The sequence below is a fragment of the Hemicordylus capensis genome, chromosome 4 (genome assembly GCF_027244095.1).
Source record: "Hemicordylus capensis ecotype Gifberg chromosome 4, rHemCap1.1.pri, whole genome shotgun sequence".
NCBI lineage: Eukaryota > Metazoa > Chordata > Lepidosauria > Squamata > Cordylidae > Hemicordylus > Hemicordylus capensis.
This window is the reverse complement of record NC_069660.1, coordinates 3,677,142-3,743,116: the sequence shown is the minus strand read 5'-3', so window position 1 is coordinate 3,743,116 and position 65,975 is coordinate 3,677,142. Positions and strand designations below refer to the sequence as shown.

Genomic DNA, 65,975 nt, shown 5'->3' with positions numbered 1-65,975 from the left:
TACTCTGATTTTTTAAAAAAATATTTATATCCCGCTCTTCCTCCAAGGAACCCAGAACGGTGTACTACGTCCTTGAGTTTCTCCTCACAACAACCCTGTGAAGTAGGCTAGGCTGAGAGAGAAGTGACTGGCCCAGAATCACCCAGTTAGTGACATGGCTGAATGAGGATTTGAACTCGGGTCTCCCCGGTCCTAGTCCAGCACTCTAACCACTACACCACGCTGAAATGAGAGTAGAGAGGATACTTATATATGAAGCATGTCTGCCTGTCTGTGTATACACACACACACACACACCCATAATATAAAGCTGCTTGAGTCTGGTTGACTGACTGACTGACTCTCATGAAGCTCCCACTCCAAACCACAAAAAATCAGCAACTTGTCGTTATCACAGGTCGGTTCCAGACCTTACTCAAACTACCAGAAAAACCTAAAATCCTGGGGAAATTGATGAATTTCCTGGAAAATGTGGGAAAAACTATCCAACTGGAAAGGGGCATGATACCTTTTGCAGTTTTTGTGGGTACCTTTTGAGACAGAAAGTCCAGACTTTCACTTAATTATGAAGCTATATTTCCCCACGGCATTTCATGATCATGAAGATCACTTAAGCAATCAAAAAAGACAAAAAAGCACAAGTACTGGAGATACGAATACAGGGTTCTAAATGCATAAACTCCCCTAGACATCAACTAACAATGAGTGAAGGCAGTGTGCGGTCATTTTGTTGTACAGGAGGAATGCTTGCCAACTGCACACATAAATAAATATATAAAATGAAATTACGCTGGTCAGTTGGCTGCAGCAATTTAAAATTGTTCAGAGCAAGCTTGAGAACTCAACCATAAAGTCAAAGATGAAAGAACTCAGTGACTGACTGTCTCCTGAAATGTACCCTTCGAGCATTTGTGTTCTGGTGTTTGGTCTCGGTGCCAAGCATTACAGACATATTCAAGGAATATCAAAGGCACAAAGTGGGGTTGCGGGAAATAGCTGGCTAGTTCAGAGAAGAGCCAAGATGGAGGCTCCTAACTGGTCTCCTAATTGAGACAAACGGTGGTGACCTTTAAACCCCTCTGAGGCCTCCATGTCTCAGGGAGTGCCTCCTCCCACATGGGCCTCCTTGCTGCCCTATGGGGTTTGCACTGTGGGGTTTGCAATGCTCAGGGTTCCTTCTCAGAGAAAAACAGGAAGGGATTCCAACTGGGCCCCACAGCACCGGCTGCAATTTAGCAAGGAATGATCTGCAACTGGTAAGCTCTGCCGAGCTGCTGGCAACTGCTCAGCTTTATATGAGGCTGAACAGGGTGTACTTTGGGCTGCCTGGCTGTGTATTTTTGTTTTGCTTTGTTTTATTAGCTTGTGGTCAAAGCTAGACAATGGGCAATTTGGAAAAAAGAAAGCCTATACAATGAATGCCAAAGTTCAAATTAACCACAACCAAAGAAAGGGCAGAAATTGCCCTCAAGGAGATTAGATGAGGGGTGTCTGAGGAGCAAAGCCTTGAATTGTGATTGTGTTTCTGGAGACGAAGCTCCTGTTGGTCTTGGCACTAATGCTGCCTGCACTGAAGGGTCTCAGCTTTGGACAAACAGGTGCCGCTTCTCCCAAGTTGGATTGAGCTCACCTCTTCCACCTCTTGCCTCATCTGTTGCGTGCCATTCTCACTCCTGCAGGGCGCAGGTGATCCTCATGAGCTCCAGCTGGTCATTGTGTGTGACGTGGCTTGGTAATGGCAATCCAGCGGATGGCTCCCCTCTACACATGTATGGTGGTGTTACACATTTTTGTTTATTTTTAACTAGTTTGAAACTACATGTTCTTGCACTGCACCATGTTGAGAAAGTAAAGGGATCTTCCTACAGTGGGTTACTAAATCAGTGAGGTCATTCACACACCTGGAAACCAGGCAGGACAACTGGAAAGCGAGTAGGACACCTGCCTGGTGATAAGGTTGTGGATATCACCCAGCATCTAGATAGGCTGTTAGGCAGCGCTGAGAAGGATCCAGCGGTCATGGTGCACGTTGGCACCAATGATGTGGGGAAATCTAGTAGTGAGATCTTGGAAGCTTCCTTGCCCCCACTAGGCACTACCACCCACCCAACTCTGCTCTGGGCCATCCATTTCCTTCCGAAGCTATACTTTTGCTGAAACCTCCATTATTACCTATGGGAAAAATCTTAAATTTCAAAAATTCACCAAAAACCAGCCCTTTGCCCAATTCCTCTGAAATTTGGGTTGTAGCTTCCACCCATTGAGTACTACCACCGCCACCTATTAGTTTTGCCCTGGGGCAATTTTTTAAAAATCCAAAATGTTTCGGATTTGGATGTTGCAATTTCGAACAAAGAACAAAATTGGGGTATTTCGGATTGGCTGATTTTGAACAAAGAACAAAATGGGGGTGTTTTGGATCTGGGCCAAAAAAGAAAAAAAGAAAAAAAGAAAAAAGAAAAAAACCCAGAAAAGAAAAAAACCCAACCAGAGAGATCTGAGTTCAAATCCCCATTCATCCTTGATACTTGCTGGGTGACTCTGGGCCAGTCACTTCTTTCTCAGCCTAACCTACTTCACAGTGTTGTTGTGAGGAGAAACTTAAGTATGTAGTACACTGCTCTGAGCTCCTTGGAGGAAGAGCAGGATATAAAATGTAAAAAATAAAATAAAATAAAATAAAATAAAATAAAATAAAATAAAATAAAATAAAATAAAATAAAAGTCAGTGTCATGGAACTTTTACGGATCAGTGATCATAGTGATCATAGTGTGATTAAATTAAGCATATATGTGAGGAGACATATCACCAAGGAAGTCTAACACAGACACTTTGAATTCCAGAAGAGGAAACTTCTCTAAAAGGAGGAGTTCTGTGATAAGAAAACCAAAAGGGAAAATCAGGAGAGTCACTTCACTCCAGAATGCATGGAGTTTACTCAAAACCACAATACTAGAAGCCCAGTTAGATTGTATACCCAAAAGGAACAAATGTACCACTAAGTCCAGGAGGATGGCAGCATGCCTAACAGGTACTGTCAAGGAAGCCATAAAGGAGAAGAAGACTTCCTTCCAAAATCGGAAGTCTTGCCCAAATGAAAAGGACAGAAAAGAACACAAACTCTGGCAAAAGAAATGCGAGGTGACAATAAGGGAGGCAAGAAGAGAGCCTGAGGAACATTTAACTAAAAAGTATCAATGGGAATAACAAAAACTTCTTTAAATACATCAGAAGCAGGAAACCTGCCAGGGAAGCGGTTGGACCATTAGACAATGAGGGAGTGAAAGGAATTATTAAAGAGGATATGGAGGTTGCAGAGAAGCTAAATGAGTTCTTTGCTTACGTCTTCACAGCAGAGGATACTGAGCGTATACCTGTTTCTGAACCGGGCGTCACAGGGTTAGAGGCTAAAGAACTGCGTCAGAGAGAGGTGACCAGAAATGACATTCTAAACTGTCTGCAAAAATTAAAAACTAGCAAATCGCCAGGGCCAGATGGCATCCATCCAAAAGTCCTTAAAGAACTCAAATGTGTAATTGCCAACCTCCATGCAAAAATATGTAACTTATCCTTACAATCAGGCTCTGTTCCGGAGGACTGGAAAGTAGACAATGTAACACCAATCTTCAGGAAGGGATCCAGGGCGATCTGGAAAATTATAGGCCAGGGGCGCAGCCACCATTGTGCAAAGGGGTTCCAAGAACCTAGGCCACCAATGGAAAATCCCCCATGTGTGTGACGTCACACGCATGAGGGCATGGCCTTGAGCTCTGGAGAGCCCAGAGTGAGCTCTCCCCCATCCATTTCAGGCAGCGTTTGCTGCCCAGCAGCTTTTATTTCTCTTTGTCTCCCTCCAGCAAGGGAGAGAAAGAGAAATAAATGCTGTCAGGCACCAAGCACTGTCTGAAATGACCGCGGGGGTGGGGGGGAGCTCGCTTGGGCTTTCCAGAGCCTGAGTCACGCCTCTGTGCATGTGGTGTCATGCGCATGGAGCATCACTAGAGGGGCCAACGGGTGGGGCCAGATGCAGGCTGCTGTTCAGCTGGCTCCATGATTGTACAGGCTGGTTAGCATAACGATTTTTCTGGGCAAATTGATGGAAAGACTCTTGAGAAAACTTAGCAGTCATGGGATAAGGGGACAAATATGTGTGTGGATTGCTAACTGGTTGAAGGACAGGAAACAGAGGGTAGGTATAAATGGAGAGTTTTCACAATGGAGGGAAGTAAGAAGTGGGGTCCCCCAGGGATCTGTACTGGGACCGGTGCTTTTTAATTCATTCATAAATGATCTAGAAGTTGGGATAAGCAGCGAGGTGGCCAAATTTGCAGATGATACCAAACTCTTCCGGGTAGTGAAATCCAAAACGGATTGTAAGCAGCTCCAAAAGGATCTCTCCAAACTGGGGGAGTGGGCGACAAAGTGGCAAATGCGGTTCAATTTTGGCAATTGTAAAGTGGTGTACATTGGGACACAAAACCGCAAGTTCGCATATACAGTGATGTAGTAGCGGCGGAGAGAGGTGCCGGTGGAAGGGCGGCGAGAGGCACCTTTAAGAGTAAAAGAATAGGTGCTTACCTCCGCTCTCACTGCTCCTGAACGCTGCTTGGGGAAGCAGTACACCACAAACTGCTAACATTATAATGCCCTTATACAAAACTATGGTGCGGCCACACCTGGAGTACTGCGTACAATTCTGGTAACCACATCTAAACAAGGACATTGTAGAATTGGAAAAGGTGCAGAAGAGGGCAACCAAGATGACTGGGGCCTAGAGCAGTGTTTCTCAACCACCGGTCCCTGGACCGCTGCCGGTCCCCGAAGGCTTGAGTGCCGGTCCCTGACTGGGAGTCAACCCCCCCCCACCCCCAACTGAAATCAAGGCACTCACTTCTTCAATTTTGCACATGGCACGGAAGAGGAAGAGTATCACGGAGGCATGGGACCCTTCTTGTGCCTTGCCTCCATGTGCTGCTGAGATCTTCCTACAGCTATCTTATTCCCTATCTTTACAGCTTCAAACTGTATGCAGTGCGGGGGCATGGAGGAAAAAGTATGGCAGTGGGCGCCACTTGAAGGGCTGCTGGTTCTTGCATGCTCATTATTTGCAGCCAAAGGTTGGTTGATTGAAACCGAGCTGCCTGTTGTGGTCGAGGCGCCTTGAGAGGGAACACTGTTTCCCTCTTGCATCAGTGGGGCTTGCTTGTATGTTGTTTTCATTGGCCCCATGTAGCTTTTGAATTTTTCTAATGGCCCAACATACCCTCTCCACTGAGTAATCAGAAGCACCTCCACCCCCACCCCGCACATACTGAAGACATACTGGAGACAAATTTGTTCACCCAGGCTTTTAGATTCAGGGGTTCTCAACCTTGGGTACCCAGACGTTGGTGGACTTCTACTCCCATAATCCCCAGCCATAATGGCCAAATGCCATTGTTGTTGGCGGTTATGGGAGTTTAACTGAGGGACCCAAGGTTAAGAACCCCTAATATTCCATGTTTGCAAAAGATTCCAAATTTAATTATTTTAATGCTTATATTATTTTCATTCTAAACTGCCCAGAGATGCATGTTTGGGGCAGTATAGAAGTCAGATAGATAGATAGATAGATAGATAGATAGATAGATAGATAGATAGATAGATAGACTTGAAACCAACCCCTTTACTAACTGCTGTTCCGGGAAACTGCGCATGAAGAATGTAGCGGTCCTTGAAACTCTGCACGAAGAATTTAGCGGTCCTTGACTCCAAAAAGTTTGAGAAACACTGGCCTAGAGCACCTTCCTCATGATGCAAGAATACAGCACCTGGGGCTTTTTAGTTTAGAAAAAAGGTGCCTGCGGGGAGACATGATAGAGGTCTACAAAATCATGCATGGTGTGGAGAAAGTGGATAGAGAGAAATTCTTCTCCCTCTCACATAACACTAGAACCAGGGGTCATCCCATGAAATTGATTGCCAGGAAATTTCGGTACAAAAAACGGAAGTACTTTTCCACACAACACATAATCAACTCTGCCACAAGATGTGGTGAAAGTCAACAACTTGGATGGCTTTAAGAGGGGTTTGGATAACTTCATGGAGGAGAGGTCTATCAATGGCTACCAGTCAGAGGGCTATAGGCCACTTCCAGCCACAAAGGCAGGATGCCTCTCAATATCAGTTGCAGAGGAGCAACAGCAGGAGAGAGGACATGCCCAACTCCTGCCTGTAGGCTTCTAGCGGCATCTGGTGGGCCACTATGTGAAACAGGACACTGGACTAGTTGGGCCATGGGCCTGATCCAACTGGGCTGTTCTTATGTTCAGGTTTGGGAGCTGTGTGTGCTCCCACCTTCCAGTTGTGTAGTAGCAAACAACTAGGTAGGAGGAGGAAAAAGTGATTGTGTGGAATCAAGGAAGAGCCAGGGAGGGCAGCTTTTCCTCCTACCTTGGTCAAATGTTGGGGATAAAATCTGGGTAGGACAGCACTGTCCCACTCTCCCTTGATTCCACACAGCCACTTCCCCCTCCTCCTGCCTAGTTGTTTTCTCCCACACCCCCCCAAATTGGGAGCACACACAGCTAAAATAAAAATAAAAATGGGTAGGACAGTTGTCCTAACAGTTTTTGGTTGTGTGAATGACCTCAGTGTTCTCTTCATTTTTGATTTTGTTTTAAACACTGCAAGGTACCTAGGAGGGTTCAGAAAGCCTCACCTTATTCACCCTAGTCTGTGAACCACAGAAAAACAGCCCAGCTTCATTTATCCTGCAAGGTGCTAGCTACGAGGTTCCCAAACGTGAATCTCTAGAAGAGCATCCAGGGATCCAAGTTGGTAACTCTTTTGCCAGGGGATTTTGTGGTGCAGATTCTTCTTCTTGCAGCACATCCTAGAAGCCTTAGAGAACACCGCTCAGGAAGGAGGCTAGCTATATTCTTTATCCCTGAAGAAGGAGGCAAAGAGATGAACAGAAAGGAGGCATTTGAGATGCCAAAGTACACTGGAAAAGAGAAGCATAGAGGAGCACAGAGGCCCAGGCGACCAGGAACTGCAGCGGTGAGCAGACCGAAACTGACCAATCCATGTGAAAGAGACAGCTCAGTCTCTACTTGCAAGCCTCCCGATGGTTTTCTTTCCCTAAACTAACTGTCCTTACTCTCATTTGTTTATTTGGAACATTCACATCCTGCTTCTCGAAAGCTCAAGGCACCTTCTACAAGCATAAAAGCAAGAGATAGCAGTGGAGCATTCAAAACATTAGTCCATAAATGCGATAGAAACAGCAGCAGCAAGAGTGCAGGGCTGCAATGCCCACCTACAACCAGCCAATGGCCTTCCAGGTCCAAGATGAGAGCAGCCCTGACTCTCCTCACCCGGGTGCTCATTCCACAGCCTCGGACTTTTCAGCAACTGAGTCGCCACAACCAAATCAGATCCAGAGCATTTCTGCCTCTGGTAGTTTCAGGCAAAATTTGAAACAGGTTCTACCCAGATCTGCAAAAAGCCCCATCATTGCCTAGCATAAGATCTGCCCATCTGCTCTTGCAGGGGCGTAGCTATAACTGAGTGAAGGGTTCAAAGAACCCGGGCCCCTAGCTCCCGAGGACCCTCCAGTTCCACCCCTCCCTATTTTCTTCATTATCTTCCCCATTTTTAAGAATGGCCAACATTCTAATCCTTTTAATTACCAACCAATGAGCTTGCTGAGCGTGGTAAGCAAAGCGTATGCCAGACACCTCTGCAACAAGCTTGTTGACTGGGCAGAGCAAGATAAAATTCTCAGAGATGAACAGGCTGGTTTTCGTGCTGGTTGGTCCACATTCGACCAAGCCTTGGTTTTGAGCCATCTAGCGGAACAGTACACTAGCAACTCCTCCTCTCTATACGTGGCATTTATTGATTTAAAGCCACGTTTGACTCAGTCCCCAGATCCCGCCTCTGGAACAAATTGGCCAATATTTCCATAGACCCTCGTTTACTCTTTCTCATCCGTATGTTATATAAAATCACTTACCTGAGAGTTAAGTGTAATAACAAAGGCCATTTGTCTGATCTTGTTGCTACACAGAAGGGGATTAAGCAAGGTTGCATATTAGCTCCCTTTTTATTTAATTTTTGTATTAATTTCTTAATCCTCCTCTTAGATAACCCTGACATCCATCAGCCAAAACTAGCGGGTAGACCCATCTTGATTTTATTGTATGCTGATGATGTGGCTATATTATCAAGATTGCTTGTTGGCATGAAGAGGGTCCTACAAATACTCACACAGTTTTGTGATGAGGAGTTTCTTGTCATAAATACACAAAAGACTAAGGTTATGGTATTTGACAAGAGACCAAAAGTATACACATGGCAAATCAATGGCTGCAGAGTTCTGCAGGTCAAGACTTATAAATCCCTGGGTCTAGTCTTCCATGCAAAAGGATCGTGGAGACTGCAATGCGAATACATGGCAGCAAGTGCACACAGGAGTGCAGCTGCTGTATTCAAAATTTTCTGCACCAATGGGGGACATTATATTCAGGTGTATCAGGCCAAAATATTGGCACAAATGTTATATGGGGCTCAGATCTGTCATTCCTATAATTTTAAGCCTCTAGAAGTGGTGCAGGCTGGATTCCTTCGTGCCATTTTTCAAGTGCCCAGATGCGTATCGAATGCCATTCTGCATCTGGAAACAGGATTAATTAGAGTTGAGGCACAGGTGCGGCTCTGTACATTGAACTATTGGCTTAAACTACATGCCTCCCCCCAGGGCCTTGCCCCCTTGATATGGAAAGATGAATGTCACTCATCTTGGAGCAAGAGCCTCCATGACAATCTGGGTAGATATGGCTTCTCAATGCAATATTTATTGTAATTATGTCATGATGCTGCCGAAGAGATTATTAAACAACGTGTGGCAGCTATGGAGAAGCAAGTGGATCTGAGTTTAGTTATCATCAACTGCACCCCAGGCGGCTTCTCAAATTACCCCCCGTCTGCTGCATACCTCACCCACTTGACCACTTCAAATCAGAGGAGAGCCTTCTTGCTAGCGCGGTTTAATGCCTTGCCCTCTGCCATTTCAGATGGTAGACTTAAGGGGATCCCACTAAGGCACCAGCTATGTCCATGTGTTGCGGGTGATATTGAGTCAGTTGCACATGTCCTTTTACTACAAGGACATTCGTACAACCTGGATTGAACCCCTTCTAAAAAATAGACTGGGTCGATCAGAAGAATATTATATTGCCTGTTTCCTGGTGGATCGACATGCAGAGGTCACAATGCAGGTAGCAAGATTTTGTGCAGCAGCTTGTAAATTGAGAAGGGAACAACTTAGCTGTAACTAAGATTTTATATAATTTGATACGGTGCCACTAAGTTATTGTTTTGATTTTGTTTTGTTATGTTGATTTATGCTTGTGTGTAGTTTGACTTATCATAGACCGTAATAAACTCTTATTTACTTACTTCTTCATTATCTCCCTCACTCTGGGGGGCCACCAGAGAGAGGGGTGAACACAGCCCCCCTCTCCCCTAGCTACGCTGTGCTCTTGCATCCTGTTTCCAACAGCAGGGCAGGGAAAGAGCAGCTCTCCCTTGCTGTCCCCCCACCTGCCCACCCACCACATGTAACTGACACTCCGAGGTTATCATGAAGCAGAAGGTTCCGTTTAGCTCTCCTAGAGACCTGGTCTTGTGGTGGCAAGAGCTAAGCAGAGTCCACCTTAGCTCAGCAGAGTCCACCCTGGTTGCATATGACATGGAGACTAGAAGTGTGAGCACTGGAAGAGATTCCCCTCAGGGGATGGAGCCGATCTGGGAAGGGCAGAAGGTTTCAAGTTCCCTCCCTGGCTTCTCCAAGATAGGGCTGAGAGAAATTCCTGCTTGGAGAAGCTGCTGCCAGTCTGTGAAGACAATACTGAGCTAGATGGACCAACGGTCTGACTCAGTATATGGCAGCTTCCCGTGTTCCTAGGCCATACCTATCGACAGACCTCTATGCCGCCATACATTTGCTGAATTCCTGTATAAAGCCTTCTGGACTCATTGTCCCATCTCACCTTGTGGTAGTGAAATCCACAGTGCAAACTCTTTTGGGGGCCACTGAAGTGATCACCAGAAGCTCCGCTGACCAGTGTTTCCTGAAAGGCCCTAGCTGTCCAGGGATTAAGGGACTCTTGTTTACCACAGACCTTGATCAGATCAGATAAAGACATGTCAAACAAGGTTTGTCAATATCAACAGAGAGGAAAGACAGGGAAGCTGCTTGTTTAGCTTCAGGATAAACACTCTTTGTTAAGCCACTTCCCTTCAGCTGTGTCCACACCCTCTTCAGAAGTAGCTGTGGTTTGGAAGAGCTTGGTGTCTGATGACGCAGGAAGGGACTGGCCGTCCCACCCTGCCCTGGCTTGGAGATTGGTTTGGAGCTGCAGGAGAACAACCTAAGTGCAGATTGAACTGAGGGTTCCATTCACACAACCCAACTGATGGAGTGAAAATATGTGTTGGAATCAGCGATTCAACAATGGGGGTGAGAAGCTGCCTGCCCATTAGGGACTGTTTTAAGAAGGCTATGGAGGCATGCGTTTGCCAAGTTTGAAGGCAGTCAAGAGGTGGGGCTTGTGGATGCAGAACACTCTCATGCTTACTGTGCATGTTGCGCAACATCTCTTCCTTGCTTCACTTTCAACTCATTTCTAGCCACAGTCTGCTGGTGGGTAAGCTAGCCGTTCAGACTGCAATGTGGGCATATGCTGAGCCCCTCACAAGCCTGCTTCACCATGTACAGAACCCTGCACAAGCCCATCTTAGGATGTGAGCGGCCCTTCTTAGACAAATGGCTTTATTTATTTATTTCATGTATATACTGCCCATCTTAGAATGGCTCAGGGCGGTTTACATCACAAATTCAACCTGTTTAAAATTCAGCATAAAGCGCAAAATAAAAACAATTAAAAGATTAACATAAAATTCATTTAAAAAATCAATTAAATATTATAAAAAGCCAGGCTGAAGAAATGGGTCTTTATGGTTCTTTTGAAGGCCTCTAAAGAAAACAAATATCTTAAGAACACAAGAACAGCCCTGCCAGATCAGGCCCAAGGAAGCCCATCTAGTCCAGCATCGTATTTCACACAGTGGCCCACCAGATGCTGCTGGAAGCCGACAGGAAAGAGCTAAGGGCATGCCCTCCCTCCTGCTGTTACTCGCCTGCAACTGGTACTCAGAGGCATCCTGCCTTTGAGGCTGGAGGTGGCCCACAGCCCTCCGACTAGTAGCCATTGATAGACCTCTGCTCCATGAAGTGATCTAAACCCCTCTTAAAGCCATCTAGGTTGTTGGCTGTCACCACATCTTGTGGCAGAGAATTTGTCCTGTCCAGAGAACAGGAAAGTCAGTTCTGAAGAAGTCACACATTTTAAGGGAGGAGTGGAAAAAGATGAGTTGTCTAGTTGGAAAAACCAGAAATTGTGAATACATGATCTTGGGTATACTTGGACATATCAAAAGCTGAGAAAAGGCTGAAAGCTAAAAATAGGACAGGATTCCTGTGACTAGAAATAGATTGAAGAGGTTCTCTGGAGCTCTTCATGGTTGCTGTCTTCTGGTCCTGACATGGGGTTGTGATTTTTTGGCCACCCACCAGTGTCCCTGCATCCCTGTCTTACTTGGCTTGTGATCGACCTAGTTTACTATTGTTGTTAAATGGTCCATGGTAACATTTAGCTGTTATCCTGCTGGTCTGTTATCCACTGAGATTGGTGAGTTTCTAATAAACAATGTTTAAGCTTTTAAAAGCCTTTTCTAGTGTAAGCTTTACTTTATTTACTTTTAAAGCCTTTAAGTTTACTTTAGGTGTGTGTGCATTTATTCTCTGAGCACTGGGAGCTCAGGTGAAGAGGACCTGGGAAGAATAAGGTTTAGGGCTGAACTCTTGCCATCTGGAGCTGTAACCCTGATTGTAAACTTGGGACAAGAAAACTTGTCCCATTAATTTCAATGAAAGCACTTGGTGCTGATTTTCTGAAGCCTGTCATTCAGGCTGAAGGGAGGGCTATGCTGAGCTTCTGCACATAGCCAGTCAATCAGGAGCAGAGGAGGGTCTCATCCCACTCCACTTCTACAGTGGACGTGTCCCTGAGAATGCATTGGCTTCAAGCTGGTTATCCTCACTCAGATGGGTAACAAATAGTGCAGCTGCAGCGTGGGGAGGCAGGAGGGCTCTTGAGCACCTCCTGGGGAACCTTCAAGTACCCCCTGTTGGAAAACCCGATCTAAGTAATCAGTCACTATTCATTCATTCATAGATTTAATACACCACCCAATCCATAGACTCAGGGTGGTGTACAAACAAGAGCAGCGTCCGAGATTTACGGGGATTGTTTTAAATGAAAGGCAGTATATAAATTTAACAATAAAATAAATAGAATTAATAAAATAAAAAATGGGGGGGGGAAATAAATAAATAAACTTTTTAAAAAATATATTAAAGGACAAATGCTTGGCAGAAAAGAAATGTCTTCAATAAGGTTTTGAAGGCTGAAAGGGAGAAGGTAGACCGAATCAGGGGTGGGGGAGAGAATTCCAAAGTGAAGGGGCAGCAACAGAGAAAGCCCTTCCACGGGCCCTAGTCCTATGGACCTCTCTGAGAGCAGGGACTGAAAGAAGGGCAACCAGAGAAGATCTCACAGGACGGGACAGGACTGGCTGTGAGAGGCGGTCGAGAAGGTAAGCAGGTGCTAAGCATTGAAGGGTTTTAAAGGCGAGAACCAGCACTTTGAATTGGACCCGGAAGCAAATAGGTAACCCGTGCAGCAACCACAAGAAAGGTGTCACACAATCATACCTGCAGGGCGTAATTAGGGAAAATGGCACCTAGGGCAAGCACTGAAATTGCGTCCCCTGCCCCCCGCCCCCGCCTGTCCAAATATCTGACACACATGTTTCAGAAAACTTGTCTTTTACCATAATATTAGCTCAAAGATACAAAAATACAAAAGATATAAGTGTGTGCATAGGATTGTATGAGCCCCTGGTGGCGCAGTGGTAAAACTGCTGCCCTGTAACCAGAAGGTTACAAGTTCGATCCTGACCAGGGGCTCAAGGTTGACTCAGCCTTCCATCCTTCCGAGGTCGGTAAAATGAGTACCCAGAATGTTGGGGGCAATATGCTAAATAATTGTAAACCGCTTAGAGAGCTTCGGCTATAGAGTGGTATATAAATGTAAGTGCTATTGCTATTGCTATTAAACAATCTCCACTCATTTTCTACAGAGTTAAAATTAGCATTAAGAAGAAATCAGCTGCTTAAGACTTTCTAGAAGGGAAAACAAATCACTACTTCCCAGTCATGAGTAGAGAATACCTTGGCCCTTTCTGCCCAATGCCATTCTGTTTCTGAGATGCTCCTTCGATTGTGAAGGGACTAGGGAGTTGTGAAAATTAAGAAAGATTTGGATTCAGTGTTGGAGTGTAATCACTTATCTGTTGCTTAGGACTCACCAAGGCCACTGAATACAAATTAGCCATGAGTGCCCTAGGCTGAAGTGTAATTTCAGAATGAGCGGACTCATTCTTCACTCTAAAGTTCACCTGATGATTATTTGGCTAATGGATTTCACTAGTCACAAGCAGAGAATCAGGGAAGCTGCTGTTCTTTAGAGGATCCACCAACTTGGACTGGTAATGAAAGAAAATTTCAGCAACACATTCAATCAGCCTCTGTTTGAGATGGCAAGGTGAACTGCTTTTCTCAAAGACTCTTTTCAACGCCAAACACTTCAACTTCACAGGGTTGCTGTGAGAAGAAACTTAAGTATGTAGTACATCACTCTGGGCTCCTTGGAGGAAGAGCGGGATATAAATGTAAAAATACATACATACATACATACATACATAAACTTCTAACCATTCTTTGGAGGCCTCCCTCCCTCTTTTTTTAAAAATTTACATTTTATATCCCGCTCTTCCTCCAAGGAGGAAGAGGAGGCAGCGGCTTGGGAAAGAGTGAGTGTGCGGGGCGCGAGATAGAGATGATGATGATAATAATAACTGCCTTGGGGTTGTCTTTTAATGAAAGGCGGTATATAAATGAATAAATAAATAAATAAATAAATAAATAAATAAATAAATAAAACTGGGAACAGCCTATATTCTGCGACGATATCTATAACAACAGCAACAACATTGACAATAAAATTCAGGCATCCCAGGTCCTTGGGAAGGACTCAATGTCTGGATAAAACAAACCAGTCAATAACACCTGTCTGACTGTGTAAAATAAATAATAATAATTTGATTTCTATACCGCCCTTCCAAAAATGGCTCAGGGTGGTTTACATAGCGAAATAACAAACAAATAAGATGGAACCCTGTCCCCAAAGGGCTCACATTCTAAAAAGAAACATAAGATAGACACTAGCAACAGTCACTGGAAGTACTGTGCTGGGGGTGGATAGGGCCAGTTACTCTCCCCCTGCTAAATAAAGAAAATCCCGCTGCTAAATAAAGAAAACCACCACGGTAAAAGGTGCCTCTTTGTCCAGTTAGCAGGGGTTAAGGAGGTCAGCAGGGGATAAGGAGGAAAATGGAGGAGACTTGGGAATGAGAGAGCGAGAGAGTGAGTGTCGGAAATCTGTTAGCTTGGCTAACCCAATAGGATTTACAACCCCCTTCAGCACTCCCCCTGTGAGTTAACAGAAAGTAGCAGTGAAGCTACATGAAGGAAAATAAAAGGCTCACAAAGAAAAGAGTAAAGTCCCCTGAACTGAACTAGGTACCCCCTTCTAACAATAACTGAGTAATAACTGAAAAGAAAACAGAGAGCAAGGAATGAAAAGAATGAAGGAACCCTAGAACAAGGAATTAATGGAACAAAGCAGGAAAGCACAAACAAGGCCAAACTGGAAGTTGGAAAAGATGGGAATTCAAAATAGCACACAGTCTATGGTCAGCAAAAGTTGCTAACAGCATCTGAGCAATTGACAGACTGCTAAATATATATGGCTCAAGAGAACCAGCAGCCAATCAGGCTTCCCTGAGTCAGCACTTCTGCTTCCTCTCTTGTGATCTCCTGCACCTGCGTGACTCCCACTGAGCACCTTTTACCATGGTGATTCTCTTTATTTAGCAGGGGGAGAGTAACTGGCCCTATTCACCCCTAGCACAGTACTTCCAGTGACTGTTGCTGGTGTGTGTCTTATGTTTCTTTTTAGAATGTGAGCCCTTTGGGGACAGGGAGCCATCTTATTTATTTGTTATTTCTCTCTGTAAACCGCCCTGAGACATTTTTGGAAGGGCGGTATAGAAATTGTATTATTATTATTATTATTATTATTATTATTATTATTATTATTATGATGATGATGATGTCTGGCAACTGTTCCGAATCCTCAGTTCCAGAGTCTGGTCTCACAGCCAAATTCTGTTGCTGTGCCTCTGAATCCTCACTAGCTGGCGAATCCTCCTGTTCCTGCTCTGACTCTTTTGAGTCAGAAGTCTGAGCCATGACACTGAGATAGAGAGAAGGAGGGAAATGGAGGAGATGAGAGAGAGCGAGAGAGAGAGAAGGAGGGAAGTGGAGGAGAAGGAAGAGAGCGAGAGAGCGAGATAGAGAGAAGGAGGGAAATGGAGGAGATGGAAAAGAGAGAGGGAGAGGGAGAGATAGAGAAAAGGAGGGAAATGGAGGAGACTTGGGAAAGAGAGAGTGAGAGAGCGAGATAGAGAGAAGGAGGGAAATGGAGGAGATGGAAAAGAGAGAGCAAGAGGGCGAGATAGAGAGAAGGAGGGAAATGGAGGAGATGGAAAAGAGAGAGCAAGAGGGCGAGATAGAGAGAAGGAGGGAAATGGAGGAGATGGAAAAGAGAGAGCAAGAGGGCGAGATAGAGAGAAGGAGGGAAATGGAGGAGACCTGAGAAAGAGAGAGCGAGATAGCGAGATAGAAAGAAGGAGGGAACTCAACGGAGCCATCTCAGGAAGCTAAATTGGGGAAGGTTAGCCACCTATAGCAACCTGGCTGCAACATTCCACACCAATAGCAATTTCCAGCCATTTCCGCTGCTTGAAACCCAAGCCCCTGGGTCACCCCATTTACCCGCCAATCAGAACAGCAATGGGGAAGCTCCAAAGAGTGCCTCGAGACTTCTGGGAGCAGTTATTGCAGTGCAGAGCCAAAAAGGGAGAACCTGGAGAGTGCCTAATCAATTTTAAAACTGTGCCCTGCTCTGCCCAGCATTAACCAATAGCTGGAGACTCCAAGAGTTTCCCCAGACCCCCCTGACACACACACTACAGGAGACGAGACAGAGCAGTTTACACTCACATTGTGGCGTCTCCACCACAACGACCCTCCCTCGCCTTGAGAGGAGAGCAGATTGAAGCTTTTTGGTCCGAGATTTGGGAATTCTTAAGAAAATAGTGCTAGGGCTGAGATGCACAGACATTTCTTCCCAACTGAAGGGAACACTTTGACTTCCATCCATGAGAAATAGGGAAAGGGTTTGATGATATTAGTAGAGAGAGAGCCTGCCTGCCCGCCCTTTCCCCTGCTCTCAAGTCTCAACCCGACAAACAGCTGAGAGGCTGGCGGCTGCGGGCCCCCCCTCTCTCTTTGTGCTGGCTGCAGCCGCCGCCTCTCATCTGTTTGTCGGGTTGAGACTTGAGAGCAGGGGAAAGGGCGGGCAGGCGGGCTCTCTCTCTTGCCTCACTCATGGGCTCCTCCTCTTCCTTCCTGCTGCTGCCCACCACCACCACATGACTCAGTGACGAGAGAGAGCCTGCTGCCCTTTCCTCTGCTCCTGTACTGACCCAACCGACAAACAGCTGAGATGCGGCGGCGGCGGCAGGCAGTGCCGCTGCCGCCAGCAGCACCAAGAGACTGACTCTCTGTGCTGCTGGGCCAGCCGCAGCCGCCCACCCCTCAGCTGTTTGCTGGGTTGGGTTGGAGCAGCCTGGGAAAAGGGCAGGGAGGCAGGCTCTCTCTGTGCGCCCTGGGGGCACAGGGACAGCAGGAGGACAGGGGCAACGGAGGGCAGTACAGGGGCGGGAAGCAGCAGTTTCTCCATCTGGCCTCAGCCGCCCGCCTCTGAGCTGTTTGTAGTGTCAGGAGCAGCGCAGGCTCCCTGGTCACTCCCACCGCCACGCTGCCACCTCTTCAAACTGCAAGGTGACACCCCACTGCCCTGACGCCACCCCCGGACAACCCCCAACACGTGCCCCACACTGTTTCCCTCAACGCTCCCCCCTGGTAAATTTAAAGAAAATGGTTGGTTGGCTGTTTTTAAACACAGGGCTCTCCCCGCGTCCGCCTCTCAGCTGTTTGTTGGTCAAGGAGCAGGGAAAGGGCAAGCTCTCGTTGTCACCCCCCCGGTGGTGCCCTCCACCCCCGCCACCCCCGAGACACCCCGCTGATGCTGAGAGGGAGGGAGCCCCAAGAAGAGCCTGCGCACGCCCGCACCCCAGGCCTGCCTAGCCTAACCGTTCCTCAACCCTCCCCCCGTAAATTTAAATAAAACATTTTTTAAAAAACCAGACACACACCTTTATGCTGCACACAGACTAGGCTGCTCACGCCAGTCCTGCCTCGATCTTCCTCCCCCATCCTCCTATGCGGCACACTGCACAGCCTCACCCTCAAAACAAAGGAGTAGAGTAGATGCTCTCGCCAGCGCATAGCAGTGCACGTGAGTGACTGATGCAAAAGTGGACAGAGATCTCGTGCAAGCGCGAGGGGGAATGCCACCAGGACAGGAGGCCAATGGCAGTACAGCAGGCAGCACAGCGCCTGCCCCTGAGCCGAAAGTGCTCGCGGTGGGACTGATGATATTGCTAGAATTTTTTCCGGGGTGGATGGGGGTGCAGGGGGGGCATTTTTGCGCCCCCCCCTCAAGTGGTGCCCGGGCCACATGCCCTGCCTGCCTCCCCCAGTTACGCCTCTGCCTAGAGCTCATAAGCAGGCAGGCCACTGTATTCTGGACCATCGGAAGCTTCTGGGTTGTCTTCAAAGGCAACCCCACATAGAGCACATTACAGTAATCCAGACAAGAGATGAATGAGCGTGACAGGGCCTGCCGGTCAAGATAGGGCTGCAACCGGCAGACCAGCCCAAGCTGGGCAAAGGCACCTCTGGCCACGGCCTACACCTGTTTCTCGAGCAGGAACTGTGAGGCCAAGACGATCCCCAAGTCACAGAGCAGCTCCTTCACTTTTTGAATGTGAGCTCGGGAACGACATCCAAAAATCACGCGGGCTGGTGGGGGAAAAATCTAGCCACATGCAGAAAGTGGATGCAAATTGGGCTTAAGAAACAGGGCACTTTGTACATCTCTCTGCTTCAATATCAAATATGATAATTTGAGGTTAATGTCACCCAAACAAGGTACTGTCACAGATCATTATGATGTATCTGTTTCCTGCCCTCTGCTTTGCATTTCCCTTTTTGCTTTGCACAAATGCAAGGGGTGGGGTGGGGATGCTGTTGTGAAAAATACTAGGAGTGCAATTATGCAAATCTTTTCACAAGCTTTTCATCATCATCAGTTGGATGTGAACCTTTTTTTAGATGAGGTGGCGCTGCCCCCAAAGGAGCTTGTTTGTGATTTGGGGGTTCTTTTGGACTCGCGCCTCCTGCTTGAACAGCAGGTGGAGGCTGCGGCCAGAGATGCTTTTGTCCAGCTTCATCTGGTTCGCCAATTATGCCCTTACCTTGACCGGCAGGCACTAATGACAGTGACTCATACCCTTGTTATCTCCTGCTTAGATTATTGTAAGGCCCTTTATCTAGAGTTATCTTTGAAGACAATTGGGAAGCTACAATCTTTAATTTAATTTAATTTATTTTAATTTAGAGTTATCTTTGAAGACAATTGGGAAGGTCCAGAATGCAGCGGCTCGCCTATTCATGGGTGCCAGAAAATATGACAGGGTAACACCTCTCCTGCAGTTGCTGCACTGGTTACCCATTCGCTTCCGAGCTCAATTTAAGGTCCTGGTTCTTACCTTCAAAGCCTTGCGGGGCTTGGCGCCTGTTTACCTACAGAACCGCCTCTCCCACCCAGTTACTTCCCATCCCGTTAGATAATCTCAGATGGCCCTTTTGTTGGTCCCTGATTTTCGAGAGGTTCAGAGTTCTAGGACCCGTGAAAGGGCCTTTTTGGTTGCTGCCCCACTTCTTTGGAACTCTCTTCCCCTTCAGATTCATTTAGCCCCTTCCTTACTGATCTTCAAATCTCTATTGAAGACTTTTCTTTTTCGCCAGGCTTTTGCCCTGTAGTTTACTTTATTTGTTTTCTGTTAGCTACTTTAGTTTTTAATTTATAATGCAATCTTTATGTTGCCTTATTTACATGTTTTTGTACACTGCCTGGAGTCCTTGGAGTGGGCGGTATATTAAATGTGTTTCTAATGAATAATATTAATAAAAATCATCATCATCATCATTTTTAATGAAAGGTGGTATATAAATTTAACAATTTTTTTTAAACAATCATGAGAAACAGGTAGCAGAACCTCAAGGGAGCCTCAATTCTTGCTCGAAAATCACTCTACTGTGTATTGACACATATAGTTTCAAATGTCTCATATTCCTCAAGGATTTCTAGACCATGGAACAAGAGGAAGGCACATTGCTGGTGACCGAAAGATGTCCAATGTGCCAGCATGTGAGTAGCTTAAATGGCTCTCCTTATGTAATTGTTGAATATAATATCACTGGTAAGAAAGAAAGTCAGGAAGCTGAAAGATGGGAAATGATTTAGAAAGCAAACAAAGTGTGTTTGCTTAAAGTACGTGGTTGAATTGCTTGAGAATCCAGGGGAAGGATGTTTGCCAAACAGCAAGCTGTTCTTGCACTCTCCATCTGGGTTACCTGGAGTGTTTCACAAACATCAAGTAATTCATCCTCTTCATGCTCCTTCTGTCATCCTGAGCTGTCTCAGCAAACAGAGGAACAAGGAGATGAATTTTTATATTTAAGAGCTATCCAGACTTGTAAGATGCACTCTTGTCCTTCTTTGGAAAAGTTACTTTAGAAATAAATTTCATTTTGCATACATATGTCCCATCCCACCATCTGCTTTTTCTTCCTTCTTCCTCAAAGAATGCCCTTTGGGGCTAAGAAATTCAGATCCTCTGGACTCATGAGGGCCGTTCACACAATCATAATCTGGGTAGGAAAAGCCTCCTACCCTAACCTGGGAGCTGTCCACATTCCCGTTTGCTAGTCAGACATCACTTAAAAGCAAGGCCAGAGGTGCTTGCCACACTCATCAGCTAAGCAACAGCTGGGCTGGAGGGCTTCCTCCTGCCCAGCTGTAGTGCCAAGCTGCAGAATGAGGAAGGAGCAAAAGTCCTCCTCCAGCCCAGCTGCTGCAGAGTCTATGAGCAAGAGGGCAGACAGTCCATGGCTACAAGAGCCTGCAAAACTCCTGAACTAGTATAAGAGGCTTCTACTGTTGTCATGATCACGGGAACTGCAGTATAATTTGCCTTCCTGGGTCCATTGGACACTGAATCTGAAGACTCTTGCTCAGATTACTCAACCTGAATATCATAAAACCACCTGCAGCAAAAGTCCTAGTTGTAGCCTTTAATCTAATGGTGAGGCCAAAAACCTCCAGCTCTAAAACATTGTTTATTTTACTTTATTTTATTTATATAATCCCCTTCCAAAAATGGCTCAGGGTGGCTTACTTCAAAATAAAAACAGTTAAAATCAATTAACAATTAAAATCAAAACTAAATCAATTAAACAATTAAAATCATTTAAATATTAAAATCATTAACATTAAAATAATTTAAAACCCAGTATTAAACATGTTAAAACTATAAATCTAATTAAAAGCCTGGGTGAATAAATGTGTCTTCAGTGCCTTTTTAAAGGTTGCCAGAGATGGGGAGGCTCTTCTTTCAACAGGGAGTGCATTCCAAAGTCCAGGAGCAGCAACAGAGAAGGCGACAACCGCAGACAAACCTCTCCAGATGATCTTAACAGGCAGTGGGGCTCATGGTGAAGAAGATGTTCTCTTAAATACCCAGGGCTTAAGCTGTTTAGGGCTTTATCGGTAATAACCAGCTCCTTGTATTTTGCCCTGAAACATATCAGCAGCCAGTGTAGTTCCTTCAACACAAGAGTGATATGGTCTCTCCTAAATTACCCAGAGAGCAACCTGGCTGCCACATTCTGGGCCAACTGCAGTTTCCAAACTAAATACAAAGGCAGCCCCACATAGAGCACATTGCAGTAATCCAGCCTGGAGGTTACCAGCATATGTACCACTGTTTTGAGGTTGTCCACTCGAGAAACGGACACAGCTGGCAAATCAGCCGGAGCTGATAAAAAGCACTTCTGGCCACTGCCTCAACCTGGGAAAATGAATTAGTTAGGGAAAATGTGGAGATGAGCTTAAATGTTCATTTAAAATGAGATGTTCATTTTTTAAAAAAAAATTACAAGTTTATTAGAATTTTCCCCCTTCAAAATACAATGACAGGCCAAGCATGGATGCTGTTTTGCTATCCATACAACGCTGAATAAATATTATGGAAGACCTGGAAATGAGATGTTCATTTGAGAGACAGTAAGAAACAGAGACTTTTCAGAAGTCTCCCTTTATTGATTTCATGAGAATTAAGTACACCAGAACATCAGTCTATACAGGTCTTTTTCATTAGTTTCATTAGAAACTAACTGACTTTCATTAGAGAGCCAGTGTAGTGGTTAGAGTGCTAGACTAGGACCAGGGAGACCTGAGTTCAAATCCCCATTCAGTCATGTTGCTGGGTGACTCTGGGCCAGTCACTTCTCTCTCAGTCTAACCTACTTCACAAGGTTGTTTATGAGGAGAAACCTAAGTCTGTAGTACACTGTTCTGGGCTCCTTGGAGGAAGAGTGGGATATAAAATGTATAAATAAAATAAAATAAAATAAAATAAAATAAATAAAATAAAGATTAGTTTAACCAAGTCATGATATTTGTGCTTATTAGCATGTATTTGTCATTTGAGGTGGTGATGGGCTGGATGAGGGATGAGACTGAATCCAGATAAGACAGAGGTACTTATTGTGCGGGGTCAGAACTCAAAATATGATTTTGATCTGCCTGTTCTGGATGGGGTCACACTTCCCCAGAAGAAACAGGTACACAGTCTGTGTGTGCTTCTGGACACAAACCTCTCCCTGGTATCCTAGGCTGAGGCAGTGGCCAGAAATGCCTTCTACCAGCTTCAGTTGATATGCCAGATGTGTCCAATTCTTGAGATAAATGACCTCAGAACAGTAGTACATCTGCTGGTCACCTCCAGACTTGACTACTGCAATGCGCTCTGTGTGGGGCTGCCTTTGTACGTGGTTGGTCTCTGGGTCATCTTGGAGAGACCATATCACTCCTATCTTAAAAGATCACTGGCTGCCAATAAGTTTCCGGGCAAAGTACAAGGTATTGGTTATAACCTATACAGTAAAGCCTTAAACAAGCTTAGCCCCTGGCTATTTAAGAGAACATCTAAAGAGATTCTATTTAAGAGAATATCTAAAACCAGCCTGATATGCACATTTCTGATTTTGTAGACCTGGAAGCCTAAATTTTCCTGAAACCTTGGTCAAGTAGTCTGGACAATTTGGCCAGGAAATATCATAGAAAATGCCCTTCCTAGGTTCTTACAGCACGTGCCCATCTGAGTGCCCAAGACACGTGGGGATCGCCTTGTTAGCATTGCAGTCAAGCTTCTTCGTTGTATTCAATATATTTTGTTTTATTTGGACTTTTAAACTTGAGGTTGTGACTTTCTGGGAAACTGCCTGCTTTATAACCTTGCCTACAGGGTCCCAAAGGGGCTCCACAGTGCCCCCTCGTAACACAAACAAGCACAGGATGTTGCAGCAACAAAATAATGAACATACAGATGCCAACTAGGCCTAGAGTTTAGGCATTGTGTGCAGAAGGCAGCACGGCCTCTTGAGGCGGGAGTCTGGCTGTCTGGCTCTTGACACCCATACGCAAATCCTGCCTCTGGCATGGGTGCTTTGTCTGTGTGTGGCTTGTGGGGGGTCGCTGTGACGCAGCCTCTTTGTGCCGTCTATAAAATAGGCCTAATACTGATTGTTTGAATACATGGGACGAGGGCTCCGAGGTGGCCTTGGAGAGGTATTGGCTATGGGCTTGAGCTGTAAACCAGGCAGTGCCAAGGCAAGTGAGCTGACTCAGTGCAAACTGATCTTTCTCACCCTCAGCAACAGGGGGCTGATAGTACTACCCAAAGGGGGTGTTGCAAAGATTATCGAGATAATGTTCACAGAGCATTCTGGACTCTCTAATCCGCTATGGAGATGCCAAGCATGGCTCTCCCAGCACTTTATGCAAATTAAATATACTGCACAACCTGGGGCTGGACATTGGAGTTTGGCTTGGTGGCATCCCATGGGGGGCTGGGCATGTTGTCACCTCAGCAGTCCTGAGAGCCACTAACCCTTTGTCCATTTGGGCAGGCAGGTTGGCACTTCATGAGTGATTGATTGCATCCCAAATAGACATTGTGGGCTGGAAACAGAAACCCTCCCTGTTTTCCCACTGTGCTCAGAGCCAGAAGTAAACGGTGTACATCCTTGTTAAGCCCCAGGATGTTATCGCTCCTGATCTCCAGGCGTCCACCCAGCCCAGCAAGTCCTATAAAGCTTTCCTCCCAGAGACTAGTCCCAAGGACCAGAAACTGACATCTCTGGGACTCACTGCTGAAGGTAAGTGTCCTGAGTGTGGAGTTCTAAGCCACATTGTGGGTGATGAGCCAGGTAGTCCTTTCAATGTGGTGAGGCTGTAGCTGCTGGCCCTGGTGGCATGCCTTGCCGCGACTCTACCAAACTGCCCAGGTGGAAAGTGACATTAAGAACCAAGTCGTTTGTGAGACTGAACTCCCATTTAGCATCGAAACTCTGAGAACTGCCCCTGAAACATTTTTTGCTTGAGTGTAGTGAGAACAGGGACGGAATGTCTTGGGGAAATTGAATGCTCACCCACGGCTGCTGCTGCGTCCTGCGACTCCTGGAAAATGAACACCCACTATGTGTTCCAACAACATACTTATGCCACGAGACATTCATTGGGCAGATTCACACAACCACAGGAATAATTGCTGAATGCTTGAATGAAAGGAGGGCAGGAGCAGCCCCAGCCTCCATGATGGCCCCCTCAGGTACTGCTTTAGAAGGCTACTGGGGGTCATGAACCTGTCTGGATCTCTCTACCATGTCTCTCTCTGGCTGGCTGCTTGGCTGAAGAAGGCCACCTGGCCTTCAGCTCCACATTGCTGGGTGTCCTTAGCCTCCCTAGTCAGGTCCACCTCTGGCATGCCTCTCCCCGTGGAGAGCCTCTCCTTTGCTAGCTGCCTGCTTGGCTACCTCTTTCCCCATAAACCTGATTTGGTCAGATATTCCCACCTGTCCATCAGCGTCTCCTGCTACTCCCCAAACACCTTCAAGTCTGACTCGATCCATATTGGCTGAGAACTTTCCAGACAACTGAAACAGGCACACTAACTCTTTAATATTTGCTTTATGATTGATTGACTGATTTGGTTAAGATTCTTAATAAATTGCCTGGCCTTTCTCAGAAGGTAAAAGAGAGCTTGGTTAGAAATCTTGACAGAGTGCCTGCCTTAGGGCAGGTGAGAGGGATGGAGAGAAGAGGTGGGGAGGATCCCAGAGAAAGAGAGAGACCTGAGTTGGAAGTATACCTATCCTTCCTAGTGCACATTCAGTGCATGAAATTCATTCCAGTGGTTCCTTGGGATTAGGGAGCGTGGCAGATTGAGGAAGGGGGGAAGAAGCAAGAAGCCGCCGCTGTAGCTAGCTGTGTGAGAGCCTGTCATGTAACAGATTCTCAACCGTGTTGTCTGCCAAAGGCGGCTATACCTAGGATCATGCCCTTGGGCAGTCTCGAGTCAATCAGGAGGCTATCCCTCCTTGGAGGGTAGGGAACGCGGAGTAAGACAGAAGTGTCCATTGCTAGGTTAACCTAATCAGTGCAGGTGTGCCTTCTATGGCTATATATAAAATGGCCCAAAGAGAGAAAGACAGTTTCATGATATTCATGGGTGGTTACTTGTTTGGTGAAATGCTTCTATGATTGCTTACTTCATTGAAAGGGGGTGTCGCAGGTGTGAAATGCAAATCTTTTGTTTATGATTGAGCTCTCCTCCTTATCTCACCAGTCATTGCATTTACTCTAACAAGGGGGAAATGCCGGTGCGTTTGCTCATTTCTGCTGAATCACTCAAGTTCTTATCAAGAGTATTCCTGTCCGAGGTAGTACTTAATGTTCTATCGGCTGGTGTGCTCCGAAAAGAGCTGTTTGTACACCCTTTGCAGTCTCTTAGCATGAGACCTGGAGCCATGTTTCCAAATGCTGCTTTTGCTAACAACCCGATCATGCCAAGAGGCTGGGGGCTGCACAGGCTGGAACATTACTGAAGGCCCTTAGCCTGGATCTTGGTGCTTTTCGAGATAATGGAGATGGGTGCATTTCTGCACAACCCCAAAATACTGCTATTGGCAACAGTAAACTGTAGAAGGGCATTAACAGCAGGTGAAGGCATGCAGCACCTGGGAAGGTGTCCACATGTAGGCCTCTTTAGGAATCTCACCAATATTACTCAGTCCTCTAAGGACCTATTAGTTGATAGGAAGACAGAGTTAGCACCAGGGTTTGTAGCAGGTGCTGGTCCCTGGGTTGGCAGCTCTGTTGCGTGGCCCATTGATATAGGTTTGAGTAGGCACTGCAGTTTGGGGGGTGAGGTGGTCTGTCTGTCAACAACAGATTTATCCACCAAAGCATCATTTCCCAGAAGTGACTGTTGAACTTCAAGGGTCTGCTGAAGATGCTTTCGCTCAGGGGCGCACAACTCCAACGCCCCAGTGGGCCAGAACCAATCATGACCTGATGTGCAGGTGCCAAGGTCGATTTTCAGCACATTCATGATTACATTGGTTATTAAAACTATTAATGAAAGGCAGGGGGCAGAGGGTGGGAGTCAGGGGGAAAGGTTGGGGGAAAGAGGGGTGGCGTCAGTGGTCTCTGGCCCAGGGGTGAGGGACATCTGATCCCAAGTGGGTAACTGCATTGAGCTGCTGCTGCTGCTGCTGAGAACAGGAACACTGGCTTCTACTGAGTCATACTCTTGGTCCATCTAGCTCAGTATTGTCTTCACAGACTGGCAGCGGCTTCTCCAAGGTTGTAGGCAGGAGTCTCTCTCAGCCCTATCTTGGAGATGCTGCCAGGGATGGGACTGGGAACCTTCGGTACGTAAGTATGCAGGCTGGGCTAACTGATCATGTGTGGGTGCCGTGCGGCTCCAACACACCAGGAGCCTCCCAGCTGGTATTAAAAAATGCCCCCTAATGCACCACACACACTCGCACAGTGCATTATGGGAATTCCGGGGGCCTCCCAGCCCTGAAACTTCCCTGCTGCCGGAGAAGATGGCAACCATCTAGGCAGGCAATCTGCCCCCGCCCAGCAACAAGAAGAGGATTGTCTGCAGGGGAGGTAAGCGTTTTGAGGCTTCTTCCCCTTGCCCCTTCAAGCCATTCTCACAGATTGTGAGAAAGGGCTCATAGTCTCCCATTCAAATGTGAACCAGGAAAGACCCTGCTTAGCAAAGGGGACAATCAATTCTTGCGCCCAAAAGATCAGCTCTCCTCCCTCGTCAGCAGGACAGGCCAGGAGCTCTTCCTGGCTCCTGCTGCAGGATATTACTGCCTGCAGGCCAGCAAAAGACATCCCCGTGGGCCAGATTTGGCTTCTGGGCCTTGTGTTGTGCAGGCAAGCTTTAGCCTCAGGACGAGAGGAGTTGTGGCACTCAGCTTCCTGAGCCTACTTTGCAGGAAGTCAGCCCGACCTTGTCAATCCATTTCTTGACCTTGCTGGGACTGACCTCTCCAATGGGCCTTTAAGCTTCTTCAATGAATTCAAGAAAATGATGTTCCTCTTGCATGGACCTGCCTATGTCACACTCCTTGCTGTGGGGGAACCACCCATCCTCTCGTGCGACGTGGTCAAATGTCTCTACCTTCTGCAGACTTCGCCCTGGTTTTGCAGCAAGGTTAGGTCGGCCTTTTACAGTGGTCCTTCCTTTTGCCTCCCTCTGTCCAGGTTGCTCAAGGGCTCTGCCATAACAGTGAAGATGCTCAAGCTTTGCTCTTTGGGCCTCCTGCTTTGCTTCCTAGTCCCTTCACATGGGACCACACCAGGGACTGTGGTGAGAATCCATCAAGAAGCCCTTGAGTTTGGTAAGTGTGCACATTGCTGCTGCTGCTGCTACTGCTACTACTACTATTACTAACTACTAACTACTACTACTACTACTACTACCACCACCACCACTTCTGCTTATATACTGCTTTTACATACCACACGAGCCTGGGAGGATCAGCTTGGCTTTTCCTGCCTTTACAGCTCAGGGAGGCTGTGCAGAAGATGGGCTAATTTCCATATTCACTTCTAAAGCAGCATATTCAACATTGCCAAACTAGTTCTCAAAAATTACTCAGCCTGCTGGGCATGTGTATTATTTCTACTGTTGTTTGATGCCCCCCTTTCCTTCTTTGCCTTCATTGTTTTTGTCTCCACTTGTTCTCAGTGCTGTTTTATCTGATTGTACGTGGCAAGCAACCCACAGGATGCTCTAAAAAAATCGCTGTCCTTGATGTCAGCACCGTTGGAAGGTCCTTCAGTCCTCCACCAGAAGAGAGAGAGAGATGGGGGGGGGCAGGCAGGAGGCAGCTAGGCAGGCGGAGACTTGAGGTGGCTCCGAGAAAGCTCTGTTCAAAGCAATGCCTTGCCAGGGAAGGAATGCATTTTGGACTGTTCTACTCCTGTTTTTTGTAGCTGTTTCCCCTCATAAGGACATCTTAAGTAGATTTAACTAAAAGTTTATTCTGCAACAACTCCAATTTCTCCTTTCCCTCCCTTTCCCTCTCGACTCCTTCCCCACACTCTCTACTATGGGATCCCTCTTGGGACAAATGTCCAGACAAGCAGACAAACTGCAAAAGATTACTGAGCAGAATACAACATCCTGCTTATAGCCTGTTCTGAAATGCTTGATTCTGACTGTCTTCTAAGGCATTAGTGATGCCCCATAGATTCATGTTATAGATCCACGTGATCAGCATCCCCTCCACTTTCTCATCCAGATCATTTATAAAAATGTTGACCAGCACAGGGCCCAGGGCAGAGCTTTGTGGCACTTTACTCAGTAGCTCCCCGCAGGAGCCCTGTGATTTTACTTTGGAAGGGCAGGTGTGCATCACATATTGTCCAGATTTACGTCAAAGTCCCTGGGAGCTATTGTGGAGCACTCCATAAATGTTTTGGGTTTTTCATTGCACATTGGAGCTTAGCCCAATTTATGTCTGGGGTTAAAAAAAATCACTTTTGGTGTTGTGTTTTTGGGCAAATTCAAAATATCCAATCTGCCCCATAACTTGCAGTATTTCACCCCTCTTAATCCTGTGGTAAAGCCTGCTGTCTGGGAAAGGCCCAGGAAAAACAATGGAGGCAAAGAAGGAAAAAGGGGCATCAAACATCCAACTGCAGTATTATATAGACCACATTTTCCCATCTTGTCAAGAAGGATGTTATGGGAGATGTTGTCAAAAGCTTTGCTGAACACAAAGTACTGTACGTTATGTTTATGGCATTCCCATGATCTACTGAACTAGTAGGTTTATCACACAGAAGATACAATTAGTCTGGCAGACTTACTTTTGTCTTAGTTGGAATTTTCGTCTTTGTCTTAGTTTCAAACTAAGCCTACAAATTCTATGGGCTTATATAGAGTTTTAATTGTCACACTGAGGCAATTAATGGAGTAAACAAAATTTACCAATCCTTTCTATCATTTTCTCAACATTAAAGAATATTCAAAGGAATATTTAAAAAAGAAAATAAAAATCGTGGTAAAACAGTGGCTTTCAAAGCTAATATTTTTCCTATCCATGAGAGTTGCCACAACAGGCACTTCTCCACAGCTGACTTAACCTCATGAAAAGGTTGGGCCATGCTAGTTTATTTATTCTTATCGTGATCCCTCCTCTTCTCTTCTAAGGAAGCAGTCACAGCATCTAATGAATCAGAATAAAAACAATCACAACTTTAAAACAATGACAATCCCAGTATTATTTAATATTGAACAGAAGGGCAGATATAAATTAAACCATCCTGAAAAGACTCCACTTCTGGTCAGGTGAAGTGTCTACCAGAACAAGAGACTATGGGATGACCGTAGGAAGGGGGCCTGGTGGGTCTCTCAGGCCAGGGAGTTTCACAACTTCAGCACCACAGCCAGGGGCGTAGCCACCGCTGCGCCCACATGCACTGGGAACATAACACCCCACCCCACCTCCAGAAGCCTCAGCGGCCGCCTCCTCCCTCCTCCTCCTCCCTCCTCCTCCTCTTGCCGCCGCCATTACAGGGGGGATGCCATGCACGCCATCCGCTTACTTGTGCCTCCAAGAGATTGCTGGGAGTTCCCAGCAGGCTCCTAGAGCTGCAAGTGAAGGGCTGAGAGGTGGTGCGAGAGAGGGCACATGATGCATGGAATCCCCTGCTTGCTCCCAGACAGTGGGGAGCATCATGGTGGCAGCAGCAGTGGCAGTGAGAGGAGGAAGCAGTCAGCCCAGCAAGGCCATGGGTGGCACAGAAGGGCTGGTGCTGACCCCCGTAAAAAAGCATCAGGGGCTGGCGGCGGCGGTGGTGGTGGTGGGACGGGACACACAGGCCACCGTAGGCTTGCTATGCCCTGATCAGAGCAGAGAAGAGTCTCCTTCCACGTAGGTGCTAACCTTGCCTCAGAAGGAGGCGGAACATCGAGAAAGGCTCCCTGGCTGATCTTAAGGGTTGGGCAAGATTGTCGATCCTGTTTACCTCAGTCAAAGATAACCCTGGATTTAAAACGCCCCCCTTAAAAAAAGAAGCTCTACCTGTATTTACCTAAAAGGAAGAGGACTCTGAATTTAAGACGACCCTCCTGTTTCTAACACCGAAGAATGCGGGGGGTGGGTGGGGCTAGTCTTGGATTCAGGTAAATTGAGAAGAGTAGCTGCATATTAGAGCTCAGAGGTCTGAGGCTGAGGAACAGTAGCTTGCCTGAGGCCACCTGGGAAGTTCCTGGCACAGGAAAGCTTTGAATCAGAGGCTTTCTGGTGGAGAGGGTGCCTCTCAGCCACCCACTGTGCTACATGGCAATGCCCAGACCAAGGGAAGCATCGACGCGCCTTCCTGGCACCCACAGAGCCAGCTGCTCCTCAGGTGCCCCGTCTCTTCTCTCCGCAGCGAGCCAGCAAGGGAAGCCGTACCTGCTGAGGGGTCTGCTGGGCATCCAGCTCCCTGGCTTGAAGGGCAATGCGGGGCTGTTTGGATCGCTGATGAATCTCGTGGGGTGAGTCCGGCCTTTTCCTTGGTACAGACTTGGGTGTACAGCCAGTGGCAGCGCATACTGGTGAGGCTTGGTGTGTGTATGGAAGACCGGAGCACTGGGTCCACACACGTGCAGCTGAGTGAGGGGGGAGAGTGCTGAGGTGTTGAGCTAGAGTGCATCTTTCCAGGCTCCTGGTTTGCGAGCACATTTCTGAATGCTCCTCGTATTAAAAGCTCCTCAGGAGCAGCTTGTCCTGATGAGTCAGGGGGCGCCAAATGAGACACAGCTACCTTTGGTTCCCGGCAGCTCTGGCTGTGCTTGTTTCTCCCCCTCCTGCCCTGCCCACCATTAACGAGAGCCATGCTGCCTGGGCACTTTCCAGATTACACACTCTGCAGTGTTTGGGGGTGGTGTAAAATGCTTCGGCTTGGTGGGACCATATTGAAAACATAAATAAAGGGTGGGAGCCAATTGTTGCATAGCGCTCTGGCCATTCCTGTTACCACCCATAAGAACGTGTTTTCCCAGCAGGGACCGTTCATACTGTCCCTGGAGTTGAGGGTATGCCCTCAACCTCTCTGAACCCTCTTACTGGCCCATTTTGGGGCAATGAGGTTGCAGAGGAGGTGGGGGGACGATGACACAATGAGGCTTAAAAAAACCCCTTTCATTTTCTTGGTCGTTTTGCACAAAGCCACCTGCAGGGGGAGCAGTCTTTTCTAGCTTGCACAAATGTATGTAACTCTTATTTGCCCCGGCTGGCAATTAGTTTTGAAAAACTAATTAAAGAACTCACTGGTGGAGGCTGAAAGAGGAAAGGAAGAACAGAAAGAAACATGATCCCAGAAATATAAAAAGAAATATAATCACGATGGGTTTAACATTTACGGAGGAGGGGGAAGCAACTAAAAGGAAATTACACAAATGCACCCTTGCACAAGAACACCCAGGAGTCATAACCATCATAATGAAATATATATTCAAAAGCGGAAAGGGCCTCTAGATATGAACAAATTGTCTGTGCAGAATGAGGCATCCACACCACTTACACTGCTGAAACAGCATTGTAGACCTCCTAAAATGGGAAAATACAGCTATTTTCTTGCAACACGCATGCAAAGTTGTAGCAAAGATAAAATCCGAAATAAGGCATCAGGTCTGTGTGGCACCTTGCTGTCAGTGCGGGGACTGCAGGATCAAAACACAGGTAGTTCGGAAGCATACTTGGTGGATATGCAGTGAAACCATTGTAGTATGTAATCTGGAAAGTGCCCTGCGGGCTGGCCATTCATCAGGTAGATCTATGTGGGCTAAGCTCACACGGATGGGATGGGATGGGATGGGATGGGATGGGATGGGAGTAAAAAGTGCAATTGGGCTGCAGGGAGAGGGGCTCCCCTCCCCCTACTGCAACTTCTGTATCTAGAAATCTAGAAGGGAGAGAGCAGGGTTAGTTCTTCCTGATTTGCTAATTTTCTCCTTGCAGCGAATTTTCACTGGGCAGGGGGGCGGGGAATGAAAAATGCTATCTTGCCTCTGCAGGCTGAAGTGATGCAGTCTACTCAGGATGCCTCTGAATACCAGTTGCAGGGGAGCAACAGCAGGAGAGAGGGCATACGCTCAAATCCTGCCTGTAGGCTTCCAGCGGCATCTGGTGGGCCACTGTGTGAAACAGGATGCTGGCCTAGATGAGCTTCCTTGGGCCTGATCCAGCAGGGCTGTTCTTAGGTTCTTATGTTCTTATGTACTCTGCTGCCTCACCCTGTTGCATGCGTGGCCTCGGCCCTTTCAGCCACGGATGGCACAGTATAGCCATCTCTTCTTTGATTTTTCTTCCTTCTCTACACTTCTGCAGAATCAAAATTATGGATGCCGAATTACCACATCTCAGTGTGAATCTTGTAGAAGATATTGGCATCCAGGTTTCGCTGGGTTCTAACTTACACATCAGAGCCAACCTGTGAGTCTTGGGGGTCAGTTACTGGTAAGGGGGTGGGGAGTGGGTTACTGGTGACTCTTATTTTTCTCTTTCTATTGCTTTACATTAAAATATAGAAACTGCTTTTCTGCCCAAAGCAGGCCCTCAAAGGGACACACAACATAAACATGTAGCAAAAAACAACCCTGAAGTCATCAGCCGAATGGAAAAGCAGACACTGAGCAATAATAAATGGACAAAAACCAAAAGCATGATCAGCCTAGAACCATGCAAACTGGGGGAGCTTAATTAATATTGAAGGCACTTTGAGAAAGGACAGTCCTCGCCAAAGGTCTAATGACTGATAGGGAAAGAGTGAGGAGTTCCACAGTCTGGGGGCTGCAGCCAAGAAGGCCATGCCCAACCACCACACTTTTGATGGTGGTAGGACCAGGAGCGACTTGTCCTAAAATGCTGCCTCTCCTTCTTGGAGCTCCATTGGCTCCTCTCTCTCACATTCCACCCTACCCAGGCGTTAATGAGAGCTGTGCTGCCTGCAAGCTGGCCATTTGTCAGGCAGAGCTGTGTGGGTAGCCGAAGATGCTTCCTTTGGCACCCCCAGCTCACTAGGGCAAACCACTCCTGTGGGACATGGAACAAAGCCTCCTCTGAAGACATCAGCAGGTGGGCAGGATCATGCACTTAGGGCAGGATACACTGTAGGTACAAGCAGACCAAGGACCTATCAGGGGGTTGTGAACACTGGCCAAATTGAACGGGCAGATTCAGACATCACACTGAGCCCTGGTTAAAACTTGGTTCCGCACAACATTCCCCAAGCCTTAGGAGGGTGCCTTCTCTCCTTTCTTGCCTGCATGAACTTTAGAAGAACTCTATTTCTGATTCAAGTTAAAAACAGACCCATATCAGTCTGAGCTGACCAATCCTGTTCTATTCTAACGTCTGAGCTGACCAATCCTGTTCTAGTCTAAACCACTTGCTTCAAATATATCTAGATGTGAATCCAAGGTGTGAAGTGGCTTTCCATTCTAGGTTTATTTGAAGCAAAGTTGGTTAGAACAAGCCAAGATCCGTTGATTCAGATGCCATGACTGATCTTGGTTTCTTTCTGAGGTAAATTGGAAGTAGAATTCTGTGAAGGCTTGTGCAGGGTGACAGACACTGAGAACTTTGCTGGAACCTGGCTTGAACTGGGGTTCTGTGTGATGTCCGAGCCAGCCCACCCAGTACTGTCCAGTTTCGTTAACTTAAACATGTTGTTTGGCCTGGCATTGTTTTTTGTACACAGGCACCATTAGATACTGTTTTAATTATTTTAACTTTTCAAATTTCAGTTGTTGAAATGTTTTAACCTTTTAATGGTTGTTTTAATTTTCTTGTAAACCGCCCAGAGAACTTGTGCTTTGGGCAGTATAAAACTATGTTGAATAAAATATGTTAAATAAATAAATAAATAGAGCAAGGAGCTGGTCAGGATTGGTACCAAGGTGTGTGGGGGAAGGGGGAGTTTAAGGACTCTGATGCAGACCCAACAAAATCGCAGCCCCCACCAAGTGATTTGCCTGGGAGGGAAACCACCAGTGGCATCAAATAGTCTGGGGAAAGTAGCAGCTGCAGGGCTGGACTGGGACAACCACAAGGAGAAAGGGTTAACCCCCCTTCCTGTAGTCTGGATCAAAATTGGTCCCCTCCCAGCTGGAATTTAATCAATGAATTTAAAAACAACCCAACAACCCAAACAATGGAGCTATAGTGACACCATGCTTAGTTTGACTCAAAACCTGAGTGGATGTAACTGCAATAATATTTCTACTAAGTTTGCTGTTATCATCACCTGTCTACCGACAAAGCCCGCCAAGGCAAATCAAGCCCAGTGCACCAATTCATCACCATTGTATCCTTTCCTACTCCATAGGCCCCTCTTGGGTCAGGAGCCTGTCCTTGTTTGCAAGGTGCTGTATACTGTACGTAGATGATGCCCAGTAAATAAGCAACAGTCTAGCCACTGACTTCCTCCCCCTCTACGCAGCTTGGTTGCTCCACTGGAGCTGAAGGTGGGCACCTCCATCCTGCTCGACGTTCGCATCATGCGCAGTCCCCGAGGCTGCCCCATCCTGAGCATTACGGCTTGCAAGTCCCTGCTGGGAGACGTGCAGATTTTGGTTGGAGGAAACAAGTAGGTGGTGGCGGCGACGGAAGGGGACTGGCCTCCGTTTGCATGTTGCAGGAAGGTGGAGGGCTTTGGAGTCTGTGGAACATCATGTCCTCCTCAAACTCTCTGCTGGTAGATATAATGCAGGACGAACCAACAACATAATCTCCCCCCTCCCCCAGCAAGAAACCTCAAGGTCTCTGAGTAAGAATTAGAGTTCCTTACATAGATGTTTGACTGATAGAAATAGTGGCTGACATGACACGTAGTGGAAACATGGCCTGAAGACTGGTGCCTGAAGGCACCGCTGCTGCTGGGCACATGAAAGCAGCCGCTCTGCTGTCCTGACTGGCAGCTGCTCAAGTTGTTACAAGCTGCCCTTTGCAGAGTCAGACAATGGGGCCATCTAGCCCCGGACTGTCTGCACTGACTGGCAGCAGCCGTTGAACATCTCAGGCAGAGGGCCTTACCCAGCCTTGCTTGGAGAGGTTGCCAGAGAGCTCCTTGTGCATGCCAAGCAGGGGCTCGATCACTGAGCTGCCAGCCCTCCTGCATTGTGGCTTAGGGAAGGATGCATTTGCTCGCCCAGGGAAGCCTTTCCCAACTCCTCAATGCTGCATGAATTCCCGAAAACCTGAAGGTGCTTTAACAGTTGACCTTATTCCTGTTTCCTCTGTTTCCACAGCTTGCTTGGCTGGCTGAGCCCGATCAAGAAGCACCTCCATGCCGTCTTGCTCGACAAGGTAAGGTAGCACAGAAAAGTTTCCTTTGCTCAGTCGATGCTCCTCTCCTCTTTGGCACCCAAAGGTCTGGGCCTTGCAGCCTGAGCCACTCACAAGCGACACTGCAGTGCTGTCGTCCACCCCTTGCCTTGGTGAACAGGAGAACAAACAACCTGGGAGAGGCTGCATCAAGAGCACCTGGAGCATTTCCACATGGCAACTGAGCACAGCCGAGCTACACTTCGGTTGTGTGGGGAGGGTTTCCATATGAGAGGATCGTTTACAGCGACGCCATGAAGGCTGCAGAAAGTGCCATTCAGACATCCCATGGCATTATTCACTGTTGCCCCTGACAATTTGTAGTTACTGCACATTGAGTGTGTCCAAAAAAGGAGCACTTTAATGCAGTCAACTTTAGGCACTTGCTGCTGCAGGGAGGCCACCTGCAGGGGTGGAGCCACCATTGCACGGATGGGTTCATAGAACCCAGGCCGCCGTGCTCAGGGGCCGCGCCTTCCGCCCCGGCCATGCCGGCGTCACACACAGGGGGTGAAGTTTTGCTCACAAATGGGGCTGTGCCCCCCATTTCCGAGCAAATTCCGGCCAGCGTTGTGTTCGCAGCATGGCTGGCAGTGGCTCTCCCTGCTTTAAAAAGCAGGGAGAGGCGTTCCCAGACAGGCTGGGAAACCCACACTGGCTAAGCTGCTCAAAAACGGAGTCATGCGGCTCCATTTTTGAGGAGCTTAGCCAGCGCTGGCTTCCCAGCCTGGCCAGGAACGCCTCTCCCTACCTTTTAAAGCAGGGAGAGCCACTGCCGGCCATGCTGCGAACACAACGCTGGCTGGAATTTGCTTGGAAACAGGGGGCATGGCTCTGTTTGCAAGCAAAACCTTGTCCCCTGTGTCTGATGTCAGATGTAGGGGGTGTGGCTAGGGGGCTGTGGTGGCGGGTGGACTGGCGGAATCCGAGCCGCCACTGGCTGGAAAGTTCCTGGCCTGGCCCCTGCACCTCTCACTCCCAGGCCTGGTAGCCCTTTACTGCTAAGAAAGGAAAGGTGGCGGAGAGAGGCCTCCTGGGGCTCCCTGCTCCTCTGCTGTTTCCTTGGCATCCCTCTGAGAGAGCCTTCTTGAGCCCCAGAGGCTGCCATACATGTGTCTCCTGTTCACATGATAACTGGCATTTGTGGAGCAAGTGCTCCACAACTTAGCAAAGAGGCACCTGCTAACCTGGCAAAGAGGCACCTTTTAACGTGGGGATTCTCTTTATTGAGCAGGGGGAGAGTAACTGGCCCTCTCCACCCCCAGCACAACATCCCTCCAGTGACTGTTGCTGGTGTCTATCTGATGTTGCTTTTTAGGTTGTGAGCCCTTTGAGGACAGGGAGCCATCTTATTTACTTATTATTTCTCTGTGTAAACTGCCCTGAGCCATTCTTGGAAGGGCGGTATAGAAATCGAATCAATCAATAAAAACAAATGCACAGAGATGCTGTGATGTTAAGGATCCCAGACTTGGAATGAGTCAACTGGCCACCCAGTCAGACTTTTCATTGAAAAAGGGACTGATCCGTTAGCTCCGCACAGATCGCTTTATGGAATCCTCCCGAGGTGTTGTGTTGCACAATGTTGCTGGCATGACAAAGGGTTTCTGGCTGACCCAGACAGCCCACAGCCCCCCACACTGACCCCCTCTCTTTCTACCTCTTTGTGCAGATGTGTTTGAGTATCTCCAACGTGTTCTTGGGGCTGAATGCCAAGCTGGGCACTTTGGTTGGTAAGTTTCACCTCCAAGTTGTGGACATGCCGGAGCTTAAAACAGGCCTGCTTTAGTTGGCTGTTTAGTCCTGCTGGTAGCCTCCAGACTTGACTACTGCAATGCGCTCTGTGTAGGGCTGCCTTTGTCCGTAGTCTGGAAACTGCAGCAGCCAGGTTGGTCTCCGGGTCATTTCGAAGAGACCGTATTACACCTATATGAAAAGAATTACACTGGCTACCACAATGTTTCTGGGCAAAATACAAAGTAATGGTAATAACTTAAACAACTTAGGTCGAGGGTATTTACGAGAACACCTTCTCCATTCTCTCTGCTAACTTTGCAAAGAGGCACCTTTTATTGTGGTGATTCTCTTTTATTTAGCAGGGGGAGAATACCTGTTCCTATCCACCCACAGCACAATACCTCCAGTGACTGTTGCTGGTGTCTATCTTCTGTTTCTTTTTAGATTGTGACCCCTTTGGGGACAGAGATCCATCTTATTTACTTATTATTTCTCTGTGTAAACCGTCCTGAGCCATTTTTGGAAGGGCAGTATAGAAATTGAATTATTATTATTATTATTATTATTATTATTATTATTATTATTAATGATATGTCCCCGCTGCCCACCAGCTCATCTGGTGGCTACTCAGGGACAGGCCTTCTCCATTACCGCCCTGACACTTTGGAATGCGCTTCCTGTCAAAATAAGAGCTTCCTCATCCCCGACAGCTTTTAAAAGACATATTTATTCACTCAGGCTTTTAATTAGATTTACAGAATCTATTATTGTTTTAAATTGTTTTGCTTTTAATCTGTGTTGTTTTATTGTAAGCTGCCCAGAGACATGAGTTTAGGGTTGTATACAAATATGATAGATAGATAGATAGATAGATAGATAGATAGATAGATAGATAGATAGATAGATCTAGCACAGGGGTGGCTGGATGCCATTGTAGCTGGGGATGATGGGAGTTGTAGTCCAGTAACATCTGAGACCCAGAGTTGGGGACTCCTTATCCACACAACTTGGCGGCCGTTAAAAAGCCGGCCTTTCTCTGCCTTTTTATCATCTCATTTGCTTTAACCAGACCATTCCTTACTGCACAGTGAAGTAACAGCTGTCCATTAACAAATGATCCATGCTGCTAAATGAAGACTATTTGCCTGCTTCTGCTGCTGGGAAATTCCTTTCCCTTCCCCCTCTCCACCCCTTCCCCCTTTGGGCTGTGATCACAGAATGCCCTGGGCTGCTGCCTGGCTGAGCTCAGAGAATGCCTCCATTCAAGTGAGGCCAAGCATGGGCCCCTCCCACTTTCAACACATCTGCGAACCCCCCAGTAGTTGCTTTTAACATCCCAGGTGAACATTGGGAGGGAACCAAAAGGGGGAGAAAGCTTTCTTTTTTGTGTTTTGAATGCCAGGTTGATGGCATTCAAAACACGGGCGGAGCTCATCCACCCACAGAGATCTCGGCCCCCACTGGGTCATTGCAAGATCCATACTGCTCAGGACAGCTCACAAGACAAGACAACTAATAAAACCACATAAAATTAATACAATTCTGTTAAAAACAAGCCCCAATTAACACCAGACGGACAAATTAAAGGACCTGCTCAGCTGCTGAATGGGGTAGGACCAAAAGCTCTTGGACCTCGCTGCTGCTTAGCAGGGGATCATGGATCATGGTGCCTCTGACTTTGGTTTTAACTGACAGACGATCCACTTTCAGGAGTGCACACAGCTCCCGAACTAGGGTGGGAGGCTTCTGTTGGGATTCTTGCCATGGACATTGTCTCAGTTCTTTGTGTGGGGCATGCTTGTCTGTGTTTGAATGTGTCTATGTCCTGGCTTGGTCACAGGCCTCATCCACACATCACACCAATGGACCCGTGGTTTTGCTCCCTGCCCGCTCTCCTCCCCTCAATCAGTGAGACTGCAGAGAGGCGGGGGAACTGGCTGTGCAGGCTTCCTTCTTGCTTGAAGGGCAGCCTGCACAGCCAGTCATGGAGGGACAGTGGGAAGAGGAGCTTCCTCCTTCAACTCTAGTCCGGCCGAATGCAGACTCCAGAGCTGCATTCGAACAGAATGGAGGCTCCATGGACCCTCCGTTTTGAGCAGCAAAACTCACTACAAACCGAGGGTTCAAACTGAGTCTCCTAAGTGAAACCTAGGGTCATGCAATGGATGGGACTGGAGTTGCATGTGTTTGGGCATAATGGTCAGGAAACTGCAGCTCCCTGCAACTCTGGTTCCCCGTAATGTGTGAATGCAGCCACTGCTTGTTGGTCAGCTTGCTGTCACTTGCTGTCATTAATTCAAACTGAGAGGTTCTCCCTCTCTCTGCACAAGAGACTGTTGTTAGTCTGCTTATTGTTTTCTTGGCCTATGTTTTAGTTAGTAAAAAAATATCAAACTATTGTTTCTCAATTAAAGTTGGCTTCTTGTACAATTACTTATAGAGGATAAGTAATTTCTCTGCCACAGCTTCTCCTACCCTATTCTTGATCGTGTGAACTGCCCTAACTTCTGGAGACCAAGGTTTGAGAACCTCTGATCTAATGGATTAGGTTTGCCTAATTTATTTATTCACTTTATTTCAAATATGTATACTCCACCCCTCCAGTATACTGTTACTCAAGGTGGCTTACAACATTAATACAACTGATAAAATATAGAATAATTAAAAATTAATAATATTAAAAAGCTAGCAGCCTTATTTATTTATTTATTTATTTAGTCATAATTTCATACTGCCTGATATGTAGGCGGTGAACAAAATTTAAAATATTTAAAAGTCAGCACAGATTAAAATACATGATACAATAACAACAGCTTAAAACAGTTATTAAAGCAAATTATTAAAATTATTAAAATTAATTCTGATTAAAAGCCTGCAAGAACAATAGAGTTAACCCCTGCTAACTGGGCAAAGCGACACCTTTTTAACGTGGTGATTCTCTTTATTTAGCAGGGGGAGAGCAATTGGCTTTATCCTCCCCTAGCACAGTATCTCCAGTGACTGTTGCTGGCGTCTAACTTATGTTTCTTTTTAGATTGTGAGCCCTTTGGGGACAGGGAGCCATTTTATTTGTTTGTTTGTTGTTTCTCTGTGTAAACCACTTTGGAAACATTTGTTGAAAAGCTGTATATAAATTGTTGTTGTTGTTGTAGTCTTGAGGGTCTTCCTAAAAACAAGCAGAGATGGAGATGCTCTTATTTCAGCAGGGAGCATATCCCAAAAGCCCTTGGGCAGCCACAGAGAAAGCCCAGTTCTGGGTCGCCCCCAAATGAGCTGGTGGCAACTGTAACTGGACCTCTCCAGAAGATCATAACAGGTAGCAGGGTTCATGACAAAGGAGACACTCTCTTAAATTAATAATTATAAATAAAATCTAAAAACTAAGAAGCCTTCCAGATATAAGCGGTGGCTAGAACCTAACACATCCTGCACTTTGCCTTAAAACTGTCATAGTCACTTGGGGTTTGGGGGTTCCAAGATCATCATGCCCAAATTCTCTCTCCCCTGCTTTGTTCAGGCTCAATATTCAGCCTGGAACAGGGTTCTGGGGAACACTTGAGAGTTTGCTCACTGTTCTTTGTGACGTTTTTGTGGCTCTTAATGAAAGATATGCACCTTCCGCAGCCTGGAGGAGGAAATGCCTCCTCTGTATGCTCAGGAGTCAAATGTCAGTGTTTGCTTTGCACAGAGCCATATTGTTTGGGAGAGTCCTTCCTTGGCCATTGTCCATGGCAAAGTTAAATATACTTTGGAGGGCGTTAAAGGAGGAGGCGGTGGTGGTGGAGGAGGAGCAGGCCTCAGCATCTGCTGAGTCAAGAGCAGAGTACACCTCTCACATTCTTCAAAAAGAACCAGGAGTCCAGTTGAGTCAAGTCAAGCCATCTGGGGTGCCCACCTGGTATAGATCAATCATGCTTAGCCATTTCGGAAAATTGCCCGAGGGTTGTGTGTGTGCATGAGTGGCTATTTTCAGAAGTTAGACACTGAGGTTTTGTGTGTGTGTGTGTTTTAAGTATAGCAGCTTTGCAATACTTCAGTGGAAATAGGGCTGTTTGGTCCAGGTGCTGATGAGTGATTGACTCTCTGAGGTCCTATTTGCACTTCAGTCTGTTCCCCATGGGGCTCCTCAGGGAGCCTCGTGGGAACTGTTGTTTCCCTGGAGGTTCCCAGAATTCACAAGAAGAGTTCCCAACCCCCTCCGAGAAGTACACAGACAGGCTGGCCATTCATCAGGTAGAGCTGTGTGGTTAACCACAGAGCTCTATCTGATGAATGGGCAGCCTGCCGGCAGCGTGGCTCTTGGGTGGGCCAGGAGAGAGAGGAGCAACCTGAGCTGCCGTCAGGAAGCAGAGGCAGCAGCTGCACCTCCTTTGGTGCTTTCCAGGCTTGTTGGGTTGAGCCGCTCCTGACTGGAATGGAAAAAGCAGTCCGGATCTTCCGCCACGGCACCTGTGCGCTGCTTCCAGGTGGGCCTCCGAAAGATCGTGGAGAGGCACGGCCAGTTGAGACAGACAGGAATAAGCAGGCGCGGGAGTGGCTAGTCTGAAGCTCTCCTGCTGTTGTTGCACTACAACTCCCATCATCCCCCGCCACACTTGGTGCTACTGGACTTTGATGGGAAAGTACTTTATAAATCAGACTGAATAGGGATCAGACTGGTTTAGAAATGCCAATTGAAAACTTTGTGCAGAGGTCTCGGCAGGACCCAAGGCTGCCCGGCTTCTGAGATCTCTCCTCCTCTTCCCCACCCCACCACAGGCGTGAATCCCATCAACTCCATGTCCAACCTGCAGTACTCCATGCTGGATCCACCAGTCATCACCAGTGAATACATCGACATGCCTTTATCTGTGAGTCTGGGCTGTGATTAGCACTGGGATGAAAAAATGTTGTTCACATTCACCAGGGACATCTCAAAGGAGTCCAGGGCTGTCTTTTGAATCTCTGGGCTGGGCTGTTTAGGGCCTTGGGGCAGCTGAACCCCCGAGGCTGCTCTGGGACGGGGGATGGAGCCTCCCAGCGGCTGCTTCCGTGGCCTCGGCGCCTTTTGCGGGCTGCCCTCTTGCTGCCTCCACCAGCCCTGAGGCCCTCCATTTGGAAGATCTCCTGGGCAAGCCCCATAACAAACGGGGTTTGCATTGGAGAACCGTCCAGTCGATTGCACCCTGATGTTTTCATAATTACCACATATGCCTAGTATAAATGAATAAAGAACACAGGCAGAATCGTGAAGGTATCCGCACAGGGATTTAATTTGTGTGTGTGTGTGTGTGTGTGTGTGTGTGTGTGTGTGTGTGTGTGAGAAAACTATGCGTCATGATCCTCCTGGACGTTCTCATGTGCCAGCCCCATTGAAAGGAGTGGGGGCTGTGCAAGAGTATTGCTGCACTTTGGCACATCTCCCAATTTTTTCCGTGGGGCTTGTGCAGGAGAACTTCCCAGAAGGTTTCGCTTCTATGCATACAGCAACCATGGTGACCACTACACATCTGCTTGTATGTGCAATAGGATTCCTCAGATGGTGTGGATGGTTCACAGCAGCAACAAAAGCTGTGGATGGATGCCAAGAGGCAGCAAGAAGGTTGCTGAGGGACCACAGAAAGATACTGAGGGGCAGAGGAGAGCAGCAGCCAGGGGTGTGTGGCCTAGAAGTACATAGGAACATAGGCAGCTGCCACATACAGAGTCAGACCGTTGGTCTATCTAGCTCAGAATTGTCTTCACAGACTGGCAGCATCTTCTCCAAGGTTGCAGGCAGGAATCTCTCTCAGCCCTATCTTGGAGATGCTGCCCAGGAGGGAACCTGGAACCTTCTGCTCTTCCCAGAGCAGCCTCATCCCCTGAGGGGAATCTCTGACAGTGCTGCTCACATGTGGTCTCCCATTCAAATGCCACCAGAGCAGACCCTGCTTAGCTAAGGAAACATGCCATGCTTGCTACCACAAAAGCAGCTCTCCTCTCTAAGGCATCTCTTTAAACCAGCTTTCTAAGCCAGTAGGGCAGGGGTTCCCACCCTTGAGTCCTGGATGTTGTTGGACTACAACTCCCATCACCCCCTAAGTCCAGGGTGACTGGGGATGGTGGGAGTTGTAGTCCAACACTATCCTGGGGATCTCCCTGCACTAGAGGAGCCTTTGGTCTGATCCAGGAAGGCAGGTGTGGGCAGTACAGTGGCAGGTTTGACGTCAGCATTGGGCTCCTTCAGGCCGCACACGCCCCACTTTCCCGAGCGAGAGTTGCCCAGGTGCCACCACCTCCAGCACTCAGAGAGGCTTTGGGATTCAGGGAAGCGCTGTTGGGACTGCTGGCTTTTGGGGCTCTGCTCTTGTGGAACTCTGGCAGCAAGGGACCTGCATGGCCTCTCTCAGGGTCCATGACTTGGTCCAACATACAAATGACTCTTCTTCTTCTTCTCCCCCGCCCCATCCCAACAGAATGACTTCAAAATGATGGGGAAACACATTGAAGATGCCAGCACCGGGCCCAGTTTCTCACTGCCACCCCAAGCGACAGTTTCTGATAACTCCATGGTGAACATGGGCCTCTCGGAGGACTTCTTCAACAACTATTTTGCCACCCTGGGACAGTCGGGAGCCCTGAACCTTAACATTGGAGTCCAGTCGGTCAGTAACGAGGGGGGGTTCTCTGAACCAATTGTTTGTCTCTCCTGGTGTGTAGCAAATGCAGCCAGCTCCAAGCCAAGCCAACCCCAAACCGAACCTCACCCATCCGCCTGTTCACAGCCATCAACCTCAGCAATATACGGCTGCTGATGCAGAACGGTAATAGGTGGCAGCATTTTCAGGGTTGCTGTGGGGCGGTTGGTAGCTCTGCTGCCCTGGTTGGGTTAGCCACCCATGGGGGTGGTTGACACCCTCTGTGCACTACACCACCACTCGATCGGGGCCACCCCAGTGCCCCCCAGGTGCAGTTACGGGGCTGCTGAGAACTCCATTCTTCCCTATGGAGAAAATCCTTAAATATGCGTAAACTTCAAAAATCACTTAAAAACCAGCCCTTTGCCCAATTCCTTTGAAATAATTTTGGTAGCTTACTTGCCTCCATTGGGCACTACCACCCACCACAATCCACTCTAGGCCACCCCTTTCCCCCTGACATGAAGTGATACATTTGCTGGAATCCTCATTATTCCCTATGAGGAATTCAAAAATACTTTTTATTTTATTTTATTATTTATCTATTTATTTAACTTATACCTCACCCAAACTTTCATCTCTGGGCAGTTAACAATGACATTAAAACAAATATAAAAGGTTAAAACAGTTTAACAATTTAAAAACAGTATAAAATTAAAACCTACAAATTTAAAAAGCTGAAAAAGTTTGGGTGAAGAGGTGGGTCTTCAGTTGTTTTTTAAAAATAATCAGGGATGGGGAGGATCGCATCTCAGCAGGGAGTGCATTCCACAATCTCGTGGCAGCAATCGAGAAGGCCCGTCTCCATGAGGCCACCAGACAAGCTGGTGGTAACTGGAGACGGACCTCCTCATGTGACCTCAGTGGGCGGTGGGGCACATAACAAAGAAGACGTTCTCTTAAATACCCAGGGCCTAAACCATTTAGGGCTTTATAAGTTATAACTAGCAGTTTGTATTCTGCCCGGAAACCTATTGGCAGCCAGTGTAGCTCCATCAGCAAGGGAGGGAGTAATGTGGTCTCTCCGAGATGAGACCAATCTGGCTGCCACATTCTGAACCAACTGAAGTTTCTGGACTATGTACAAAGGCAGCACCAAGTAGAGCGCATTACAGAAGTCTATTCTAGAGGTTACCAACAAATGTACCACTGTTTTGAGGTCATTGATCTCGAGAAATGGACGCAGCTGACGTATCAGCCAAAGCTGATAGAAAGCATCCCTGGCCACCGCCTCAACCTGAGAAACCAGGGAGAGGTGTGGATCCAGAAGTACTCCCAGGCTGCGAATCTGTTCCTTTTGGGGAAGTGTGACCCCATCTAGAACAGGTAGGTCAAAATGGTCTCTGGAGTTCTGACCCCACACAATAAGTACCTCCGTCTTATCTGGATTCAGCTTCAGTTTATTCTCCCTCATCCAGCCCATTACTGCCTCCAGGCAGGCATTCAGGGAAGATATGCCATCTTCTGAAGAAGATGGCATGGAGAAATAGATCTGGGTGTCATCAGCGTACTGATAACATCCCGCTCCAAATCCCCTGATGATCTCTCCTAGCGGTTTCATGTTGAAAAGTATTGGAGAGAGTATGGAGCCTTGAGGGACACCATACTTAAGATCAGATTTCAAAGAGCAACAATCTCCAATCGACACCATCTGGAATCTGTCCGAGAGGTAGGAGCAGAACCACTGTAAAACAGTGCCTCCCACCCCCAGCACCCTCAGACATTCCAGAAGGATACTATGGTCGATAGTATCGAAAGCTGCTGAGAGATCCAAAAGGACCAACAGAGTCACACTTCCTCTGTCAATTCCCAATTGGAGATCATCCATCAGGTCGACCAAGACAGTCTCCACCCTATAGCCTGCCCGGAAGCCTGTTTGAAATGGGTCTAGATAATCAGTTTCCTCCAAGACAGCCTGGAGCTGAGAGGCCACCACCCTCTCAATTACTTTGCCCAGCCATGGGAGGTTGGAGACAGGCCTATAGTTGCTCAACTCTGAGGGATCTAATGCAGGCTTTTAAAAAAGAGGTCTAATGATTGCCTCCCTGAGACAAGGGGGCATCCTGCCCTCCCTCAGAGAAGCATTTATGATTTCCATCAGCTGTCTACAACAACCTCCCTACTATACTGAACAAGCCATGTTGGACAAGGGTCAAGAGAACAAGTGGTAGGCCTCACCACTCCAAGCAGCTTGTCCACATCCTCAGGAGTCACAGACTGAAACCGATCCAGCCGAATCACATAAGAGGAGTTGTCAGACACCTCCAATTCAGACATTGAATTAATTGTGGAGTTTCCATCTAAGTTGGCCCGAATCCGAGAGATTTTATCTGAGAAAAATTCTTTAAACACATCACAGCAGATAACTGATGATTTTAAATTCTGGTTCAAGGGAGTGTGGGCAGATACTAGTCCCCTCACAACCCAGAACAACTCCGCTGGATGCGAGTTCGCAGCAGCAATACGGGCAGAAAAGAACCGCCTCTTTGCCACACGTATTGCCTGAGCATAGATCTTTAAATGTGCTCTATGACATAATCTGTCGGATTCAAGTCGAGTCTTTCTCCACTTGTGCTCCAGCCGCCTACCTTACCGCCTACCTCGCTGCTTCAGCCCCCATAGACCTTCCGTATACCAAGGGGCCAGGTCGGAGGGGATGCTTAGGAGCAATTGTGTCTACTGCTCTGGTGAGAAGTTGTTCCAATTCTCAACCAGGGCATCAACAGGATCACTGGCAGAGCCAACATTAAATCCCTCCAAGGCTTCTTAGAATCCTACTGGATCCAATAACCTCTTCAGGCGGACCATTCTAATAGGCTCCTCACCCCTGTGGAGATGGGAAGTGGCTGTAAGTCCGAAGTAACTAGATGGTGGTCCATCCATGACAACGGGGAGATTGTCCATGACAACAGGGAGATATTTAAAAATTCACCAATAATTCAGGAGTGTCTGATTGCCTTGGGGTTTGGTGGGTTATAGTCACAATTGGGTGCCCACCACCCACCCCACTTTTGTGCCCCTAGGTGCTACACATAGTGGATAATGGGCTGGTTCGAGTTCCATTATACCCTATGAGAAAAATAATTAATTAAAATATTTCAAAAATTCATTAAAAATTGTAGGAGTGTCCAATTGCTTCGGGGTTTGGGTGGTAGTTGGAACCCATGGGTGATACACTATAGGAAATAATGGGCTGGTTTGAGTCCCATTATGCCCTATGAGGAAAAAAATTGTAAAAAATCATACAAGTGTCTGATTGCTTTGGGGGTTGGGTGGTAGGCACCCATGGGTGCCAACTACCACCTCATCCACTTTGGGAGGTTTGAACAGGTTCAGACCAGTTCCAATTCAAACTGAACCGGCGGGGGGGGAGGATTTTAGATAAACCAACCCGAACCTCCCTCTCCTGGTTCATACCCAGTTCGAATTCAAACAGAATTGGGCAAACTAGTTTTGTGCACATCCCTAATCTGTAGCATAATGTTCCCCCTTCTCTTGGCAAAGTGCTCTTTTGGAGAAGGGTTCATGCATCCCGAATGGCACCTTTTGCTGAGATAAAGAAACCCCATGAAAATTCAGCACAGTCTGCAGTTTGCTTGTGGCTTGGAATCTAGGCTGGCTGAAGAAGTGCCCGAGTGTATGCACTTGCCAGTTAAGGCGGGATGTGTCCGATTGGACTGATGCAGCACCTGTGTGGTGAGGCATGAGCGATTTCTCTCTGTCTCCTTGCTCCCGTTGCATCTCATGTATTTACCTTCCAACTCTGCTTGGTGGGGGACAACTCACTTCGGAGCTGGAAGAAGTTTCATGCTTGGGGACAGGAGGACACACTAGCTCCATCAATGTGTCTAGGCCACTGCACCTCACATGGGGAGATCAGGTCTGATGAAGAACAGTTGAAGAGCTGGCTAGGCTGAGCCCTGCAGAACAGCAGGTTATGAGAGCCGTCTTCAAACCCTGGAAGGGCTGCCCCATAGAAGGAGGAGTGGACTTGTCCTCTGTTGCTCCTGAGGGCAGGATTAGAACCAGTGGGTGGAACCGACAAGGAAGCAGGCTCAGGGTGGACATCTGGAGGGATTTCCCAACTGCAAGGGCCTTTCAGAGTGGAAGAGGCTCTGCCTCATGCAGAGGTGGGATCCCCTTTGCTGGAAGCTTTGGAGTGGAGGCTGGGCAAGCCTCCGTCAGGGATGCTACAGCAGATCCCAGCCCTCAGCAGGGGGTTGGATTAGAAGACCTCTGAGGCCCTGTCCAATGCCAACGTCCAACGTTTCTGTGGCAAAGGACAGCAGCAGGGCTGGGCAGAGTAGAGACAATCCCCAACCTGCAGTTCATCATTTTTTCTGGGTCTGGTGTAAGCCAGCAGGAACTGGTGAGCTCTGGGACTTGTCGTTCTTAAGAGAGCCTGCCCCACTGAGAGGCTGTGGGGCCCACAGAGACTCTTCACCACCAACGGCACAGTACGTCTAGAGTCAAGGCTGTTCCCACCACTGCCACCACGCATACAGAGCAAGCGGGGCTCCCCACCACCCCACCACGAGTGACTGGGACTTATCTTCAGAGCAGCCTCTGACTTGACCCTTTGCAAGTGAATTGGCAAAGCTACTCCTGATGGTTGTGGACACTCAGGGTAAAAGAGGCATTTGGAAGGCAAATGGAAGAGCACCCCCCGCCCCGAGGCCCAGCCCTGAGAATGTCCCTTTGCTCCTCTTTACAGGGCTCCGGAGGCTACCGTCTCACCAGATCCATGTTCGAAACTGCCATACCCTCGGTAAGTGATGCCCGGTGAGAGCAGTGCTCAAATTACAGTTGGGCCTGTGGAGGCCTGGCCTCCCCACTTTTAGGGATCCCTCCCCCCGTTAGCTTAGCTTAGTTTTCAGAAGGCCACGAGGGGACATAATTTGGCTAAAATGGAAGGTGGGGGGAGTCAATGGGGCTGTGGAATTCATTAAGGAACCCCCTACTGTTTCCTCCATAATCTGAGGATTGATCTTGGGGAGCGCAGCAGTGATTAATTGATAGAGGATGCAAAGCTAGCTTCAAGTATTGTGGCATCTCCAGGTGAAAAATGAGGAAGCCAATATAGGAGGCTGCCTTTTTCTGAGTCAGGCCATTGGTCTGTCTCGCTCAGTAACCTCTTCACTGACTGGCAGTGGCTCCCCACAGGGTTTCTTCCTGGGTTGGGAGCACTGCTATCTCATGATGTGGGGTCCCTTCCTACGCGTTCTACATGAGAATTAGAAGATGGCCTCTTTTGGCTCACAGGGAGCTGCCATTTTTTTAAACCTTCAGGGCAGAGGAAATGACCTTACTTCATAATGTAGCATCATTCTTAGATGCATTCTGGGAAGGAAAGTGGTACCTGGTCACTGGGGAGATGATCAGCACTTAAGGGCTGCGGCTGAGGTGGCATGAAACCTAAGAAAGGAAACACAGAAGTCCCATCTCCACCACCGGCAAAACTCAGTCGCAGAAAGCCCCCAGCCCTGAAATTCTGAATTTTTGTCTCTCACTCCGAATCTCTGATGAATTTTGTCCCCCTTAATGGATGTCTCCCATTTTGACCTCCAAACAGGGCATTAAAATGTGGGGTGGTGGGGGTGGTGGCATTCAGATCCACAATAGTGGCAGAATCCCTTATTGGCATGTAGAAAGTCACAGGTTGAGTCTGCTGCACCCCCAGCTAAATGGATTGCAGGCAGAAAGCCTGAGAAAAACCTTGGAAAGGCCCTCAGAGGAGGTCAGAGGAGGCCAGGGAATGGCAGTTTGGGCCGTGAGGCTAGACGGATTGAAGGCAGCTGTGGGTATCCAGTGGGCCAAGGCAGGGCAAGCCACCGACTCTCTTCTTCCTGTTCCCTCCATCCCACTGCAGATTGCCAAACGGTACCCCCAGGATGTGTTTGTGGGACTCAATGTGGTCCTGAGCCGGTCTCCCATCCTTCACTTTCAAGAGGGTGAAGCTGTCGTGACACTCAGCCCCGCCATCCAGCTGCTAGTGGGTGCATCGGGAGCTTCATCTCAGACCCAGGTCCTCGCCACCTTCGGAGTGGTGAGTAAAGCCATTCTGCGCCTACGCCCTGCGTGGTTTCTCTGTGTTTTGCTGCCTGCCCGACCTGCCTCTAGAAGCAACGGATGGCTGGCTCAGCTTGGAAGCCAGCTGTCAAAGCCTCCATCCAGCCCCGTCATGTTCCAGGCCCCTCTCCGTGGAGCCTAAACGAGTGCCCAGTGCAGACACACATCTAGGTGTGCACCTGCAGCCGTCTGGGCTGTGTCCATGTCTGGAGGCTCCTTCTGCACATGATGGCTCTCCCTGCATTGTGCAGACCCCCCAAGCTGCTATGGACAACGGTTCCCTTCCATGGAGGCATTGAGAAGGTGGAGCCCCTGCCTGGGCCCTCCTCCCACTGGGACCCAAACCTTGCTGTCTTCATTTGCAGGACCTGAGTTTGAGTCTCAAGATGGTCGTTACAGTGACAAGCCTTCAAGTCTCTGTGGGCTTGCAAGGGTGAGTGACATTTCGTTCGAGTACAGGCAGGGGAGGGTGAGAAGGGAGGCTCTGCGGGAACGCTCCGAGACACTTGAACGTGACTCAAAGGGACCCACATCTTGCCAGAAGGCAAAGTGAGGGGAGGGCGGGCAGAAAACGAGGGCCGTCTTAGTGCAGCAGGGCACTGCTGCAGCCAAGGTGTTGAGGCTGTCCCATCAAGGGGGCTCGAAACGATGCCCGTGGGCATCATAAATCTCAGGCCCAGAGACTGGTGGCTTCACCTCCTGCTCTTTCATCAGTCAATATAAATAATAAGTAAAACATAACATGCCATGCGGAGCAGGATGCAGAGTCAGGGAGCTTCCCAGATTGCACACTACCACAGTGTCATGACGTAGCCCTCAAGTGTGCTTCTGTATTGCCTGTGTTGTGACACCACAGTCCCTGCGCTGTAAGCAAGGTGCCATTCGTGTTACCAGTGCCACCTTTTTGAGTTTATTTCTGCCTTACAGCCCTATAAAGTTGCATCAGCGTTGCAAAAAAATAGCGGTATTTGCCGCAAATAGCTGTATCTTACAACAAATTTCATCTGTGGGTTGAATTGGGCACACAAAACATCGCAGTTTACACCACTTTTTGCTTTGTAAGGCTTGCTGTCTGGAAACCACCCAGGGCGTTTTCCAGACTACAAGATTTGCACCGGTTAAAGCATTGCAAATTGCAACTGAATAGTGCAGCGGTTTCAAACCGAGAGTTTAGAGTTGTTCAATGCTTTGTTATAGGCTGGTGGCCATTCATATAATCTGTCCATTGCAATGTGTTTTCCCGGCAGGAGGTGTCCATTTTTTCTTTGAAACACATTTATCTGCTGCTCCTCCTGCTGCATTTGAGCCAATGGAATCGTGGGGTGGGGGGCAATGTGACGACCTTTCTTTCTTTTTAAAATTTTCTCGGCTGCCTTGTGCAAATCCACCAGCAGGGGGGAGCGCAGTTCCAAAACAAAAATCTAACTGTGTCGTGCATTATTGCAGTTTTGCACAAGTGATACCCTGTAATTTTTTTTTAAAGGAGGGGAAGTGAGGGGCGTGAGGAGATCCTTTGGGGTGACAAAGCAAGGGAACTCCTTATTGGTGGGGGAGTGAAAGGGACTCCTGTGGCGAGCCAGGAAGGGGGGAAGACAGGAACTGGTGCGCCTCCAGAGAAATAAATAAATAAATAAATAAATAAATAAATAAATAAATAAATAAGTGAGAAAGAGGGAGGAGGCGGGCGGGAGGGGAGCGCTCCTCTGGTGAGGGCTGTGGGATTGCACAGAAGAAAATGATTCAGTTCAATGGACTTCTTTTTAAGTTAGTAACTGTTCTCTCTCCCTGCTCTTTGCCTAAGCAAGTGGGATTGCACAGACGGAAATGATTTAGTTCAATGGGCTTCCTCTTCAGTAAACATGCACGAGGAAGGGTTGGCTTCAGAAATCTGCTCAGCTGCACTAGTATGAGTCTTTGGCCAAAGTAACAAATGAAAAGGGGAATGCACAAGAGAACCCCGGTGGAAAAATAATAATAATACTGTGAAACTGCTCCAGTCTCCTCCCCCCCCCCCAGTTTCCCTGTTTCTCGCTCGGCAAAAAAAGGCAAATGTGGCTGGGCAGCAGAAGCAGCAGTGAGATTTGCAAGGACCCCCCCCCCAATCTCCTGGGGGAAGAGAGGACCCCCACGCCAGCCCCCTGGCGGGAAGGGGAGCGTTGTGTCAGAGAGCCGGGGAAGGGAGAGGGGCCAGCCAGGGCCGGCAACTGCCTGTGAGGGAGTCCTAGCCAGGTGCCTCTGAATGGAAAAGGGGCTCCATAGAGATCAACGAATCGCCACACTGTGATTTGAACCGTCCGCACAGCACGACATTGCAACACACAAAACATAGAGCAAGCCTCCTAAAATGGAAAAATACAGCTACTTTCCTGAGATACATTTACAAGATTATAGGGCTAAATTGCAGCGATACAATCCGAAACAAGGCATCGGGAGTGTGAGCGGCACCCTGCTGACAGCGTAGGGGCTGCGGTGTCACAACACAGGAAGTGTGGAAGCACACTCCGCAGATACGTTGTAGGGGTTAATCTGGAAAGCGCCCAGGAGGGGGGGTGGGGCAGGGGGGAAGTGCCAAAGGAGGCAGAGTTGCCGCTCCTTTCCCGGAGCACCATTGGCTCCTCTCTCTCCAACCCTACCCCACCCTGCCTGCAGGCTGGCCATTTGTCAGGTAGAGCTGTGTGGGCAAAGGATATAGACTGAGGGCAGAATTCACGGAGAGGTTTTGCACGCAAACCACGCCGAAGCGAGCGGCAGTTGTGCGAGAGCATCACAATGTCCCCTCACTCACTGCAGCCCTGAAAGGAGTCCAGATCCCTGTCCACGTGGCGTATGGCTTCATTTTGGAGCCCCTAAGATATTGCTGCCCAGCAGGCGCTTGGATTGCTTGTGCGACCAGGCTGGCCCTAGCCAAGGGATGGGTGGTCAGCCTTCCAGACGCCTCTCCCTGCTTCTCTTTGCAAGACTTGTTAGGAGACGGGTGCAGGGTAGAGGTGAAAAAGGCCAGCAGGCAGGCCCCAATGAGTGTGTCTGCCTTCCAAGGCATCAGGGCAGGGCCAAAGGAGGAGCAGTCCTGACCCTTGTATAGGCTTGCCCCCCACTTCACATCATGTAGGCTTTGGGGGCAAGAATCAGTTGTTCTCATTTGTACTGAGCACGGAAGCTGAGGACGTTGTGTATCCTAACAAGTGGTGACCTGGTTTCTCTTGCAGAGCGATTGGTTTGGAGGTAGAGTCTTCCAGTATAGAAATAACTCAGGTAGGCATCTCTTGCGTTCCCTTCTCTCTGCAAGCCCCAAATGTGCAGAGGAGATGCCCTTATCCTGCTTATGCTCAATGGGAGGCATTGTGATCCCTAGTGTCGGAATGGGAGGATGAGCAGTGTGCAAAAGCCGCTCCCTTTATTTCTGCAGATATTCCCCCCTGCACACATGCTGGCATGGTGTGTTTGTGATCCTTTTGCACAGAAGTGAATATGTAGTTTTTACAAAGCCAAATCACCATTACACATTGCTTACACAACATGGTTCATAACTGATTTAATTACCTCTTATTCTGCACATCTAGTGGAAGAGCCGTTGATAACATTCTCACACTTGCAGACTCTTCGGGATACCTACCCTCAATAGCCAAAATGTGATTTTTGCACTGGGGTTAGAAAACCATGGCTATTCTCCTGGTCCCTGATCTATTTGTTGATCTTTTGGTCTCTTCTCTTTCACCCGTTAATTTGGGATTTCCCGTGTTGCTCTTTACCATGATCAACATGGAAAAGCAACATTTCCTGCTCTGAGCAGGGGATTGGACTAGAAGAACATCAAGACCTCTTTCAATTCAAACATCCATTTATGCTACAGATCGTGGCATACGTGCTGAGCAGTTTGTTTCCTCCTGTGAGTGAGCTGTACACCTGCTTGCTCTCAGGGGCCAAACAGTTCCCTTGCTGGCTTATGGCAAGGATTCCCAAACTTGGGCCCTGGATGTTGCTGGACTACAACCCCCCACGTTCCCAGAGACAAAGGCCTTCTTGCCATGGAGTCTGGTGAGGATGGGTGTTGAAGTCCCACCCCATCTGGGGACCCAGAGCTGGGAATGCTGCCTGCTGTGTGGGATTCAGTGGGGAGAAGAACCATGCCCCCACTGCTGCCTCTCTTTTGGCAGGTCTCCGATTTGAGAAGAGTGGTGGCTTCAGTGCTTGAGGAGGCCTTCCTGCCTCACCTGAATGGTAAGGAGCATGAACTAATTGGAATGCTTGACACCACTGGCATCCTTGTGGCATCTGCTACATATGCTAAATCATTGTAAACTGCTTAGAGAGCTCCGGCTATAAAGCAGTATATAAATGTAAGTGCTATTGCTATTGCTATCTGCCGTGGAATGATCTGTTCAGATTTGCAAAGGGGTTGGGAAGCCGGAATGGGGCTTGCTGGGGAAAATGCAGGCAGTGGTGTGGTATGAATCGAGGGGCTGGTAGTCACCGTGGGTGAAGAAGAGACCCTGCTACTCTCTGATACGCCAGTGGAGAGGTGGAGATGTTGACTGCAGTGGTACTTTCTTTTCCAGCCAACCTGGGTGTCGGATTTTCTCTTCCCAAGATGAGCAATGTCCAGTACGTCAGTCCTGAGATTGAGATTCATGAGGTGAGGATCTGGATCAGCTGCTTCCTTTTCCTCCTTCCGTTCCCTTCTTCTGGAAAGCTGCTTCCCAATCCCCACCCTGCCCCAAATCCAACCCCATCTTCACAACCCTCATCCTGGTGCTGGGCACCTTCCCTTTTCTGTTGTAGCTATGGACCAGAACTTTTGGGGTTTTTACAGTGCATAGCATCAGCTGTGGTGGCATAGCAGGGAAGCAGCTCAGTCAGAGAGCAAGAGGCTGTGAGTTCGAATCCCCGCTGGTGTGCTTCCCTGCGTGTGCCTAGTAAATATATATTCGTAGTCAACTATATTGGGCAGCAGTGATAGAGGCAGGTGCTGGAGGAGGATGCTCACTTCAGTGACAACGGCAAAGGCATCATCTTATACTGGGTGGGGAGGAAGGCATCCTGTATTCTATGGCTCTGTGGTTGCCAGGAGCCGACACTGCCTCGGTGGCACAATCTTTCCTTTCCTTTTCCATTGTATAGCACATGGCTGGGGTTAAATCCATGTCAAGTGTAGTAGATCCCTGTATCTACTACAGGGAAGCAAAACTTCTGCTTTCCCAGAGGCATCTGCTGTGAAGCATCCCCTTGGATTGGTAAGGTGGCCCCTACATTTAAGCCTGGGAGCTCCAGAAAGGAAATGCTGCATATGATATGCTGGAAACTTGCCCATCCACCCTCCGTCTAGATATGGATTCTGACCATTTCTCTCTTTGCCCCTTTTAACTTGCAGGATTATGCTCAAGTCAACTGTGACCTCGCCTATTCAGGTTGAGACCATGTGACTCAGCTTGAGAGAAGTCCAAAGAGGGGGCTTCTCTCCCACCAAACACGGGATTCTGTTCTATCCATCTACAAATTCTATGGCTTAGAAAAATGAAGAGGACTCCACATTCCTTTGCTGCATGAAACAAGGGAAGTCAGTGCATCTGCTGCTTTGGCAGTGGACTTGGGTGCGATCTGGAACTCACTTACTCAAAGGAAGGCCCACTGGTTTGGAGGGAACTTGCTTTCGAGTCAGTGTGCTTGGGACCATATCCCAGTCTGAAATTTTGCTTTCTCATTCCTCTCTTGTACATGTTGTTGCTTCAGTATATGGGCAGTAAAATAGCCACAGCAATGCTCCACTCTCCCATAGGAATCTATGAGATTTACAAGAGCTTAATTTTAACTGGATCTGGTCCATGGGATGTCATTCAGCTGTCATTTCAACTTATTAAAACTTTCTTTCTGTTCTACATTTCCTGGAGTGAATAACTGGTGCTGCTTTTTGAATGAGAAATATTAGATTAGCCTTATTTAAAGGCTTGGTAGCTCTGCAGCAGGCAGAAGGGACGGTATCTCCCCCCCGCCCCATTCTTTGATGTTCCTCTTCCCCTTGATAAAGCACCCAGAGATGCTTTTATTCTCCAGTGGTTTGAAAGGCCTCTCCTCTGCACTGACGGCCTCTCCTCTGCACTTCTCCTGGCTTTGGCTGTAGTATTTTCATGTTAAAGCCACTAAACCACCAGTTTATGATGGAGGAGAAGCTATATAGAGGCGACATGATCATTTGTATTTGATTGATTTCAGTGAGGGGGTTTATAGTTAAGGGCCCTTCAGACCCCGTGGTTGGGTTGACCCCTTCCTTGCAGGGGTCTGAAATAGATGTTTGATGGATGCTTTGGCAATGTGCACTGGGAAATGCAGGCTTATGTCCTGCGCATGAGGTTGCAGGCAGCTTGAGCACCGCTTGAAGCTCTGCACACAAACTCTGCAAGGCGGCTGTGCTGCAGGGCAGCCACGTTCAGTGGTGAAGGCTCCGTGCATGGAGTTGCTCAGTGCACAGTTCATTGGGCGGCACATCACACAACTCTGTGCAGGGAGCCCTTGCTGGCCCACACCGCTGCCCTGCAGTGCAGCCTCCTCACGGCTGCTTCCCAACGCGCAGGGGTGCGGGTAGGACTCAAACCGCCCACATCCCCTTGAGCAGCAGCAGGAAAGCCACTGAATCTCGCTCAGGGGTTCACAGCCTTCTGTGTCTGCAGATGTGGTTGGACAAGAGCTCCCCTCCTCCCCAGCCACGGTGGCCTTTGACTGCTACCAATCAGTGTAGGCAATACTGAAACAGATGGACCAATAGTCTGGCTCAGTATAAAGCAGCTGTTTATAATGGAGAGGAGAGCTAGTCTTGGGGTAGCAAGCACGAATTGTCCTCTTTGCTAAGCAGAGTCCACCCTGGTTTGCATTTGAATGGGAGACTCCATGTGTGAGCACTGTCAGAGATTCCCCTTAGGGGATGGGGCCATAGCTCAGTGGAAGAGCATCTGGGTCCACCTTCCCTCCTTGACAGCATCTCCAGATAGGGGGGAGAGAGAGAGAGAGAGAGCCCTGCCTGCAACTGTGGAGAAGCAGCTGCCACTCTGTGTAGGCAATACTGAGCTAGATGGACCAGTGGTCTAACTTGGCAGAAGAGTCCGCTTCTCGCCAGCTTCCCATGTTCCTATGCAAAGTGTTACAGAGCAGAAATGCCCCCGGCTGTTGAGAAAGCAGAAATGCTTATTGTGAAGGGAGGCACCAAGACCAAAAACCATCACCCATCACTCAAAACTACAAAAGCACCTGAATTGTGCTGCCCCAGTGTGGGACAGAGAATCTTCCTGAACGACCAGGGTGTAGTCAACTACTGCTTTCCCTCTCCGTGCCAGTTTGCAGTAGCTGAACCAAAAGGTAAAATGGCTTTGCTGGACTGTACTTCAGGCTGCAGGTGGAGAGTTGTGTGTTCGAATGATCCCCCCGCCAACGAGAACCCCCCTCACTACACATGCAGCTAGCTCAGGGGTTCCCAGCATTGGGACCTCAGATCTTGCAGGGCTACAACTCCCATCATCCATTCCCCAGCCACAATGGTCAAAGGGGGTTGTTGTCCATCCGCATCTGGGGACCCAAGGTTAGTGAGGCCTGCAGCTCTGGAGAGCTGAGATCTCCCACTGACAGCCGGTACGATCCAAGAAATTTCGACCACCAGGTCCTGCTCACTGATCACGCTGGCCCTCAGAAGGGTATTTCAACCCCATGCTGCCTCCCATTGCCTCCCCGCCAGCAGCTTAACACAGCTAAACAACATCCAGCCATTCAAGAGTAATATTGGCCCCCCAATTCAAAATTGGGGGGGCTTATAATGGCAAACCTGAAAGCCCCCCCCTGCAATCTTACCTAGAACTACCTATGGACTCAGACATTCACAGCCCCCCTCCCCCCGCTATTGGAGAATGCAGTGCTCCCAGTTTGCAACCGGTGCAAATTCTGCCTCACTTGCTCCCAGACCTGAGACAAAGGGTTAAATCAAGTGAGGAAAAGACAGGACAAGAGAGATGTAGACTCTTCATTCTTGTTGGGGCATTCCTCCGGGCTTGCAACCAGGCAGAGCGTGTCCAACCGGGAGTCCCCTTCTCTCTCACAAGGAGAGCAAAATCATTCCCTGTTGAAATGCCAGAAAAACACAGTTCAACTCCTTGGCTAGCACAGGTGGGAAGGGTCACCATCATGAGATGCCTGCACTTCCTAGGACCAAGCCAGGGCGCTTTCCAGACTGGACCCTGCAATGGTGTCACGTCAGATCTTGGAAGTGTGCTTCCACACTTCCTGTGTCGTGTCGCCGCAGTCCCTACGCAGACAGCAGTGTGCTGTTCACATTGCCAATGTCTTGTTTCAAATTTCATCACTCCGATATAGAGTTAGGGCATCGTATATCCGGCATAAGGAAGTCGCTGTTTTGGGGGGTTGTTAGTTTCTGCCAGACTGCTCCCCCTGCAGTTTACATTTTGAATGCAAATTGCTGAATGGAAGCATTTTGCTGCTGTTGAGCAGCTAGCCTGGAAAGTGCCCAGGGGCCTGCTGAAGTTCCCAGTGCTGAGTGTCATGAAGATGACCAACATCAGTCCCTGGCAAAAGGCGCCCTTGTTCCAGTTTCCCTCCCCCATTTGTGGATGGAAAAATGGGGGGATTCAGCAATTTCCCAGGGGGAATAGGAAATGGGGAGGGCTTTACTGGGGGGGCAGTGGTCTTCCTGGTGGCTGACATTTTTTAACAGAAACCCCCTCAGAATGATGCTATTGTCATTCCTGTGTTTCCTGGGGGTGGGGGAATGGCATCTACCAGCTGCTGGACCTCGTGAGGAGCACACTTGTCATGAAATTGGGCAGCAGCAAAACAATGTAAGCTATGGGGAGAAGGAAGTCAAATTTGGCCCCCATTTTTTACTCCAGACCTCCCCCCACATTTGAGCTGAGAGAGTCTTTCTCCAGTTCCTTATTCAACACCCACTCTCTTGGAACTACCACGGAAGGGGAGCCAGGGGTGCTTCCTTTTAAGAGCATTGCTGCCAATGTTCCCAGTTCTCCCTTCTCAGAGGCAGTTGTCCAAAAATACTTAACCCTGACAGCATCCCAGGAGCAAGAAACCCCGGACGTGTAGTTTGTAGTGGTCAACGTCCATGCAAAGTCCTGGAGAACTACATTTCCCAGGGTCCCTGGTACCTGGGATGCGGCTCTTTCAGCATTCAAGGGAGGAAGGAAGCCTCCACAGAGCCTCTTGTGCAGCTTCCGTGTTGTTGTTGTTGCTGCTGCTGCTGCTCCCACTCCCACAGTGTGGCAGCAACAGGGGCAGCAGTGGCAGCAGGTAGTGGAAAGGGAAGTGGGAAGAGAAAGGAGTGGCCTCCGTGACAGGAACATGATCAGAGGCGTATCTAGGGAAAATAGCGCCTAGGGCAAGCATTGAAATTGCACCCCCTGTCCAAACATCTGACACCCATCTTTCAGATAACTTTACCATAATATCAGCTGAAAAATACAAGTCTGAAGGTCACATACAAGTCACATATCTGAATATGTGTACAGTGACATATTATTATTATTATTATTATTATTATTATTATTATTATTATTATTATTATTAAAATTACCTGTAGCCCCTTCAGGGGGCTTCCTAAAGGCCGTTGGGAGGGGTCTTCAAAGTCCCCCCCCCCGCTGGCCTCTAGGGCCTCACAGGGACCATTTGAGCATTTGTGGTGGCCATTTTTCAAAATATTTTTTTTAAAAAATGGCAGCTGAAAACAAAATGGCCACCACGCATGCTCAAATGGCCTCTGTGAGGCCTGGTGTGGCCCAGGGCCTCACAGAGGCCATTTGAGCATGCACGGTGGCCATTTTGTTTTTGGCAGGCTTAAGAAAATTTTTTTTTAAGAAATGGCACCCCCCTTCGAGTGGCACCCGGGGCACGTGCCCTGCCTGCCCCACCCTAGATACGCCCCAGCCCAAATGTATTTCACTAATAAACCTATTTAGTTTAGACTCAGTGATCTCCATGAGTGTTGCTTAAATTGCTGCAATGACTAAGCTCTGCACTTTGTAACTGGAGTGGTAGCTTTGTTGGTGCTTTGCTAAATAATCACAATCCCCAACACCAACCTCATCAACACTTGCTCTGCACCGTTTGCATCTCTACAATATTCTTTTTGAGAACTGTACAAGGTATTCCTGCAGTGCTGGTAGTATCAGGGGTCCTCAGATGCAGTTGCACTACAGATCCCATCATCCCCACCCCCACCACAATGGCCCATTCACAATGGCATTGTGGCTGAGGAGGTGATGGGAATTGTAGTCCAGCAACACCTGCGGGGGACCCAAGGCTGGGATCCCTGGACTTGGACTCTGTGGAAGCCTTACAACTTGCAGACTTGTTTTCCATCTTTCTGAGAATTTCTGACATTGATTTCCACCCTCTTCCCAGCTGCCAGACAGACTCCCCTGGATGTTCCCATTGGGCTTAATTTCTGGGAATGACTCACCAACTTGGGGAGTGTGCCAGCAAGGATGCTGGTTACCACAGGCCTCACTTGTCTGGCGAGCAAGCTGCAGAAACAAGCAAAACAGGAAGGAATTAAAGCTCCAAAGAATCATCTGAGACCAGGCCAAGCTAGAGGTGGCAGGAAACATTAGCATGTCTTCTGGCCTTGTGTGTTTTTATTTGTGGTATATAGAAGCTGGTCCAACTCACCTTCCCCCCAGATGATCGCTGTAATGTTGCTGGGACCGTGGAGAGTGCTCCCAGACAATCTGTGCTGTGTGGTGCAGTGTGGAGCTCAAGAACAAAGGGACGAAGTATCCCAGCTTCGGGATATCCCACAATGCAACACACGACATCTGCAATATGCTCTAGGTGCCCATCACTGTGTCCTCTGGGGCTGAACACAGCCCCAGCGAACGCACGATCCCGGAGCCTGGATTATGGGCTTGTTTGAGCTGGGCTAGATGGCAGTGTCCCACTGGGATCGGGGTCTGATCCTGGAAGTTCTCACGCACAGCCTAACTCAGGCTGGGTTTCCCTAGCCTGCGTTAGGGTGCATGTGAGAACAGCCTCTGGGGCTGTTCTCATGACCACCCATTTCAAGGTAGGAGGCAGGAAACCCAGTTATTCAGGCGCGTGTGGAGCCATGGGAATCCTGCCAACCCCGCCTTCCCAGAGTCTCTACCCTGCTCTAAACCAAGTTAGGAGCACAACAGAGCCCTCTTAGCATTGAGCTTCCCAAAGGTATCTGGTGAGCCACTGTGGGAAACAGGATGCTGGACTAGAGAGGCCTCCTTGGGCCTGATCTAGTAGGGCTGTTCTTCTGTTCTTAACCAATCCTTTGGTTATCTGGGTGCATGGAGCATTTTTAAGCTGTTCCCAGGTCCTGGCAGCCAGTCCTCTCTGTCAAAATAAGAGCATCTCTATCTCTCACTGATTTAGGAAGAGCCTCAAGACACCTGTCTTCTCGGGCTTTTAATTGAAATTTATTTTAAATATTTTAATTATCTCATGAAATTGTTTTAACTTTTTTATTCTGTGGAATTGTCTTAATTGTTTTTACTCTGTTTTATATTTGTTGTGTTTTAAATTGTTTTCACCACCTAGAGATACATATACCAGGCGGTATATAAATATGAATGAATGAATGAATGAATGAATAGAGTGATGTGGCTACAGAGGCTTCCGTCAGTGAATGTGCTGCTCTTCTGCACAGCACACTCTATGCTCCTGTAGCTTGCAACAGCTTCAGCCAGGCTGACCCTGCCTCCTGTCCCTTTGTGGCCAAACAGATGGCAGCTGATGATAGTGGTGTGCACGGAACCGGCTGGCCCGGTTCAGTTCGTGTCCAGTACCCCTTGAACCCCCCTGGGCCCCCCAGTTCGGTTTGGGTTCACAATTTTTGGGGGGTGGGGATTGTTTTTTTTAACTTCTCTCACCTTCAGGGGAGTTCCTTGGGGCGGCGGAGGGGGGTGTCCACGGAGGTTCCCCCTCCCCCCACCGGCCTTTGAAATGCCCCCTTCGGGCCTTTTCGGCCCATTTTTTCGGCCCATTTGGGCCTCTTTAAAGTGGCACAGCAGCCAAAATAGCGGCCGCTGTGCATGTGCAAATGGCCTCTGCGAGGCCTGGCATGGCCCAGGACCTCGCAGAGACCATTTGCGCATGTGCAGTGGCCATTTTTGTGGTGGCCATTTAAAAAAAAAATGGCTGCCGCGCATGTGCAAATGGTCTCTGTGAGGTCCTGGGCCATGCCAGGCCTCGCAGAGGCCATTTGTGTATGCATGATGGCTGCCATTTTGGCCGCCGCACCACTTTAGGAAGGCCCCAATGGGCTGAAAAAATGTGCCAAAAAGGCCTGAAGGGGGCCAGCAGGGGTAGGGGGAACCGCCGCCACCCCAAGGAACTCCCCTGGAGGGGAGAAAAGGTTTTTAAAAATCCCCCTAATATATCGCAAACTGGTCTGGGGTGTTCAGTTCGACCCTGAACTCCCAATCTGAACCCCCGAACCATCGAACCCCCGGACCAGTTCGCACATCCCTAGCTGACGATGTATTGAGAGTTGCCAATCTCCAAATGACATGATGCGTGATGGGTTACATCTTTCATTACTTGGCAGACCCAGGTCCTGATTGTCTGGACGCTGGGTTTGCAAACCCAAGCAGAGGTTCTGGTCATCTGGGAGTCATGAGGTAGCAGTGCTCCTGCTTTTCTACCCATCCCCAAATGGTTGTGTGAACAAGCCTACTGGCTGACAACCTGAGCAATGGAGAGCTTTGGAACAAAGTTGTGCTAATCCCACCATATTTACCCGAATCGGACTCTGAATTTAAGACGATTCCCTTAAAAAGGAGAGTTTATATACAGATTTTACCTGCATTTACTTGAAAGTTAACAGGACTCTGAATTTAAGATTACCTCCTGATTTCTAATATTAAAAAAAACCTTGAAAAAACCTAGTCTTGGGTTCAGGTAAACACCATATTACTACTCTGACAAATATGTATATACTACTTTTGAAAGACTCAAAGAGGTTTGCGTAGAAAAATAAATAAATTAGATGGTTCCCTGCAAGAAGATCGCACAGTTGAGCTGAACCATGAGGACTGGTGGGGTTGTGCTCTTGTGCAAAGGGGTCTCTTGAAACCAGGGAGATGTGTCATGAGTTGCGCAGCTGTTGCTTGGGCACAAGCTTGCTGGCAGTAGCACAACACTCCTCTGGAATGCATGCTCAGACTCCGTGCAGGTAGCTCGCGCGGCTGTTTTGGCAAGCTCGGTGCCCGTCTGCAAGCATTCCATTCTTCAGGATGTCAGCCACCATATCATTGTGAAATATATATTTCAACTCTTTGCTGCTCTGGAAGCAAGCAGCTCCGGGCACCTTCATCCTGTTCAGGGGGCAATTATTTTGGGTTGAATAGCGGGAAAGGACAGGTTCACAGAGTTTGAAGATGAAGATGGGGGAGGGGCTCACCATCCCACCCTTTTACTGCTGCTGCTAATACCACTCGTAGTGTTTCTCTACTACTTTCCCACCAAAGTTCTCAAAGCATAGAAGAACAGATAATTCATGAAGATGGCTCTCTGTCCCCAAAGGACTCACAATCTAAAAAGCAACACCCAGTAGAGACACCAGCAACAGCCACTGGAGTGATGATGCTGTGTTGGGCTTGGAGAGGGCCAGTTGCCCCCGCCCCCCCCACCACTCCCCTGTTCTCAGCCCTGATGCCTCCCCCTTCCCACTGCCTGCTCTGGAACGTAGTGGAAGCATATTTCCACTTGATGGTGCCACAATACCACCTTTTAGCAGGGAGACTCAGTTGGCGCTGCTAAAGCTGGGAGGGGATGATGAGATTTCCTGGATGGATTTGCGGACTACGTTTGACAGCTCAGCTCAAGGTACGCATAAAGCGGAAGAAAGAACTCCGGTTAGGGAATTTCTGACTTCTGCTTGTTCACCTGGGACTTTTACACACAGTAGGCTTTACTGTGTGTTTACTGGGAGGCTTTACTGCAAACTCCAAGTTGTCCCAAAAACCTGACGCAAATAGTGGATTAAAAAATAAATAAATCCTGGATATAAATCGGGCTACACTCTAATGCACTGTGCAAATCCCGAATTGTGTGTGAACTGCTCTCTGATAACTCGCAGAGACTTCGGAGTAAATCTGGCCAATATGTGGATGGGCCACCTCCATTCCGGAGGAGATGCGAGTTTGCAGGCTTTAAAAGCCCCGTGTGAAAAGCTTCCGGCCTTCTGACTAGAGTACTTTAGGTGGCTTACAAGAATAATGTTAAAAGGTAACATCAGAATACAAGAAAACAAAGTAAAAACTACCAGCACCCACATTAAAAACAACAATGTTCTAAAATGGACTGGGCGCTTTCCACATTACACGCTGCAACAGTTGCACAACGTATCTGCTAAATGTACTGCCCGCAATCCGACATCACTTGCAGCGAGGTGCATTGTGGGATCCCTGGGGGCTGGAACAGTAAGGATTCTGGCCTCAGATCTTTAGTGAAGCACAGAGCAGGACTGCTTCTCATGTGGGAGCACCGAGAATGCGCCCACCACCGATCCTTGGATCGTCCTTGGGTTGTATTATTTCTTTTGTTTTGTAAACCGCTTTGTAAACTTTGGTTGAAGAACAGTATATGAATATCCATAGTAGTATTAGTATTAGTATTAGTATTACTATTACTATTACTATTACTATTAGTTTTAGTAGAAGCTCTTTGGAGCCTTCCCACACCCCACCCACTGTCCACCCATTCTTGCTGATCATGAGAATCTCCCGTGTGTGTGTGTGTGTGTGTGTGTGTGTGTGTGTGTGTGTGTATCACCCAATCAAAACGTGGACTTCTGAAAAAGGCCACTGTTGTCTTCACCCTCGCTTTCCATTCAAAAGTGGACAGTGAGGGGTCTCATCTCATGGCTTCACTGCAGTGCTGCAGCGCATGTTGGAGCCTGATAACTCTGTTAGACTTCACACATCAAGGCAGCCTTGGACTGCTGGCTGACCAGATGGGTGCTACCATATTTACTCAAATACAAGAAGATGACTCTGAATTTAAGACAAGCCCCTTCAAAAACAGAGGTCAAATACAGGTTATATCTGTATCCCGCCCCCCCGGAGTACTCTGAATTTAAGATGACCCTCTGTTTCTAACATCAAAGAGCTTGGGAAAAACCTAGTCTTGGATTCAGATAAATGCAGTACCACTGGGAAATGGTTAGTGATGAAAAAAATGCCAGTTGAGGACCATTTGGGGGGCAACTTTCACCCCCACTCCCAAATTTTACTCCAAAAGTTATCACAGAAGAACACTCAGTTCAGTGCAGCATTAAAGGTCCAGAGCTGAGTACCTGGAAACCGGAATGTGGCTGTACTTACTGGGAAGGGCAGATGATCTTTGCAATGTCGAATTCAGCCTTGCATGAGCCACATCTGAAGTCAAAGATACCCACCAAAAAGTCCACAGGTCTGATTTCGCTTTTTACCTCCATGTCTAGGATGATATCGATTTGTTTGTAGTGCTTGCCGAAAAATCTAAAAGATCAGAAGATCATGCTAAGTAGAAGCCGTCACATTCCTGAATCCCTGCCTTGTTTCATTGTCTTAAAGTTAAGGTAAAGTTTTGCCGTCGAGTCGATGTCGACTCCTGGCGCCCACAGAGCCCTGTGGTTGTCTTTGGTAGGAGGGGTTTCCCATGGCCTCCTCCCACGCAGTGTGAGATGATGCCTTTCAGCACCTTCCTCTATCGCTGCTGCCTGATATAGGAGTTGCCCATAGTCTGGGAAACATACCAGCAGGGATTCGAACTGGCAGCCTCTGGCTTGCTAATCAAGCCATTTCCCCACGGCACCATTATCCATTGCCATCACCCACATTACTGTGCTTCTTGTGGGAAATGATTTTTTATTGGAAAAGCTGAGTGTTTACTGGCAGAGTACCTCGGGGTTTTGAATCTTGTTGCTTGTGTCCAAACGTCTCCCATGTCACAGGTACCTGCCGGCTCGTGCTGAGTCAGACCAGTGGTCCATCTAGCTCAAGCCTGTTTGCTCTGACTGGCAGAGGCTCCCCAAGGTCTCAGGCAGGCCTCTTCCCGGCATGCGGATGGGGCCGAAGCTCTGAAGTCCCTTTGGGCATGCAAGCCGCGTTTGCTACCCCTGAGCTCCAGCCACTCCCAATTGCTGCTGCCCAACTGAAAGCAGTTCCAGGGGATGAATGGCCTGCAGCTGTGGTGGCTGCTGTGGGATTTGGGGGGGGCTGAAGCCCAAGCACACCAGGGACCCTGATTTTTCACACAATGC

At 48.1% G+C, this 65,975-nt stretch overlaps 1 protein-coding gene across 3 annotated transcripts; it reads left to right on the top strand.

Moving 5' to 3' along the window:
- Positions 1–17,591: 17,591 nt before the first annotated feature.
- Positions 17,592–55,574, top strand: BPIFB2 (BPI fold containing family B member 2). Of its 3 annotated transcripts, XM_053248263.1 has the most exons (18): positions 17,592–17,658; positions 19,567–19,635; positions 23,552–23,708; positions 27,118–27,254; positions 30,301–30,406; positions 32,241–32,345; positions 34,354–34,500; positions 35,162–35,219; positions 36,910–36,970; positions 41,733–41,824; positions 43,409–43,597; positions 48,345–48,398; positions 49,500–49,676; positions 50,065–50,132; positions 52,906–52,951; positions 53,854–53,917; positions 54,256–54,332; positions 55,068–55,574. In XM_053248263.1, exons 4-18 carry the CDS (start codon positions 27,149–27,151, stop codon positions 55,107–55,109), a joined length of 1,392 nt encoding a protein of 463 aa, XP_053104238.1. In that variant the 5' UTR covers positions 17,592–17,658; positions 19,567–19,635; positions 23,552–23,708; positions 27,118–27,148; the 3' UTR covers positions 55,110–55,574. The 3 variants fall into 3 exon arrangements, with proteins under 3 accessions (XP_053104238.1, XP_053104237.1, XP_053104236.1); XM_053248262.1 differs by lacking the exons at positions 17,592–17,658; positions 19,567–19,635; positions 23,552–23,708 and adding an exon at positions 26,403–26,511; XM_053248261.1 differs by lacking the exons at positions 17,592–17,658; positions 19,567–19,635; positions 23,552–23,708 and having other exon boundaries at positions 26,754–27,254.
- The last annotated feature ends 10,401 nt before the right edge of the window (positions 55,575–65,975 follow it).

Coding starts and splice junctions, on each gene's coding strand:
- BPIFB2 (XM_053248261.1), top strand. CDS start 26,942: ATGATGTTCCTCTTGCATGGACCTGCCTATGTCACACTCCTTGCTGTG. Junction 41,825..43,408: donor ACATCGACATGCCTTTATCT/GTGAGTCTGGGC, acceptor CCATCCCAACAG/AATGACTTCAAAATGATGGG. Junction 48,399..49,499: donor TCGAAACTGCCATACCCTCG/GTAAGTGATGCC, acceptor ATCCCACTGCAG/ATTGCCAAACGGTACCCCCA.